The following is a 72,089-nucleotide window of genomic DNA, read 5'->3' as shown; positions in this document are numbered from 1 at the left end:
TTTTCTTTTATTTCTATTTGAGAGTTTCTTGATGGACCTTGGAGCACCAACCGAAGAGATGTCTATGGCTCTAGCCAAAACCGCAAGGCTCGGGGTACGACGAAGCACAACCACCCCACTAAGACTACCGTGCACAAGCTCAAGGCCATCGCCCTGTCCAAGCCCCCCTCTCCGGGATCCCTCGTTAAGCAAGTCCAGATAATATCTCTTCTTGAGAATCTTTCTGGCGATCTTGATAGTGTTTTTTCATCTAACACGCAGTAATAGTACTAGTAGTACAACTTTCTTCGTGATCTTGCATGTGATTTTTGTGTGCCAAATGGCGGTTCTAAATTGCTCTTTTGACCAAAACATGCGAGAGGTTGACATAGATATGATTATTGCACATAACACTAATTTCTTATAGATTACTTTCAACTACTTTATGAACATCAATACTAGATGTAGGAAATGCAAGATTTTAGCTCTCATGACATTTGAAGAGAGTATAGTAGTGTTAATAACTTGTGTTATGGATATTGCAAGTAATCCCTGTGCTCTGATGCCTTTGAAGACATGTTCTAGCGTCTTTGTTCACTCATTTCTGTGCGTATATGTAGGCTTATATCAAGTAAAATATCGAAAATCATCTTATATTTCTAAACGGGGGTAGTAATAAAATATTCTGCGGCGGATATGAAGTTCTCAGAGTCATGCCATGTGAACTGGAAGACCTGAGGAGTTCTACTACTAAACTATCCAGCTGTTGTGTCCTTGTCGCCACGTGTTTTCCGGTAGCTTTGTTGTCAGGCATGTTCTCGAGGCTGCACTTCACCACAACAATTGCTTAGTTGTGCCTTCAATAACGAAGGGTGTGGTTCTTGTAAACCTTCACGACAAATCTGATGCAGACTGTCTTCATCGTCATGTTTATGAGTGGAAAGACCACTCTGCTAGGTTCCCCATGGTTGACGAAATGGCAATGGTGAAAGTAGATATCTCTCATGAAGTCCATGGCCTAGTATGTTATGTGGCATACATCCCATAGGTCGGTGGCAAGAAATAGACTGCAGAGTTTAATTAGTGCAACTTTGCTTGTCTATAGTAAGTACTATTGTTCAGTACTTGATTTGTGTGTGTGAACCCTGTATTGTTTAGTACTGCCGCTTTTGTTGTGTGGTGAGTCCTGAGAAAAATCTATGTTAATGTCTGTCCACTCAATTTAGTCTGTATATTTTGAAGTATCTAGATCATCTTTTTTGTGATGACAGTTTATCAATTATGGTTACACTCCAATATCTGTATGCATTGCAGGGTTTATCGCACCCACCAGGATTTCCAGTCCCATGGATGTTCGGTCCATACGATTTGTCACGAACTTTGGACTGTCCTGCTTGTGGGAGTAAGTGGGGGCCCTGCATGCCACTCATAATTGGATGATCAACCTTCAATTTAGATCTTGAACATAGTGATTTCCTGGTAAGGATTCACTCATGTCACATCAAGTAAATCTTACTGATTTACTGTCTAAATCTTATTGATTTACTGTCATGTTTTCTTACTTTTGCTGCAATTTTATGATGCAGGTTTTGCCATGTCACATTCATTATAGAATAAACCGTTTGGTTTGCTCTATGATGGTTATTTTTGTAGGTTTCACTTGTTATGTCGTGCCAGTAATGAAGGCACTATCCATCACTTATATTACTGGACACAATTGGATCAGTCTGTTGTCTGAGTACAATCTGAAGCCCTATGATGAACTATAGATTGCTTTAACAAACATGCTACAATTAGTCCTTCTCATGTTTAAAAGAAGTGAAGAAAAATACTGGATCAAGGTCATGGAGCCTAGTGAAGTTAGAAAACTTAAGTATGAAATCATAGCAGACCAGAGATGTTCGCTGCTGTCTCGCACATGGTACCACCTTCAACATCGGATCGAGCACCGACACCTTCTCCAACAGCAATGGCTCTAGCACTGACAGTGGCAGCAGCTCGGTCTGATCCACCAGAGGATTGGGCACCGACCGCGTCAGCGGATCTAACGGAGGATCGGGCGCCGACACGGGCACCAGCCCCACAAGGAGCACCATCTCCAGCAGCAGCGGCACTACTAGTCGCACCGGCATGGGCACCAGCAATGGCTCCAGCACCTACACCAAGACTTGAAGTTGCACTTGCATATGCTCTGGCCCATGCAGCGGCAATGGAACTAGCAGTTGCACTGACAATAGACTAGGCTGCAGTTCGCAATGCATATACCAAAGTCCTTACAAAAACCGACATCTCCACCTTCTTGGTAAGCATTGGCATCCCAAGTGCTTCATTCTTTTTTCTTTCCATGTTGTTGCACATGATTCACTGTGTTGATCTAACTGTTTGTGTATGTCTTCTTGTTTGCAAACAGAGAATTCCTAGAGCAACGAGGCAGTCGTTCAACAATCCGGGCGACTGTGGCCAAGTTTCTCTTACCATGCACAACCTTGCTGTGAATGAACCTGCTCATTATACCGTAAGTACAAAGGATGGTCACATGATGATTGATGCTAAAGGATGGTCAAGGTTCAAAACTCTCTCAAATTTTGCAGTATTGGATGATGTCAAAATCGAACTTTCTCGGCAAGGAGAGCTGGTCCAAATCAACTTTGAAATTCTTCAGTAGCAGCACGCAACTGCCGAACTGATCTATCCTCCAAGAGCTTTTCATGTAATAATATGGATGGGGAAACAAGTGTCCTGTGTGTATAAGTAGTACGATAATATTATTTATCATGTAGAATATCATGAAAGAATTGCAACTCTAATTACTGGTTAGGAACTGTCGTTCGATTTCATTCTAACAGGTGCTGTACTTTATTTAATTTTCTGTATTTGCCTTGCTACAACATCTAAAACAAGTGACGTACTAATCCCTTGCAATATGAATTCGCTGAGTTAAAACACATGGGCCCCCAAACATGCATGCCCACCAGCCTGTGGCCCAATGTCCAGAACCATCACCTATCTGAGTACTATATTCTCATCTGAACCCCCATATTATGTTATATATATTCCCCTTGATATTTGTTATGTATATTTTTTGCGGGCTTCTTATGTATAAAGTTGTCATATAAAAGTTTTTTATATTTGTTTACGGAGGGAGTATCTCTCTATAAAAATATATTTATGTGTAACTAGTTACTCCTCCCTTTGTACTTCCTTTCGCTGATATGCGGGGCATCGAGCAACGGGGTCCACATGTCATGCACCAAATTAGAGTACCCAACTGCACGGTAGACTCACCCCAGTCGTAGCGCCGCAGTAATGCCCAATGAGCCATCAAATCACAAAAAAACCTTTCTAGCAGTAGTTGTAAGCTGGACAGACGAAACAACAATATTTCACTAGGCCTGAATCCCCTTCTCCCTCGCCTGCTTCTTCAGAGAAAACCCCCGCCTGGCGATTGCATGGGGTTTTCTCATGGAGAACCAGGTATGAATTCTTCATCCATCCCCGATAAATCCTAGTCCCTTGGTCGCGGGTAATCCTAGGATGGCAGCCGCCGCTGTTGATGCCTTTTTCTACCTACTAAATATAGTGTGTTTCATTTGAAGTGCCCAAAAGTGCAAGGACCCTACAGGTTTCTGCGCCCTCGACGAGACTCCACACTTTTTCCTTCTGATCCTAACACAGGATTTTAAAACACGCAAAATATGTTCCTAGAATCCTCTTTTCTATCCGGGAGGGTGGGGGTTTTGAACATGTTGTCGACTAATTTGGAAATTTGGATTTCTATATTTGGATCAAAGGTACTAGTAAAATGGTCAACACTGACATGAAATAGGAAATTATTTCTAGATTTGGATAGTGAATACATTGTGTTCTCATAATATTTTTATTACAGTCCATTCCTTGCTCTACAAGAACACATGTACTCAAGATGGCTGGCCTTGCCATAACTGGATACACCAGTTTAATGGTCACATTGAAGACAAGCCATGTATATAAGTTCTAAGTTGGGTTCATTAACCAAGAAGATCACTGTTTTTTTATGGACGAACTTGGATAAACTTTCTCATGTGTTACAGACTGAAATTTGGGACATGAATGTTGATGGAAATAGCAGAACCTGGTCTCATCTTCACTATGATCTTCCACCCCGACGTTGTTCTAGTAGTTCATCCACGTTAGTTTTTTATCTGGTTCTTGCATGTTGCCTTGATTACTTCTTAATCCACCTATTTTGTGTAACTAACCCAATTTGAGTTTAGAAGTAGCAACGATTTGTGATTCCCTTCTCTCACGAAGATGTTACTTCTAACTAATATTTCTTATAATTGGGGGCACGTGTACGTTATTTAAAAGTTCAGCACACTAGTTGTTTGTTATTATATAAGAACTCGCCTATACTGATGTCACTAAAGTTGACTGGGACGACATCCACCAGTTCCTACACTTTATTGATCGTCTTGAGGTCCTTGTGGAGCGTTTCAATGGTGGAAGGCCATCTCGGATATGTGTGCCACTGGTGCACGCGTTGAACAGGTCCACCTGTACCAAGAAACTTATGGTATGATCTTTTTTCTATTATATATATTGTTCATAAACTCTTGCTTATACACAGTTTTACAGCTATGATCTTCTTGAAACAGAAACTGCCCAGTTCTATTGTTCCTATACATATGCCTGCCATGGTTGGGTCAGACTTGTGCTTGGTCACAACATGATATTTATGTCAACCTAGTCCATTTCCCTTGGAGGTGAAAAGATAATTATTCATGGGTAGTCTCAAATAATGAAGGCCCGTCCATCTTGGAGAATAGGACAGAAAGTTATGCTCATGCTTTTCCATGGCTCAAAAGCGAATATCTTGTTTATTGACAACATTGCGAGATGAAGCCACTTTCAGAAGGTTGTGGATGCGCGAGGTGGCACCTCGGCGTTGTCATGGGGCTTGGTAGCCTCACCCTTGCTTAACTGTAGGTAAAGTACCACTATTCGAGGCGTGCTTTGTACGGTTGAACCTGTATAAGTACTCAGACTGCTTTCAGCTATGGTTGTTAAGTGCCCCCACTGGTTTCAGTTAAGGTTGTTAAGTACACCTGCTGCTTTTACAGTCTGTCCTGTTTCTTCAGTCTTGTCTTCCTCCAGCCACCAAAACCAAACCAGCACTAGTGGGGCCGCCTGCTTCCGCCTCCCACGGCAGGCCCACCGTCTCCTAAACATTAACGCCGACGTGTCAGGCCTCGTCGTCGTCCTCCGCGCGCTTTGGTGCGCTCGCCGTGGCGCCGCCCTCTTGAGTTGTCAACATGGTCAACAAACAAGAGGAATGAGGAGATGATTGTACGTGGAGAGGATGAAAGTAGGGACCCACCATGTCCATGGCCGTACGTAAGCAACTTCCTCATTTTTTGTTATATATACTCCATTGCCAGCGTATAGAAAAAGAAAATGCTTCCTCCTAGTGGTTTGCCGACATCTGGGACCCACAACATTGCCAGCGTATAGTCAATAGACAAGAGAATAACACAAGTTCAGCTGACACCTGGGACGTAGCTGCTCGAGCAGTATTTTTTTGTTATTGTTGAGACGGAGCAGGGTTTCAACTGGGTTGTGGCCCGTCTATCCCAGGCTTCTATTTTACGTTCACCACATGGCCAGCCTAGCTATTTTTTCTTTCTGAAAATGGCTAGGGCAGTTTATTTTTTTGAAGAATACCCAATCCAAGCCTACTTATTGTTCTCTGCCCTGCTGGCTACAACTCTTTCAGGAGAGCTGCAAATTGTAAAAGTAATATGAAATGGGCTGTAAATATAAAAGACACACAACAAATTGGCAAGTACTTTCAAATTTCTGAATTTCTTCACATTTTTGGATTCCAATTTCACTGGGCTTTAACCTAATTTAAATATATCTTCAAAGTAATTTAAATCTGGCTTGATATTTCGGTATTAAAAATAGTTTGGACCCCACCAAAATATGTGAAATTTCGTTTACATTTTTAACCCTGGCCTTGGCCAACAAAAAAATGGACTGCAATAAATTGCATAAGAACTTGCAATGAGCTATAAATTATTAAAAAATAGGGAATGGGCTGACTTGTTGGCCTACTAAGTTGACGCATATGCAAGATTTTTTACTTACTATATACGTTAACAAACGATTCTAGCACAAGTGACCGTTGGATGTCAATCCAACGGCCGTCGTGTTTCTTCCATCTCTGATCTTATTGCTCCAGCAGCGAAATCCAGTGCCGGTGGGACCGCCTACTCCCACCACCCATGGCCGGCTGTGCTGCCACGCAGGCCTCACCGCCCCTAATATTCCCACCACTGGCAAGGCCATCCCTCTACTCACCCACATCCCTCCACTGTTGTGGCTTTGCCGCCTCAAGATCATTCCCTTCCTGGGTCTTTCTCTCGTCCATCGCGTTGGTGTTCTCGGCATGGCGTGGTCAACATTGTCAACCAGAAACAAGATTGGAAGAGCTATGTACATGGAGAGGCTGATAGTTGGGACCCACATGGTCCATGGCCGCACGTCAGCAAGTACCTCCTTATTACACCAAAAAAGAATGAATATTCCCCATGACAGCTGGGACCCATGAGCTATATCTTGGCACGGAAGGAAGTGCCTCCATATTAAGTGAACAAATGAGTGCTCCCATGATAGCTAGGGCCCACCAGATTTGGAACCTAACTTGTGGATTCTATCACCAGTGACCATTGGATTGTTAGCATCCAACGGTCGTCCTGCTTGTTCAAGCTCTAATTTTCTTGCACCGGCCGTCCAAACCACCATGTGCTCCTGCCTCCTATGGCGGGCTGTACTGCCGCGCAGGCCTCACCACCCCCTACTACTCCCATCACTAGCCAGGCCATCCCTCTACTCACCCACCCCCATTGTTATTCTGCGGTGATGGCAGCCTCACACTACAGCCGAACCAGTTAACTCTCGTACTACCCTCTGCGTGTTCCCAAGCTCCTCATCATTCCCTGCCTCACTATCGTCCACTGCTTGGTGTTGTCCGCACGTCATGGTCAACGAACAACAACCCTCATAAGAGGACTGTACGCGGTGAGGCTGACAGATGGACCCACCAGCTACATATTCACACGCAAGGAAGTGCCTTCTTATTATGCGCAAAAAAAGAAATCCCCCCTATCAGCTCAGACCCACCATTAATATCTTCGCATGCAAAGAAGTGTTTCCTTATCCTGCCTAACAGCCGAGACCCACCCGGTCAAAGCGTACATAGCGTTGTCATTCTAGTCACAAACGTGTACGTACATACTGGTCCATCGGTCTTTCTGCCACGGTGAACCATGGCCCAGTAAGGAGCGGTAGCTATTCAGGCAGTCCCATCTATGTCGTGTAAATGTACGTATAGCCACGCTGCAAGAAAGTAAATATGACTAAGTACGTACATACGGGCGGGGTCTCAAACGCATACACGGACGGCGTCCTATTCATCGGCAGCCATCTGACTGGGTCAGAACGGAGAAACAACGTCGTGTTCATCGGGAGTCAATAGACTGGGTCGGAATGTGTTGTGTTCATTGGGAGCCAACCGGCTTGGATGGAACAAATGAAACAGGGTCTGGTGTACCACGGTACGGAGGAAACGGCCTTCTGTTCGACCGGCTACGGTCGAAACGGGATCCTATTGATCAGGAGGTGTGTGGCATACCACAAAATGGAGGAAACGGACTTGTGTTGGAGCGCCTATGGTCGAAACCGGGTCCTGTTCATTGGGAGGGGTGTGGCGTACCGCAAAACTGGACTCCACGGGCTACAATTCATCCACCGTCTAATGCTCGCTCCAGCCTCCACGAGCTATTGTTCATCCACCATCGACTTCCTCCAGGCGCACCAGCTACTATTCATCCACATCGACTTCCTCTAGCCTCCACCAGCTGATGTTCATCCATGGGGTCCTGTTCATCCAGCCTCCACCGGCTACTGTTCAACCAGCCCTCCACGTGGTCCTGTTCAACCAGCCTTGCACTAGCTACAGTTCAACCAGCCCTCCACGGCGTCCTGTTAATCCACCCCAACCGGCACAGGTGTGTGTGGCGGCCTCCTCGATCGGGGTCCTGTTCATCCAGCGACAATGACCTCTAATACCATGGTGTCATGTTCATCCAACCCCCACCGGGAACTGTTCATCCAACCCCAATAATGGTCACTGTTCATCAAGACGCAGCGGGTTTGATCGGCTTCAGTTAGTAGCAGCAGCGAAGGAATCGCTCAGGTTCAGTTAACCGCCATGGTTCGATCGCTCAGGTTCAGTAACGTAGCTAGTGCAATCGCCAGGGTTTAGTAAGCGAACGCCTCGCTCAGGTTCAGTTAGAGCCCAAAACCTCACACACATGCGTGTATGTGTATGAGAGAAACACGCAAACCTCCGTTCATCACTCAGCCCCGACCACCCACCGTAATAGGTAACTCCCCAAAATTTTCCTCGCTCTCACTTCTATCACGAAAGAATGTCATGTATGTGCGTCCCCAGCCCGCCTAGGACGAAAAGTCCATTTTCTGTCATGATTTTTTCATAGAAGTAGTAGCCCACTACATGTATGATGATACGTGCTTTTGTCAAAATTATCGTCATAGAAGTGTCATAAGCATGGCATAATTATTTTTCATTCAGCCCAAAATGTCATGGATGTGTCTTTTTTGTAGTGGGTGTGCACACTCATTTGGCTGATCGCGTCGGCACTGTCACTAGGGCTTTGCATGTGTTGCAACTCGCTGCCTCCACTCATCGCCGACTGTGTGATCGGACCTAGCAGTCCGTGATGTCTACTACACAACCTTCTTCTTGTAAACGTTGTTGGGACTCCAAGTGCAGAGGTTTGTAGGACAGTAGCAAATTTCCCTCAAGTGGATGACCTAAGGTTTATCAATCCGTAGGAGGCATAGGATGAAGATGGTCTCTCTCAAACAACCCTGCAACCAAATAACAAAGAGTCTCTTGTGTCCCCAACACACCCAATACAATGGTAAATTGTATAGGTGCACTAGTTCGGCGAAGAGATAGTAATACAAGTGCAATATGGATAGTAGATAATGGTTTTTGTAATCTGAAAATATAAAACAGCAAGGTAACTAATGATAAAAGTGAGCACAAACAGTATCGCAATGCTAGGAAACAAGTCCTAGGGTTCATACTTTCACTAGTGCAAGTTCTCTCAGCAATAATAACATAATTGGATCACATAGCTATCCCTCAACATGCAACAAAGAGTCACTCCAAAGTCACTAATAGCAGAGAACAAACGAAGAGATTATGGTAGGGTAGGAAACCACCTCAAAGTTATTCTTTCCAATCAATCTGTTGGGCTATTCCTATAGGTGTCACAAACAGCCCTAGAGTTCGTACTTGAATAACACCTTAAGACACAAATCAACCAAAACCCTAATGTCAACTAGATACTCCAATGTCACCTCAAGTATCCATGGGCATGATTATACGATATGCATCACACAATCTCAGATTCATCTATTCAACTAACACATAGAACCTCAAATAGTGCCCCAAAGTTTCTACCGGAGAATCACGACGAAAACATGTGCCAACCCCTATGCATAGGTTCATGGGCGGAACCCGCAAGTTGATCACCAAAACATTCATCAAGTGAATCACGTGATATCCCATTGTCACCACAGATACGCACGGTAAGACATACATCAAGTGTTCTCAAATCTTTAAAGACTCAATCCGATAAGATAACTTCAAAGGGGAAACTCAATCCATTACAAGAGAGTAGAGGGGGAGAAACATCATAAGATCCAACTATAATAGCAAAGCTCACGATACATCAAGATCGTACCACCTCAAGAACACGAGAGAGAGAGAGAGATCAAACACATAGCTACTAGTACATACCCTAAACCCCAAGGGAGAACTACTCCTCCTCGTCATGCAGAGCACCGAGATGATGAAGATGGCCACCGGAGAGGGAATCCCCCTCCGTCAGGGTGCCGGAACGGGTCTAAATTGGTTTTCGGTGGCTACGGAGGCTTCTGGCGGTGGAACTCCCGATCTATTCTGCTCCCCGCTCGTTTTAGGGTATATGGGTATATATAGGAGGAAGAAGTGCGTCAGGGGAGCCATGAGGGGCCCACGAGGGTGGAGGGCGCGCCCTAGGGGAAGCCGGCGCTGGATGACCTTTGCATCCTTCTCTGGCCGGCGGAAGCGCTGCCGACCAACTTCTTTGGTCCGATGTCCCGTCCGCAAGAAGCCAGCCCCCAAGTGAGGCGCTGGATGCGGTACAGGTGCTTGGAGGGCATCCAGCGGGTGTATGCCTGCAAGAAAGCACACTATCCAGGCCATGATGTGGCGCTCTTGTCCTCAGGGCCCCTTGAAGGGAAAGACTGGACATCATGATTTATATACCGATATATATAAAGTGCAATATGGATAGTAGATAATGGTTTTTGTAATCTGAAAAATATAAAAACAGCAAGGTAGCTAATGATAAAAGTGAGCACAAACGGTATTGCAATGCTAGGAAGCAAGGCCTAGGGTTCATACTTTCACTAGTGCAATTTCTCTCAACAATAATAACATAATTGGATCACATAACTATCCCTCAACATGCAACAAAGAGTCACTCCAAAGTCACTAATAGCAGAGAGCAAACGAAGAGATTATGGTAGGGTACGAAACCACCTCAAAGTTATTCTTTCCAATCAATCTATTGGGCTATTCCTATAGGTGTCACAAACAGCCCTAGAGTTCGTACTAGAATAACACCTTAAGACACAAATCAACCAAAACCCTAATGTCACCTAGATACTCCAATATCACCTCAAGTATCCATGGGTATGATTATACGATATGCATCACACAATCTCAGATTCATCTATTCAACCAACACATAGAACCTCAAACAGAGCCCCAAAGTTTCAACCGGAGAATCACGACGAAAACGTGTGCCAACCTCTATGCATAGGTTCATGGGCGGAACCCGCAAGTTGATCGCCAAAACATTCATCAAGTGAATCACGCGATATCCCATTGTCACCACAGATACGCATGGCAAGACATACATCATGTGTTCTCAAATCTTTAAAGACTCAATCCGATAAGATAACTTCAAAGGGGAAACTCAATCCATTACAAGAGAGTAGAGGGGGAGAAACATCATAAGATCCAACTATAATAGCAAAGCTCGCGATACATCAAGATCGTACCACCTCAAGAACACGAGAGAGAGAGATCAAACACATAGCTACTGGTACATACCCTCAACCCCGAGGGAGAACTACTCCTCCTCATCATGGAGAGCACCGAGATGATGAAGATGGTCACCGAAGAGGGATTCCCCCTCCGGCAGGGTGCCGGAACGGGTCTAAATTGGTTTTCGGTGGCTACGGAGGCTTCTGGCGGCGGAACTCCCAATCTATTCTGCTCCTCGCTCGTTTTAGGGTATATGGGTATATATAGGAGGAAGAAGTGCGTCAGGGGAGCCACGAGGGTCCCACAAGGGTGGAGGGGGCGCCCTAGGGGAAGCTGACGCTGGAGGACCTTTGCATCCATCTCTGGCCAGCGGAAGTGCTGCCGGCCAACTTCTTTGGTCCGGTGGCCCGTCCGCAAGAAGCTAGCCCCCAGGTGAGGCGCTGGAAGCGGTACACGTGCTTGGAGGGCATCCAGTGGGTGTATGCTTGCAAGAAAGCACACTATCCACGCCTTGATGTGGCGCTCTTGTCCTCAGGGCCCCCTGAAGGGAAAGACTGGACATCATGCTTTATATACCGATATATATATATATATATATATATATATATAGACTCCTATACATGGTTTTAAATAGCAGATAGCGGGTTGGGTTCGCGTAGCGGAATGTGAATAGCGGTTGATATTGCGAACGCTATGTCCATGTAGTCGATTTGTAAAAACACTAGATTATTGTTTTCATTTCTAGATCATTAACAAAAAGTGATGAAATTTAATTTTAGCAATAGAGAACGCTATTGCGCTAGCACTTTTTTGGATGCAAATAGTGGATGCCATCTCCGCTATTTGAAATTGTGCTCCTGTGTGATCGATTTACAACTGAAAGCAACCAGTCTCATGATGAGGAGCCTCCTATGGTCATCCCCATGGAACTACCTTCATCTCCTACGACACCATATGGACCAATGACAAGAGCTCGAGCAAGGGCTATCGAAAGTAAGGTGAACTCGTTCCTGTTCTAACTACCCCTTTCCACATGTGAGACATGGTTACTACCTCAAGCAGAAACCCTATGTGTGATCAGGTACTTAAAGGGAAGCCACAGATGAGCTAGCGAGGGATACCAAGTGCAAGCTCCAAGAGAAGGAATTGCCAGGAGCCTACAGCCGCCGAACGACTGGCATGGACCAGACGTCCAACACCTGGAGAGTCAACTAGTTTGTCCAAGGCCCAGCTGGCAAAGAATCCAGCGACCGGACGACCGACAAGGGCAGGACGTCTGACACCTCCTAGTGCCTGGACAACTGAGCCCCTCCAGATGACCAGTGCCACCATCATAGAACCAAACGTCAAAAATGCGGAGCCCACCGAATGACCGATGCAGCGGACGTCTGACCCCGACAGGATATCTGACATCACCCATCCCGAACCAAAACATCAGGCATCCAACACCGACCGGGCGACCGGACCCTCGCGAGTCACTGAACGTCTGGTAGCTGTCGGACATCCGACGCCTGTCTGTGCACAACGTGTTGGGCCGAAGCCCACGTACAAGTTCGCCCCCCTAGACTACATATACTCCTTCGCCTCTCTCTTATTAAGGTTAGCATTGGTTTAGCTCATATGAGAGATAGAGCTTTGCTCATCCACTTGATACCTACTCCATTGGAGGCCAAGTCCTCCATCTAGGAGAAGATTCCCCATGTGGATTCAAGCCCTCCAACTAGGAGAAGATCCCCTAGTGGATTCAAGACCTCCTCTTGGAGAATAACTGGCTACCAACTCCGACAATTTTGACACGTTTGTTCTTTTAGGACTTGAGTTGCAGTTTCCGTTTCCTAACATGTTCCGGCTACTTAGGGAAGGCTCGACACCGACATCATCAACGCTCATCTTCGTCACCGACATCGACCACATCATCATCTTGACACCATCCTTCGTAAGCAAGGGATGGTAACCTCGACGACACCTTGGTGTATTCCCTTGCCATTGCATTGTTAACGCCCGAGATAATTTTTGCGTCACTCACATATCGAGACTAGCCATTGAGACTTGCCGGCAATGTTACTTGTCCACATTAGTGATCATCGTATCATTACATATATCATATCATCTTTGTATTCGTATCTTGGTATCATATCTTGTGCGACAGGGTTGTCATCGCATATACGAAATAGCTATCTTGGTTCGTGAAGTTTTGCATAAGTATCCAAAGAAAGAGCTCAAAAGATAAAGAGCCAACACGCTTTTAAGCAAAAGATAAAGATAAGCAAAGAGCTTTTAAGTAAGAACCCTAGCATCATACTACATTCATATTGTCATACTCGATCATCTTGGATCATATCACCTGAACACCATATATATAGTGTACTTGGGATAGAAGTCATTGCATTTTTGCTTTATAGGTAGTGCATAAGTCTCATATCCGCCTATTGCGCAATCGTGCTAGAGTCTCTCTAGAGTTGTGCAACATGAGCATTTCCCGTGGTTTCCACATTTTGAGCTAATTTTTGGTTGCATGACCCCATTTATCTTTATGTGTATGTTCCCGTGTGCCACGTTTGTCTATTGGTCTACTTGTTGAATTTGCACATTTGTGAATCTTTTCCAACATTATTGAGTCTTGCTAACTACTCCCTCCGTTCGGAATTACTTGTCTCGAAAATGGATGTATCTAAAACTAAAATACATCTAGATACATCCATTTCTGCGACAAGTAATTTCGAACGGAGGGAGTATTGCATAATTTTTTGTCCACCACCCTCACCAAGCCCCATCATCTGCTTTATTTGTGTAGGAGTGAGAAACCGATGAGATCCTGTACCATTTGTGATATTTCCTTGTTACACTATTGTGTGACCGTTGATCCATTTTCAACATTGGTTAAGGCACATTTGGTCTACTTCTTTTGATTGTCCTACTATCACTTGTTTGAGATGATGGATAGGCCAACTACTTCTTTGAATCCACTCTTCATCGAGCATGATGAGGACCCAAACATCTACGTCACCAAGAACCACCTCTTCGGTGCACAACGAGATTTGCATCAAGAAAATGAAGCATTGGGTGACCGCATACTCACTACCGACTTGCGACAATTCGAGCAATGTACCAGAGAATACTTCGACACATCGATGACAACTCCCAAGGAAGACATATGACCCATGATGGTCAATCGCTCTTCTAGATCTTCGTCATATTCAAGATAGAGCCACTCAAGTGGACATTCTTCGCAATCTTCTTCGGATGCAAGTCATCCTCGAGCTCGTTCACAACGTCGCCAAGACCATGAAGTTTATGAAGCTCCACAAAATCCATTACATGGAAATGGGTTACAAGCTCTCCTACATGAACATGACCTCCTACGGCGACAAGCTAATGATCCTCTGGTACAAGATCAAGCTCCAATACGCCAAGATCAACAAGAACAATAAGATGGCCATGCCCTTCAACCAGAACAACATTGTCGTGACAAACAAAACCTTGAAGCCCAACGTGTTCAACGCGAAGCTACACTATCCGTCGACGAGTGCAACCGCCAAGCATGACTTCAACATGAGGCGCTCTGACAAGTGCGACAATAAGAAGCCGCACGCCTTGAGGAGGGCCAAGAAATGAGGAACCACGCAAGAATTCTACAACCTCAACAACAAAACTGTCAAGCGGAGCATGAGGAGCAAGCGGCTCAAGATCCTCCTCCATGCCAAGAGTATGATCACCATCGACCCCAACACAATGACGAGCAATGCTACGGCAAGCTCAAGTTCACCATGCCTAAGTTCTCTGGAAGCAACAACCCCTAAGACTACCTTTCATGGGCATTTCAAGTTGATAAGATCTTTCGCTTGCACAACTATGAGGAAGAGAAGAATATCGCCATGGCATCTCTTGAGTTCCAAGACTATGTCCTCATCCGGTGGGAGCAAGTCATTGAGCGCCAAGCGGCAAGAGGTGACCCACCCATCACAACATGGAATCAAATGAAGGATGTCATGCGAGCGCACTTTGCACGCACGTACTATAGCCGCGACCTCTTCAAGAGGTTGGAACTTGTCAAGCAAGGCACAAAGTCAGTTGAAGATTACTACAAGGAAATTGAGATTGCCAAGATTCGAGCAAATGTCATGGAAGATGAAGAGCAAATCATGTCACGTTTCTTGAATGGCCTCAACCACCCTATCAAGAAGATCGCCGACTTCTAACCTTACTCCAACCTCATCGAGCTAGTGCACCTAGCTACAAAGGCGGAGTGAGAAGTGTACAATGACTACAAGTGTGCCAAGTACTCTTCCAAGACATACGGCTCCTACAACCAAGCTTCAATGACTGCACCACCTTCTACATAAACCAAACCTTATACAAGCAACGGCCACAAGTCAAGTTACAAGAAAACTTTGACATCCTCAAGTCTTCCCCCTACAACAAGCAACTTCAAGCCAAGAGCTTCATCATCTACAACTCCACTGGATGAGACCATCAAGAAAAGTTCCATCAAATGCTTCACATGTCAAGCTTCACATGTCAAAGCCGAGGCCACAAGACATTTCAGTGCCCCACTTGGCGCACCATGATCTCCAATGGTGATGGCATTTACGACTCTATGAGTGAAGAAGAAATGGAAGCGCTTGAGCACGTGGCCATGCACCGACCTGTGATTGAAGATGAAGATGACCAAGTCTTTTGTGATAATGATTCGAGCCCCACTCTCATTGTCTCAAAGGTCTTGACACTTCAATATCAACAAGACGAAGACCAAAGATGCCATATCATCCAGACCAAGGAAGACATTAATGGAAGGTCCGTGAAGGTCATCATCATCGGAGGAAGTTGCCACAACTTGGCAAGTGAAGAGCTATGTTCCAAGCTACAATTGGTTAAGATGAAGCACCCTCCCCCTACAAGGTCCAGTGCCTTAGTTTCTCCGGCACCATTCAAGTGGAGAAAACCGTGCAAGTATCCTTTCGGATTGGCGCATACGAAGACACCTTGGAGTCTGATGTGGTTCCTATGTCCGTTTACCATCTCCTACTTGGACGGCCATGGCAATTCGACCACGTCATCATCCATAATGGAAGAACCAATCACTATATCTTCAAGATGGAAGGGAAGGAGTATTTGCTATGACCTATATCACCAAGCTAAGTGATCGTCGACAAGCAAGAAACCACCCATCATGTAGAGAATAGTGAGGGAGTGAACCACAAAAGCGAGTGAGCACCACACGCCAAGAAAAACTGAGCGATATTCGCTACAAAAAGTGAGATGAGCGAAGTGTGTGAGAACCCATCAAGTGTGATGCACTATGTCCTATTGTGCAAGGACGAGGGAACTAAAACTAACACCACTCACCATCTACCTTTAGTGCTATCTTCTCTATTGTAGGAATTCAAAGACGTATTCCTCGATGAGCTACCTCCAGGTCTACCTCCACTACGCTGCATCAAACACCGAATCGACCTCTTTCCTGGTGCACCATTAATAAACAAGGCACCCTACCGTGTCAACCCCGAAGATACCAAAGAAATCCAAATCCAAGTACAACAACTAATTGACATTGGGCATCTATGAGCTTAAGCCCTTGTGTCGTAATGGTTATTCTTATGCCTAATAAAGATGGTAGTTTTCGAATGTGTTCCTATTGCCATCCTATCAATGCTATCATGCTTTGTTATCGTTACCCCATTCCACGCCTTGATGATATGCTAGATGAGCTTAGCGGATTCACTATTTTCTCTAAAATTGATCTTAAAAGTGGCTATTGCCAAATCCGCATTCAAGAAGTTGATCAATGGAAAACCACGTTCAAAACCAAGTTTGGCTTATATGATAGAGGCGAAGCTGTCCCGATGTTTCGATGAGATGGTGTCTATCGTTTTTGGTGGAGTAGACTTTGACGATCTGACTACGAACGTGCGAGGACGTCGCGCCTTAGAAAGCGCTAAACCAACTCCGAGAGGTTATTGACCACGCCGGAGCATGATCAAGCTCACCACGAAGGTCTGTTTCCTGCAAGAAAACAAAGAACAAGCAAGAAACTCAAATTGCAATATGGATATTGTGAATAAAAGAGGAAAGCTTTATTGATCAAGTGGGGTTCTGTGATGTCTTGGTCTAGTCATTGAACACAAATGAAGTAGACGAAGTTGAGGCTATGGCGAACTTTTAATCTAAACAAAACAAAAAGTCTAAATGACGCCCTAAGGGCTATATATATTGAGGAGTAGGGGGAATTTCGTGGCCCATTTTAGGAGGGGTCTGAAACCAACCCTAACTTTGTTTCCCCACACACACGGACTCTAAAAACAGCCTATATTTAAGTATTTCAAAATTACATGGGCCTGTCCCAAAAATAAGGTGGCGCAGCACCTAAAATGTGCTATGGGCCAAAGTTATGAAGGGGCATCTTGTATATTTCGTCCATGTCCTTGTAGGTCATCATGGAGGCTTCAAAGTGCTCAAATATGCACTAGATACGCCATTCTGGAAACATTCACGTGCGCCTTCATTTCCATGCTTGATCCTACTCCAGCATTCATCCCTGGTGTCCATGCTAAGCCCTTCATTAGTAATGAACACAAATATATCCAATTTAGGCACAATCATATTCTCATGAACATTAGAATTTCCACCAAGAAACGAAAGTACCTGGTAATTCAATTGGCGTGCACAAGCTCTAGAAATTGGTCCCATATGTATAGCAGCAGGGGCTATGGGTGTAACAATGGTATTGATGTCCCCATCATCCTCCCCTTCTTGAAATGAAGTCGTCCTTGACGGAAGCTCATCTTCCTCACCCAAATAAGGCTTCAAATCTTCAATGTTAAAAGTGGGACTAACCCCAAAATCTACAGGCAGCTCAAGTTTATATGCATTATCATTTATTTTCTCTAACACCTTAAAAGGACCATCAGCACGTGGCATTAGCTTAGGTTTGGGCAAATCATGAAATCTATCCTTACGCAAATGTAACCAAACAAGATCTCCAGGTGCAAAAACTACACATTTTCTACCCTTATCTCCAGCAAGTTTATATTTAGCATTCATATGCTTAATGTTCTCCTTACTTAACTAATGCATTTTAAGATCAATTCAGCACGTTGTTTAGCCTCAAAATTAACCTTCTTCGAAGGTGCATCAAAATCAATAGGTGCACAAGGTAGGAAACCATACACATTTTCAAAAGGGAACATCTTAGTAGTAGAATGCACCGAACAATTGTAAGAAAATTCAATATGAGGAAAGCATTCTTCCCATATTTTCTTGTTATTCTTCAAAATAGCCGTAAGAATAGTAGACAATGTTCTATTGACTATTTCAGTTTATCAATCAGTTTGGGGTGACAAGTAGTACTAAAAAGCAGTTTAGTCCCCAAATTAGCCCATAAACATCTCCAAAAGTGGCTAAGAAATTTAGTATCACAAGATGAAATAATAGTATTTGGCACACCATGCAAGCGAATAATTTCACGAAAGAACAAATCAGCAACATCATTGCTTTTATGACATGGTATGAAGTGTGCCATTTTCAAAAATCTATCCACGACAACCAATATGCTATCCCTCCGCTTCTCTATTCGAGGTAATCCTAAAATAAAATCCATAGATATGTCCTACCAAGAAACACTAGGTATAGGCGAAGGCATATATAAACCATGAGGACTGAGTCATGACTTAGCTTTTGACATGTAGTGCAGCGAGCAACAAAACGCTCAACATCCCGTCTCATCTTTGGACAAAAGAAATGTGTAGCAAATATATCCTTTGTCTTCTTCATGCCAAATGTCCCATTAATCGTCCTCCATGCGCCTCTTGCAACAACAAAAGACGAACGGAGCTAGTTGGAATGCATAGCTTGTTAGCACAAAACACAGAGCCTTCATTAACGATGAACTTGATCCATGTTTTCCATTCTTTACAATTTTGCAATACATCTTTAAATTCAGCATCATGCACATATTGATCTTTGATGGTCGCCAAACTAAATATTTTAAAGTCAAGTTGTGAAAGCATAGTATAATGACGAGACAATGCAACAGCAATAACATTTTCTTTACCATTCCTGTGTTTAATGACATAAGGGAAAGTCTCAATGTATTCAACCCATTTAGCATGTCTACGGTTCAGTTTTGGTTGACTTTTATTGTTTTTCGAAAATTCATGATCAGAATGTATAAGATATTCTTTGGGCCATAAATAATGTTGCCATGTTTCTAAGGTCCGAACAAGAGCATATAATTCTTTATAATAAGTAGAATAATTCAGACTAGGCCCACTCAATTTTTCATAGAAGTATGCAACAGGTTTGCCATCTTGTAGTAACACACCTCCTAATCCAATTCCACTAGCATCACATTCAAGCTCGAAAGTCTTATTAAAATCAGGAAGTTGGAGTAAAGGAGCATACGTCAACTTATCTTTCAATACCATGAAGGCTTCTTCCTGTGCAGTACCCCAAACAAAAGGCACGCCCTTCTTTGTAAGCTCATTGAGAGGTGCAGCAATGGTGCTAAAATCTCTCACAAAACGCCTATAGAAACCAGCGAGTCCTAGAAAACTCCTCACTTGTGTGACCATTTTGGGCTGCGGCCAACTCTCAAAATCTTCAATCTTGGCTTTATCAAATTCAATTCCCTGTGGAGTAACATAGCCAAGAAAAGATCTTCGGTCGGTGCAAAAGGTGCACTTCCCAAGGTTACCAAAGAAATTTGCATCACGTAGAGCAAAAACATCTCTTAAATGTTCCAAATGTTCTTCCAAAGATTTGCTATAAATTAGTATATCATCAAAATAGACTACCACAAATCATCCAATGAAAGCGCGTAAAACTTCGTTCATTAATCTCATGAAAGTACTAGGTGCATTAGTTAACCCAAAAGGCATGACTAACCACTCATATAAACCAAACTTAGTTTTAAATGTTGTTTTCCATTCATCTCCCAATTTTATACAAAATTGATGGTATCCACTATGCATATCAACTTTGGAGAATATTGTAGAGCCACTCAATTCATCAAGCATATCATCTAGCCTAGTAATAGGATGATGATAATGAACAGTAATATTATTAATGCCTCTACAATCAACACACATACGCGACATACCACCCTTTTTTGGCACTAGCATAATAGGAACAACACAATGACTAAAAGTTTCACATATATAACCTTTGTCGAGCAGCTCCTGTACTTTACGCTTAATCTCCTTTGTCTCCTCTGGATTGGTACGATATGGCACTCGGTTTGGCAGCGAAGCACCGGGAATTAAGTCAATCTGATGCTCAATCCCGCGAATAGGTGGTAATCCCGGTGGCATGTTGTGTGGAAAGACGTCAGCTAACTCCTGCAAAATATTAGTGACAATAGGAGGCAAAGAGGAAGGCACGCCCTTGAATGAAAATAATGCCTCTTTGCACACAAAAGCATAGCAAACAGATTTGCTGAAATCTAGATCATCAATATCAGATTTGGTGGCAAGTAAACATGCGCTTTTCAATGAAATTTTAGAATCAACACTAGATGGTTTATTATTAGGATTCATTTGTTGCTCAAATTCTTTTGCCACAATCTGATTTTCGCTCTTTTTTTCTCCTGTTTTGCTTTATTAGCTCTATTAATATCATCTTTCAAAATGGAATCAGGAGTCATAGGAAGCAAAGTAATATGTTTATGCACATGAGTATACTTATTGTTTCTACCATGGTGTACATAATTTTTATCAAATTGTCATGGTCTACCAAGTAATAAGGAACATGGTTGCATGGGTACCACATCACAATGAACATAATCAACATATGTAGAGATACTAAAATGCACACGAATAGTATGTGTTACCTTAACCTTGCCGCTGTTGTTGAACCATTGGATGTTGTAAGGATGTGGATGTGGTCTTGCGGTGAGAGATAGCTTCTCGACCATATCCATGCTAGCCTAGTTGTTGCACCTCCCTCCATCTATGATGACGTAAACAAAACGTTCATGCACAACTCCCTTTGTATGGAACAAATTATGCCTCTGATTTTGCTCAGCTTGTGTGACCTTCACACTCCAGACACGTTGAGCAGCTAAACTTTCATACCTGTCAGCATCTTCAGTAGGCATCTCCACCGTGTTCTTCACTTGTAATAAGAGCCAAAGTCCCCTCATCATAGTCACTAGCAGACTCATACCCTCCATCCTCAGTAGCAATCATAACATGCAGAGATTGGCATTCTCTCGCATAATGACCTCTACCCTTACAACGACGACGAATAATATCATGTGTGTGCCTTGTTGATGCCATGGATGAAGAAGAGCTCTAGGCAGGCCCAGAAGGTGTACTCCTAGCAGATGGTGGTGGTGGTGCCTGTTTTCTTGTATCTCGGTTGGAATTGGCGAATGAAGTCAGTGGTGGTGTTGTAGTACATGTGGGAGTAGAGGATGTAAGTGGTGTCCATGATGAAGATCGACCTGCAGAAAAATTAGTTCGTGCCAATGCCCGTCGATCGTGCACTTCAGTTCAACTTTGCAAGCAAGATGGAATAAATGAGTGATATTACTATACTCCTTATACTCCAAAATGGTCTGAATCTCTTTATTTAATCCGCCCATAAAACGTGCAAGCATAGCTTCATCATCCTCAGCAATATCACATCTAATCATGCTAGTTTGTAATTCCTGATAATATTTTTCTACAAAAAAATTCTTTGTCTTCAACGCTGCAATTTTTGAAGTAATTCACGTTGATAATATGGTGGAACCCAACAAGTATGCCTAGCAGTTTTCAAAGCAGCCCAAGTAGCTGGAATAGGATATAATCTACGATGTTCAAACCACCAAACACATGCAAAACTAGTGAAAGCACAAACAGTAGCAGGAACACGTCTCTCCTCGGGATATTGTAAACATGTAAAATGTTATTCAGTTCCTAAATCCCAAGTTAGATATATATCAGGAACATATCTACCCTCAAATGATGGAATAATCAATTTTATTTTTGGAAGACGGCCATGATCTCATACCTCAGGTGGTGGCGCAGCCGTACTGTTGCTATGATATACATGAGGACAACTTGGTGGTGGTGCTGGTGGTTGCACGTAGTTCTGATTTTGATCAACCTCATCCTCATAATAGTCCTCAACCTCTGCAGTAGCAGCAAGATCTACAGACGCATCAACAGTAGTAGCAGCAGCACCAGAAGTTTGTCCTGGCTCAAGAGGAACACGTTGCGCTCGTCCTGCTGGATCACGACATGGAGGTGGTTGTTGATGTTGTTGCAATGGTGCAATAGAGGCGGCTGGTGGTTTTGGTAGACATGCTAGCACTTCATCAAACTTGGTGTCCAACTTGGTGTCAATTGTCTTCTCAATGTCATTAATCCTCTCTAGTGCCTTTCCAAAGCTGGCTATCACGTCTTCCACTTGTTGACCCACCATTTTTTGAAATTTATCATGAAGCTCCTTCTTCGTCATGTTCTCCCAGTCAATCTCGTCGGCTTGTGATCCTGTCATGGTTAGCAGCAATAGAAACACACAAGAATATGATCCTACAAACTACTAGAAAGTGGTGGTGGTGGGGTGTCACCAATTCATCAAGCAAATCTCAAATTCTTACCAGTTCTTACCCAGCAGCAGGCAGTGATCAGCAACTGTTGTTGCCAAAACTTTCAACGCTTGGATAGAGCGATTGCCAGGGAGAGTCAAATGCACGACGTAGATATATGTGGAGATGGGATGGCTTATAAGATGGTAGCAAAAAGGTCAGCAATAATCTATTCAGAGATGCAAAGATAAATGCTCAACAATGGTATTGTACTGGTCCTAGGCTAGACCGTGCCACAGACGTGAGCCTAGAAGACTAACAAAATCATGGTGCGGCACAAAAACAGGGAAAAAGCACAATCTAAAAAAAATTGCTCTTGTTTGCGCTCTTCTATTTTTTGCGCTCCTTTTTTTTTGCAGAAAATCACTATAATGGCGAGTGTCTCAACTTCCCAAGTCAAAATAACATGATATGCATGAAATTTTTTTGACTATTTTTTTAGAAATCAGGGTAGCGACGACCAAAAAGTGCGATAATAAATCAGTATGATGGCACGTGGATCAAAAGACTGAGAAAAGCCTAAAAACAGGATAGAGAAAAGTATTTTCACCAGCCGAAATTTTGGTCTAAACCTGCTCGTGGGTCTCGAGCCTCTGTTTTTTTTTGGCTTTTTCATGGAATGAGGTATGAAGAACAGACTCCATCTAAACTACGAAAAACTACAAAATCTCATCGAGAAACCAGGAATTTTGATACCACTTGATAAAGGCGAAGGTGTCCTGATGTTTCGATGAGATGGTGGCTATCATTTTTGGCTGAGTAGACTTTGACAATTCGACTACGAACGTGTGAGGACATCGCGCCTTAGCAATTGCTAAACCAAATCTGGGAGGTTATTGACCACGCCGGAGCACGATCAACTAGGCCACAAAGGTCTATTTCCTACAAGCAAATGAAGAACAAGCAAGAAACTGAAATTGCAATCTGGATATTGCAAATAAAAGAGGAAAGCTTTACTGATATAGTGGGGTTCTGTGACGTCTTAGTCTGGTCATTGAACACAAAAAAAGTATGCAAAGTTGCAGTTATGGCGAACTTTTAAGCTAAAAAAACCCAAAGTCTAAACGATGGCCTAAGGGTTGTATATATGGAGGAGTAGGGGTGAATTTCGTGGCCCATTGTAGGAGGGGTCCGCAACCAACCCTAACTTTGTTTCCCCACACATACGGACTATGAAAACAGCCTATATTTAAGTATTTCGAAATTACATGGGCCTGGCCCAAAAATAAGGTGGCGCAGCACCTAAAATAAGCTATGGATGAAAGTTATGTAGGGGCATCTTGTATATTTAATCCATGTCCTTGTAGGTCATCACGGAGGCTTCAAAGCGCTCAAATGTGCACTAGATACGCCATTCTGGATCCCTTCGCGTCTGCCTTCATCTCCATGCTTGATCCTGCTAGGCCCTTCATTAGTAATCAACACAAATGTAACCAATTTAGGCAGCATCATATTGTCATGAACATTATAATTGTCACCAAGAAATGAAAGTACCTGGTAATTCAATTCGCATGCGCGAGCTCTAGTAATTGGTCCCATATATATAGTAGCAGGGGCTGTGGGTGTAACAGTGGTATTGATCCTCATCATTGTATGAATGGTTGGTCATGCCTATGGGCTTATCCGAAGCACCCGGCACTTTTATGCCTATGATGAATTATGTTCTTCGCCCTTACATTGGCGTATTTCTTGTGGTCTACTTTGATTATATTCTTGTGTTTAGCATGTCTCTAGAAGATCATGTCACCCGTCTTAGAACCGTTTTGCAAACTCTAAGAAAAGAGCGCCTTTATGCTAATATGGACAAATGACTTTTTGGTGTTGATAAGCTTGTTTTCTTGGTTTTTGTTGTGTCATCTAAGGGTGTTCATGTAGATGAAGCCAAAATAGATGCTATTAAAAGTTGGCCACTACCATCCAACTTGCAACAAGTGTGTATTTTCCTTGGCTTAGCCGGTTTCTATCATAGATTCATTAAGGACCTTAGCACTATTGCATACATTTTGCATGCCTTGAGTAAGAAGAATGCACCATTTGTTTGGGGAACATGCCAAGATACCGCATTTCACGAGCTTGAGACATTGCTTACCCATGCTCCGTTCCTTGCCTTGACCAATTTTGACAAAACTTTTGAAGTTCATTGTGATGCTAGTGGCAATGGTATAGGAGGTGTGTTAATGGAAGAGAAGTGCCCCATATCTTACTTTAGTGAAGAACTTCCGGCGTGCAACTAAATTATCCGATCTACGTCAAAGAATTGTATGCTTCGGTTTGAGTATTGCATGTGTGGGAACATTATCTTCATCCTCATCAATTTGTCATTCATATCAACCATGAAACTCTCAAGTATCTTAAGGGTCGAACCAAGTTGAATAGACACCACGCCAAATGAAAATCTTATTGATGATGAAGCTGTGTTTAGAGCGTTGAACGGTATCAACTGGGCTATGCCTAACATCCAGCTGTTGGATAAGCAAGGAGGTGAAGATGAGGAAGAGGCGCCAGAAGATCCCGAGCCTTCAACCCACCAACCATAAGCCGGTATACATATCAGAAGAATTTGCTGTATTGATAACTTTGATGACCGCTTAATCTGGTTGGGCCATCAGATGCCTTGTAATAGGCTAGCTTAAACTCTTGACCTACTATGCCTTCACGCATATTTTACTTTGCATGACACTTTTGATCTGCCAATTGAAGATCTGCCACTCAGCAATTTGAATATGTTCCTGTATACAAACAAATCACAAATGTCCTGACGGCTTACTGCGGGACGGGTCATAATGCCCAATATATAATCACTCGAAACTAACATAGCTTATAACCAGGGCTGGCCTTAATTATAACCATATATAATTTAAAATATATCATACCTTTGGTATTTGATTATGCTGTCGGCTTATCATACCAATGCAGTAAGGGTGATAACAAAAAATTTGAACACGGAATGTTCTTTCTCCATTGTTATATATGGTCGGCTTATAATATCATAAACCAGAAGGGGTAATATCCCAAACCTTAGAGCATAATGTTTCTAAGGAATTTTTTAACATCGTGATGTGCTAGCGACTTATAGTCCAAAGTCGGGCCGGGTTAATAAACACCGGATATTTTCTTATCATATACTGGTCGACTTATAGTCAAAAACTAGGTTGAGTTAATAAACACCGGTGAATTGTAATCATAAAGCATTATAAGAATCATTACATAAACCTCCAAAAATCTGTTGAAATAAAACCAAACAAAAAACAAGGCTGTCATAGGCCGTCGAGCCTAAATCTCAAGTGCATTCACGGGCCGCACAACCATTGAGTTAAACCTTTATACAAACCTTATAAGCCGGACCTCACATAACCAATCGTCGTTTTAACTTTGATAAGTTCAGGGTATGCATGAGATTGACTTTTCAAAAGTACGGTGGGTCATTCCAGGATTGCCTGGGCGGAGTGGTAGACTTAAAAAGGCAGGATAACCCGGGGTTTTAGGTGAATACACCTGGCTTCCAAGCCTGGCTTTTAAGCCTATTACAGGGGTCATAAAAACTTTTGTCCATTATAACAAAGGCCCCCAAGCAATATTTTTGAGTTGTGCTCAATGGGCGCCTATGTTTGAGTTGTGCTTTTGCAACAGACTCTCTTTGGTCCCTTTAACCTGGGTAGCAAGCCCCCAAGTTTATATATATATATATATATGGCCTATAAGCCGGATCATAATATATTGATCATAACAGGGATGCCGATTTTATTATATTGATCATAATATATACATTGTCAAAATATGTACATCAGAAGAGCATGTGGCTCAGGTGTAGTAAGGCCGAATATGAGAAATATTCCACGGCCGGAGGGTCTCCTCCTCCGACTTACATGAGTGTTTGTGCTCTCGAACATCGATAAGGTAGTAGGACCCATTGTTGAGATTCTTACTAACCACAAAAGGTCCATCCCGAGGTGGGGATAACTTGTGCATATCAGTTTGATCCTGGATAAGCCGGAGCACCAGATCACCTTCTTGAAAAGTTTTGGTTTTAACCTGGCGACTGTGATAATGGGGAAGATCTTGCTGGTAGATCGCCGAACGAGCCACCGCGAGGTCACACTCCTCATCTAACAGGTCAAGTGCTTCATGACGTGCCTTTTCATTGTCAGCTTCAACATAAGTCTCCACACGCGGTGAGTCATGACGGATGTCACTAGGGAGAACCGCCTATGCTCTGTAAACCATGAAGAAGGGTGTGTAACCCGTAGATCTGTTGGGGTGGTATTAATGCTCCATAACACGGAAGGTAACTCCTCCACCCAACAAGTCGGCGTCCTTTGTAGGGGAACCATAAGTGGGGGCTTGATGCCTCTCGGGATCTCTTGATTGGCTCTCTCAGCTTAAGCATTAGATTGTGGGTGATCCACTGACGACACGCCAAGCCGGATATGCTCACGATGACAAAATTCTTTCATAGCACCCTTGGACAGATTAGTGCCGTTATCAGTTATGATATTGTGCGGAAAGCCAAAACAGAAAATCACCTTTTTAATGAATTGAACCACCGTCGCGGCATCACATTTACTGATCGGCTCTGCCTCAACCCACTTTGTAAATTTGTCAACCGCCACCAAGAGGTGTGTTTTATTATCCTTGGACCTTTTGAAGGGTCCGGCCATATCTAGCCCCCAGACTGCAAACGTCCAAGTAACTGGAATCATCCTTGATTCTTGAGCCAGCACATCGTCTCCTCATGAAAATTTCTGACATCCATCACACCTACTGACCATGTCTTCAACATCAGCATGAGCCGTCAGCCAATAAAATCCATGATGAAAAGCTTTAGCCACGAGAGACTTCGAACCAGCATGATGATCATAGTCTCCTTCATGAATCTCACGAAGGATCTCACGGCCCTCTTCTAGAGACACAAAATGTTGAAAGGCCCCTGTAACACTGAAGTGATGTAGCTCTCCATTGACAATTGTCATTGACTTAGACCGCCGGGTCATATAAGACAAATAAGGGATTGTCCAATCCGGGATAGCATGAATAGCCGCCACCAATTGTGCTTCTCGGTCAGAAATAGCAAGATCCTCCTCTGTAGGCAACTTGGCTGAGGGGTTATATAAAATATCCAAGAAAGTATTGGGTGGCACCGGCTTACGCTGAGAACCCAGCCGGCTTAAAGCATCAGCAGCCTCGTTCTTCCTTCGATCAATATGCTCAACCTGATAACCCTTGAAATGACCTGCAATAGCATCAACCTCTCATTGATAAGCCGCCATGAGAGGATCCTTAGAATCCCAAGTGCCAGAAAATTGTTGAGCCACCATGTCTGAGTCACCAAAGCACCTTACCCAGCTTAGGTTCATCTCCCTAGCCATTCGAAGACCATGGAGCAGGGCCTCATATTCAGCTGCATTGTTAGTGCAAGGGAACATCAAATGGAGAACATAACAAAATTTATCACCTTGAGGGGAAGCTAGCACAACTACAGCCCCCGAGCCCTCCAATTGCCTGGACCCATCAAAGTGAATAGTCCAGTATGTGCTATCTAGCTTTTCCTCAGGCATCTGTAGCTCTGTCCAGTCATTGATGAAATCCACCGGTGCTTGAGACTTGATGGTCATGCGAGGCATATACTTCAAACCATGAGGTCCATGCTCAATACCCCACTTGGCTATCTGACCTGTAGCTTCTCTGTTCTGGATAATATCCCCTAAGGGTGCAGAACTTACCACAATGATAGGATGGCCCAAAAAATACTGCTAAAGCTTCCGACTGGCCATGAACACCCCATATAGAAGCTTCTGCCAGTGCGGATATCTCTGCACGGACTCGATAAGCACCTCACTGATGTAGTAAACCGGCCTTTGAACCGAATATTCCTTACCTGCCTCCTTCCGTTCCACCACAATGGTTACGCTCACAGGCCGGGCATTAGCAGCCACATATAACAACACCGACTCCTTATCAATAGGGGCAGCAAGAACGGGCGCCTCAGCCAGCTATTTCTTCAAGTCCTCAAATGCTGCATTAGCGGCATCGCTCCAGACAAAATTATCCGTCCTTTTCATCATCTGATATGGAGGAATGGCCTTCTCTCCTAACCGGGTTATGAACCGGCTTAAAGCCACAATGCGACCCGCCAAACGTTGAACATCATTGATACACGCCGTCTTAGCTAAAGAAGTGATGGCTTGGATATTCTCTGGATTAGCTTCAATGCCGCTATTAGAAACCATAAAGCCCAAGAGCTTGCCTGCTGGCACACCAAAAACGCACTTAGCTGGCTTAAGCATCATCTTATAAACCCGGAGGTTATCGAAGGTTTCCTTCAAGTCTTCTATCAAGGTCTCCTTCTTTCTAGATTTCACTACAATATCATCCACATAAGCATGAACATTGTGCCCAATCTGATTATGAAGACAATTCTGCACACATCGCTGGTAAGTCGCCTGGGCACTCTTGAGCCCAAAATGCATTGACACATAGCAGAAGGCTCCAAAGGGAGTTATAAAAGATGTCTTCTCCTGGTCCTTAACTGCCATCTTGATCTGATGATACCTAGAATAAGCAACTAGAAAACTCAAACACTCACAACCCGCCCTAGCATCAATAATCTGATGAATACGAGGGAGAGCAAAAGGATCAGCTAGACAAGCTTTGTTGCAATCTGTGTAGTCCACACACATACACCAGGTGTCGTTCTTCTTGAGTACCAGCACCGGGTTAGCCAACCATTCCGGATGAAAAACTTTAACAATAAACCCAACCGCCAAGAGCCGGGCTACCTCTTCACTAGTGGCCTTATGCCTCTCTTCGTTGAAGCGATGAAGAAACTACTTGTCGGCTTAAACTTGGGATCAATATTAAGAGTGTGCTCAGGGAGTTCCCTCGGTACACCCAGCATGTCAGAAGGTTTCCATGCAAAGATGTCTTTGTTCTCATAGATGATCTTGATGAGCGCGCTTTCCAATTTTGCATCCAGATTACCGCTGATGCTGAACTACTTGGATGAATCGCCAGGAACAAAATCAACTAGCTTGGTGTCATCTACCGACTTAAACTTCAACACCAGGTCGTGCTCCATAGTTGGCTTTTTCAAGGACGTCATGTCTGCCGGGACAACATTATCTCTGTAAAATTTCAACTCCTCTGTTGCACAAACTGACTCAGCCAAGCTGCATCACCCTCCTCGCACTCTAAAGCGATCTTCCGTCTCTCGTGAATAGTGATGGTTCCCTTGTGACCCGGCATCTTGAGTTGTAGGTAAACATAACAAGGCCTGGCCATGAACTTAGCATAAACCGGTCGTCCGAACAGAGCATGATAAGGGCTCTTGATTTTCACCACTTCAAAGGTCAATGTCTCCAACCTAGAGTCATGATCGTCTCCAAAAGAAACTTCCAGAGCTTAATAAAGGATATTGATGCTACCCCTCCATCCATGAGTACTATGGTGAACTTATACCCTCCAACCTGTGGTGCGACCACCAACGCCGGGTGACCCAGATTATCAACCCGGGGCGGGTGATCTTCTCTACTCCACACAATGGGCTGCTCAGACCAACGCAAGTAACAGGGAATTGCCGGTTCAATGGCGTTCACTGCCCTCTTATGAAGCTTCTAATCCCGTTTGCACAAACTTCTGGTGAAGATGTGGTATAGCCCACTATTCAACTGCTTTGGGTTACTCTGATTCCCGGTATAGCTGTTGATTCCCCTGACTAACTGTTGACGGTAGCCACCCTGGTTGCCTTGACTGCCATGGAATCCAGAGCTAGAACCGCCACCACCGTAACCCGGTCCATGAGAGCCGGATCCTAAGCCAACACCCGGCCCATGATTATCTTGAAAAAGATTGGAATTTTTGTATTCCTTCATGATGAAGCAATCCTTCCACAGGTGGCCAGACGGTCTTTCTTGTGTTCCATGCCTTCGGCAGGGCTGATGCAACATCTGCTCAAGATTAAAGCCTGATCCTCCAGTCCGTGGCGGCGGTTTACCCTTACGACGCTGACCATTATTTTGCGTATTGGTGTTAGCCACAACATCTGCTCAAGAAGAATAACAAGTGGCGTATGTGTATCGACTACACTAGCCTCAACAAAGCCTGCCCCAAGGATCCTTTTGCCTTGCCCCGGATAGACCAAGTGATTGGCTCCACAGCCGGATGCGAGCTGCTGTCTTTCCTGAACGCCTAATCTGACAACCACCAGATCAAGCTGAACCCGGCCGATCGGCTGAAGACCACCTTCATCACACCATTCGGAGCCTTCTGCTACCTGACCATGACATTCGGCTTGAGAAATGTCGGTGCCACATTTCAGCGTTCAATGCAGAAGTGCCTCCTCAAGCAACTCAGCAGAAATGCCCACATCTATGTAGACGATATTATGGTGAAGACTGAGAAGCACGGCACCCTTCTAGAGGATCTCAAGGAGATCTTCAACAACCTACCGCGTTTTCAAATCAAGCTAATCCCAGAGAAGTGTGTCTACGGAGTACCAGCCAGCCAGCTCCTTGGCTTCCTGGTCCCCAAATGCGGCATTGAGTGCAACCTTGTCAAGATCAAGGCCATTGAGCGGATGCAGAGGGCGACCCGGTTGCGGGACGTCCAGAAGTTCACCGTGTGCTTGGCATCTCTCAGCCGATTCATCAGTCAGCTCGGCGAGAGGGCCCTCCCCTTGTATGAGTTGATGAATAAGACCACCTTCTTTGAGTGGACTGACCAGGTGGACGAGGCCTTCCTCCAGCTCAAATGGAGGGTGACCATGCCGCCTGTCCTGGCCGCTCCAGCTTCTAAGGAACCCGTGTTCCTCTACATCGCCACCACTAGTCGGGTGGGCAGCACCGTGATCGTGGTCGAGCGCCCAGAAGACAACAAGGCATAGCCGGTCTAGAGTCCCGTCTACTACTTGAGTGAGGTGTTGTCCGCCTCCAAGCAGAACTACCCCGACTACCAGAAGATGTGCTACTGCGTGTACTTTGCCGCCAAGAAGCTCAAGCAGTACTTGTAGGAGCACACCATGATGGTCGTCTGCACCGCCCCCCTTGCCGAGATCATAGACAAAAGAGATGCGTCAGGCCGGGTGGCGAAGTGGGCCATCGAGCTAGGTCCCCACACCATCCTCTACCAGCCCCGCACCGCCATCAAGTCCCAAGCGCTGGCCGACTTCCTAGTCGATTGGGCGGAGACCCAGTACCTGCCGCCAGCGCTAGATTCGACCCATCGGCGGATGCACTTCTACGACTCGAAGATGCGCACTAGCTTAGGGGACGGCATCGTCCTCACCTCTCCCAAATGCGACAAGCTCAAGTACATGCTGCAGATCCACTTTGCCGCCTCCAACAACATGGACGAGTACGAGGCACTCGTCCACGGGCTCTGGCTAGCCAAGGAGATCGGCATCCACCGAGTGTTGTGCTATGGTGACTCGTACTTGGTGGTCCAGCAGTCACCTGGCGACTGGGACGCCAATGATGCTAACATGTCGGGCTACTTCTTCCTTATCCAGTAGATCAACGGGCACTTTGACAGATGCGAGTTCCTTCACGTGCCATGGGCCGACAACGAGCAAGCTAACTCCCTGTCCCAGATCGGCTCCACCCAGCGGGCCATACCAGCCGGCGTCTCCCTCGAGTGCCTACACAATCCGTCTATCAAGCCTTTGACGGAGTCCATCTTTGTGCCGGCTGACCCCGGAGCAGTCAGATCGGGCTCGGGGACTTCAGAAGTCGCCCCGGGGACTTCGGCAGGCGGCCCGGGGACTTTAGAACCCGGCCCCGGGACAGCAGCAGTCGGCCCAGGGACTTCAACGACGCCACAAGCAACGGCTGGTTCCGACCTGCCGCCTCCCAACCCGACCGCGCTGGTACCAGTTGCTGTCAAGACAGTGGTAGAAGCACCATCCTGGGCACATCCCATCCTCAACTTTTTGGTTAGCCGAGAGCTACCAGCTGACGAGATTCTGGCCTGGCAGGTGCAACGCCGGGCGGCAGCATACAAAATAGTGAATAGAGAGCTTGTCAGGCGTAGTGTGATTATTGTCTTCCCCCGTTGTGTGGAGCCAGTGAAGGGCATGGCAATCCTCTGAGATATTCATCAAGGAGAATGTGGCCACCACGCCGCCTCAAGATCCCTTGTCGCCAAAGCCTTCCGCCATGGTTTCTTCTGGCCGACTACTTTGGACGACTCCAAGGAGTTGGTCCGCAAGTGCAAGGGATGCCAACGCTTCAGCTCCAAGCAACACCTGCCGGCTTCTGCACTCAAGACCATCCCCCTCACTTGGTCGTTTGCCGTCTAGGGCTTGGTCATGGTGGGCCCATTCAAAACAGCACGCGGCGTCATGACCCATATGCTGGTCGCTATGGACAAGTTCACGAAGTGGGTTGAAGCAAAGGCAATCAAGAAGCAGAATAGTCCGACTTCTGTCACCTTCATTGTGGATATCACCGTCCTGTACGGCATCCCGCACAGAATCATCACCGATAATGGCACAAGCTTCGTCCTTTGGAGTCTCCGGACTACGGCGATCAAAGCAACCGGCTTCAATCCCTTCTTCCTCGTGTACGGGCCAAGGCTGTCATCCCAACTAACATCAAATTTGACTCGCCTTGCGTCATCATGTACACGGAGGTGGAAGCAAAGGAGGTGCGAGAAGATGGCGTCGATCTGCTGAAAGAGCCCGGCTGCTGGCACTCAGCCGGTCCACCATTTACCAGCAGAGCCTGCGCCGCTACCACAGCTGGAAAGTTAGGCCACGATCCTTCCGCGAAGGAGACCTTATGCTCCGGCTGATCGAGCGAACAACCGGCCAGCACAAGCTCTCGGCTCCTTGGGAGGGGCCATTCATCATCAGCAAGGCCCTCGTGTGATGGCCTGGCTAATTAGGGATGATAGACTACTCATATCAATAAGGAATTCCTTCTTTTCCGGGAGCCCATTCGGACAGAACTCCAAAGTTAAGCATGCTCAGCTTGGAGTAGTGTCAGGATGGCTGACTGACCGAGAAGTTGCTCCCGGGTGCGCACGAGTGAGGACAAACTGCGCAGAAAAGACTAGTATTGATCTGTGGGGCCAGTCTAGATCCCGCCGGGAGTAACGACCACCGGCGGGTGTGTCCGGGGCGTTACAAGTTGGTATCAGAGCCGACCCTCATGGTTACACGGATGTTTGCGGACAGGTGTGCGGTCATGTTGTTCATGACGGTTGTGACCCATCATGGCACACGACATGGTACATGTACCAGACTGGATGCACAGACGTATGTGCCAAGAGGGAACGTTCCTGTGGCCCGACGAGGACGTGGTTCCTCTGAGTGGGGGTGTATGTGATGGCCTGGCTTATTAGGGACGATAGACTACTCATATCAATAAGGAATTCCTTCTTTTCCGGGATCCCATTCGGACAGAACTCCAAAGTTAAGCGCGCTCAGCTTGGAGTAGTGTCAAGATGGGTGACTGACCGAGAAGTTGCTCCCAGGTGCGCACGAGTGAGGACAAAGTGCGCAGAAAAGAGTAGTATTGATCTGTGGGGCCAGTCTAGATCCCGCCAGGAGTAACGACCACCAGCGGGTGTGTCTGGGGCGTTACACCTCGGCAATGACTCCTACTACATCATCGATGCACAAAATCCTAGGGCACACAAGAGGGACGATTCCATCAAAGAGACGGAGCGCCCATGGAACGTGAATCTTCTCCGATGATTTTACACTTGATGCAGTGTATGTACCACGCTATGTTTTGTATTAAGCAAAGACAACAGGTCCCCCGAGGCGCACTCGGGGGCTACCTTCTTTATCTATATGATAAGATTCTCCTATGAGTGTATTATTTCATTCTTTCGCCCTGCACCGGGTCCGGTCACCCGGCCCGGGGGCTGGCCGCCTTGACCTAATTTGGCACCACCCGCAGTCAGCCAAATAGTGTGCCGACATCTAAGCCCTCCCTTGCCTTAAGCCATAGCTCGCAGCCCGACTGTCGGCTGGTAAGAGGAAAAGGCAGGAAATGACGTCCACACGAAAAATGACTAAGGAAGAGCTCCAGTATAGGCCAAGTCGGCTACTCGCCTCATCCGTCCGGCTGCCCCGCAGCCGGCCGGCCGGCTTCTCGCTTGACTAGCTACGCTCTAGACAGCTGAAGTAACTTGTCTATCCTAAATGGACAAATCCCTGACCTGGCCATAGACCACAGCGTGGCTGTCCGGCTGGCAGGGGCGGAAGCGAAAGGAAGGCGGCAAGAGAAAAAGCCAAAAAGAGCAAAGGCAAAACCAAGCTGGAACCCGGCAAGAGCACGAGCATGTGTGAAAATAAGATTATTTACATAACAAAAGGCCCGTGGCCAGATTTCAACAGAGACAGAAGAAACTTGAAAGATAAACGACCGCCTAGGCCAAGGGCGCTGCGGACGGCGTGGACAGGTTAGCGGAGGTAGAGGCGTCGGCTGGTGGAGTGTCCGAGCATAAGACAGAAGCAACTTGAAAGATAAACGACCGCCTAGGCCAAGGGCGCTGTGGACAACGTGGACAAGTTAGCGAAGGCAAAGCCGCCGGCTGGCGGAGTGTCCGATTGGCGGGTCTCGGCTTGGTCGGCGTCAGCAGCAGTCAACGCGGTCTCCCATGGCTCACTGGTCGAGGCCCGATCGGGTTGAGGCTGGCCAGTCGCTCCGATATCCAGTGTGACGTCTTCGTCTTCCTCGTCCTCATCTTCCTCGCCCTCATCGCTGGAGACGATCTCCTCCATCGAATCCCCCCCCCCCTCCGGGTTCAGCCCGAACCAGGAGGGTGGCATCTCAGCGCCATCTTCGTCCCGCTCCGGGATGAAGATGCCATTATCGGCGTACTTGGTGAGGGTCGCCGTGCCCTTGACAAGCTCGTCCCGCACCGCCTGCAGCTTGGGTCCGGCCATCTGACGGAAGTTGGCCAGCTGGACCAGCCTTATGTCCGGGTACGAGGACTTGACGAACTCCTGCGCCATGCGAGAGCCAGCCAGAGCCACGGTGCCCTTCCAGGCCTCGAACCTCTCAACCGCCACCTCCAGCCAGTCGGCAGTCCGACTGGGAGTGTGAGGGACCTGAGCATCCGGCCAGAGCCCCACCAGGACTTGCGACCCGGTGCACTGAAGACGGCGGAGCAGACGGTGCGCTGGCTCAAGGCGCATCTTGATGGCCCAAAGCTGCTCGCCCAGACTACGAGGCACATTCGGGTGAATATCCTCACCCGTCCTCCTCTCTTGTTCGCGTCCCGCCTCGATGGCTTGGCAGACGGCGATGGAGCGATCAGGAAAAAATTATGTTCAAAAGAAGACCGAGAGAATAGAAGCTGGTCCCTAAAGTAGTCGGCAACTAAACAACCAAAAGAAGAAAGGACTTACCTTGAACCATGGCCTCGATCACCCCGTAGCCGTCCGAGAGCAACTTCTCCCTGTCGGCCCAGTCCGAGCGCTCATTCTCGAACTCGGCTTTGAGGAGCGCCTTTCCATGCTTCAGCTGCTGGCCCTCTGCCTTGTGCTTCTCTGCCTGGTCCACTAGCTCCTTCGCTGACCAGTCACACTCCTTGGCGGCCTAGCTGCGCTCCTACTCCTTGGTGAGGAGCTCAGTATCGAGCTCACCCACGCGCGTCCGTAGCTGAGTGGCGACCTCTGCCAAGACAAGAAAGAAACATCAGCATCAACCAAAAACAAATAGTTGCCGGAAGATCTAGCCCGACTGCTCAGTAGTCGGCCCGAATCTCGGGGGCTACACCCAGTGGGTGCGCTAGCGCTCCCACTAAAATATGACACAGACTCTAGTTCAAATAACTCCTCATTAATTAATTTATAGTATCTCGTTTCGAAGGACTAATTATTTACAAGGAAAACACAGGCATGGTAATACATACAGATTCATTTGCAAATGAAAGAATACTCGTTTGCATTCTCAAATGTAAGTGCACCGGGCAGACCACGGTCGTGTCATGGTGGTCGCGTGTGTCGTACTGACGCTAGCACCCAGACACCCACCCCCTCGCTCTCTCCCCACCCCTCACCCATCTACCATTAGTTATTCCAAGCATGACAGGCAACAACCACAGCTTCGACGTCGATGCCTACCTACGTTACATCTTCGGTGAGGAGAACAAGCCGGAGCAGGTCAGGTAGCAAGAGCTTCATCGGCCGGTGCAGGCACCATGGCCCATCAGCAGCGATATCGGCGTGACAGTCCTTGGGAGCATAATAGACATATTGTGGAGGAGGTGTGATGAGCAGTTTGCCATCCATCGTGCAAAAGATCCAGAGCTGCTCTGTGGCATGATCGACGACCCACCCGAAGAGCCTCTGTCACCAGTGCTGATCGAGAGCCTGAAGCCCCATAAGGAATGGGCAGAGGACCTCCATGATTCAGTCAAGACACAGGAAGCCTGTGGCTTCATCATTGCCCACGGCGGCCGTTTCAACCTCGATCTTGATGATGTGGTGGCCAGGCTCGAGCGCATCCTTGGCGGAGTTGACGTCCCCGACGAAGTAGAACATCGCCAATGTGATATCTTGAGGATGCAGGTGATGGAGGAATTTGCTACCAGGCCAGAGACATGGAAATGGAGCGGTTCCGCGAAGTTGTCATGCACGCGATTGCACGCTATGAAGCTCTTATGGAAGATGCCCAGTAGCCCCAAGAGCCTCCCAGCGCCAGCAGCTTCGTAGGCGGAGGCGGGTCAGGACACTTGGAGTGTACGGCCACAAGGGTGCTATGCTGATCATGGAGTCCAAGAAGACATCGTCGGAAGGCCGCCAACTCAGCCTTTTAGCTTATATTTTATTATAATTGTATGCATCTGTAGGTCGTGAGTGTTCTAGGCCTGGCCGCATGTGGCATTTTAAATTATCCTGAATATGTAAGACAATTATTAAGAATTATTAACCGTTGCTATTGTAAATTTGCCTCAACGGCGAGCAGAGCGCGTAGGGACGCCAGAGCGGAGCACGCCGCGGTTGCCTCAATGGCGAGCAAAATGCGCGGATGGACGTGAGCAGAGCGCGCTGCAGCCGCCTCAACAGCGAGAAACCACGTGGTCAACCTTCTGCCATCAATAAATTTTGACCTTGTTTCTCGTCACATTGCATAGTACAATGCAATATGTAATTTCAAATCTATTGACACCTATCAAACTAATATGTGTTCACACTTAGCACCGGGCTATAAAAACTACCCACTTAAAAATTACTTCACATTTCCTCTCCTTATCACCCACAAAACTGGTCTTTCCTGTCAAGTCGTTCTGCCATGACCGGTAGTAGGAGTTTAGGGTGGACATATAACCAGGAAGCAAAGACCAAGGCTGCGGAAGCACTAGAGAGGTCCCACCACGAAGCCGCAGCCGCAGCTGAGATGTCCCGGCATGCCGCGGAGCCCTTGAACGAGCTCTCACGGGCACACGAGGGCTCTCACAAGCGCATTGGTGGCGTCAGCCATCACGACGAGCTGGCGTTCCGGAAGTCCTTCGCCGCCGACGACGACATTCTCACTGGCATCACTACACAGCAGGAGCTAGTCGACGGCTTGATGAAGCTGCTCAAGATCAGCAATGCCTTGGTTGACAAGGCGACCAGCCTCATCAAGCAACTCATGGGTGACAATGTGAAGCTCCTCAAGGCGCTCACCGAGAAGGAGGAGGCGGCTGACTGGAAGATGCTACATGAGAAGAGCAGTGCCTCAGGGATGACACTGACAGCGGTCGTCGAGGATGGGTCACTTGAGGAAGCTCCGGATCGAGTGCGAGCAGGAGGTGGAGGAATCTGTGATTGCGTTCAAGCAAAGTCGTGAGGAATTGAAGAAGGAGTTGGAGGATGTCGTTGCCCGGCGATCGATCGACGAGTAGAGACAGTAGTGACCCAGATCGTTGTCTGCAATTTCCTTCTTCTCTTGCACCCGTGTCTTCCGGGCTTTGCCGCATGTGGCATTTTAAATTATCCAGAATATGTAACACAAGTATTATTTGTGCCATTGTAAATTTGTCGTCGTATTATCCGTTGCCATTTTATTTCTGGTCGTATTATCTGTTGCCCTATGTGGCAATTTAAATTAGGGCGGAATACAAGTTGAAAACACGAACAAAGCAAATGCTGCCATGGGATCACAAACAAACATCCTCCGTCCACGTACTTTAATTAACCCATAAATGGAGAAGTTGTGAGTGAGGCGGGCAATGACTGGTGCATGGAGGTCTAAGAGCTCGCTTCCCGGTGACCATGGGCGGCCTTGCTACTCGCACGTATCTCGTCGAGCCTACGAGATGGACAGGATGCACGTGTCCCGTCGAGCCTGTGCGATGAACTGCTCGCACGAGTCCCGTCGAACCTGCAAGGCAGACTTCTCGCGCTCGTCTACTCTAATCAAATAGTAGCACACACACCACCGAGTATGGTTAAATTTCGACACGGTTAATATAATACAACCGTTTGCGATATTAACGTGTGAGCTTTTTGTTTCAAAAAGGACTTTGTTGGCTACTAATATGTGCGCCTCTTCTCAAACTGGATGATTTTTTTTACCATGGCATATATGTGCCATGTCATGAAACCATGCCAAGTTTCATGTCTTTTGGGTGAGTTTTTGATTTACTAGGAATAAAAAACCGAGATTCTCAATGTTTCTGGACGATGACAAATTGGTAATTGATTCCCATCCATAATTGAGACCTAAACATGCAACCAATGACACATGTATGATTTCCCACCCATTTTGCTTCACTGGAGCATGTGCTTGTAGTTAAAATTTGAATTATGGACTACAATAAATGCGTAGAAAACTTAGTAATTCGTAATATATACAATGGACAAACAAACCCTGAACAGTTTCAAATTTTAGCCCGACACTCCTGTTATTCTATGTTGCCTATAGAAAATAAAGTTCAAGGCGAGAAGAGGCAGAGATTATTGTTTCGCCCACAAGAGGGGCATGTTTCCCTACCGGAACCACGAGGGTTGCAACAGGCTCCGGTTTGTAATAGGCTTGTAATATAGCTTCGCCCCAAATTGGACAACTATATGTACCATGTAGTGACACCATGCCAAGTTTCATGATTTCCTTGTGAGTTTTGGATTTACAGAGATATAAATACAGAGATTCGCAATGTTTGTGGCTAAGCCAGGATGGCGAGATGCTTGAATTCGTTCCCATTTGTTCCATGGGACCTAAACATGCACCCCAAGGAAATGTGTATGTTTTTTGTAGCCATTTTGGTGCACTGGAGCATGTATTTGTAGTCCAGACTTGAATTATGGACATTAAATGCCTAGAAAACTCAATTAATGAATAAAAAAGGTCAAAAGAACCCTGAATAATTTCAAAGTTCAGCGTGAATCTCCCATTGTTCCGTGTTGCGTGTAGAAGAAAGAGAGAATTCCTTATTTAACACTGTCTTAAAATTGGATGCCCTATTTAACACCGAAAAAATATTTCTTCCCTCTATGACATCAACTCTAAATTTTGTTCCCAATATAACACTTATGTACAATATTTAAGCTAACGGTGTTAAATTATGTATGAAATGACAATTTTGCCCTCAAACATCTAGCCAATCTGCCCCTATATTTCTGTGCCATATTTAAAGGTGGCATAACACGAGTTGGTGTGGCCAAAAGGTTGTGCTAAAACTAATTTGCCTAAGCTTACGTGATAGGCTGATAGGCCAGGCTCTAGTGGTACGTGGGCACGGCGACAAGAAGTGTTCTGTAATTTGTATGCAAGTTGGAGTTTAGCAGACTGTGCCGCACCTGCCGGAGCCAGTGGTAGCACGTCGTGTTTGCGTTCGTTCCGCCGAGAGAGTGGAGTTGATCGATCCAGCAAGCTAGCCTTTCACATGTACGTGTGTCACGTACGGCTAGATGTGCGTGCACTGATTAATGAAGCAGCGAGCTTTTGCACGTACGTGTGCAGCCCTTCGATAATTTCTTTTAGCGTTCTATAAAATTAGCAGAGGCACCGGGGAAATGAGATATTGGTGATATACTAGTGCCAAGGGTAGTATTGTCATTTCAAGCGCCATTTAACACTGTTAGCTCAAAAAATTGACGAAATTGTTATATTGGGACTAAAATTTAGAGTCAATGATAGATAGGGAAGAAATATTTTGGCAGTGTTAAATAGGGAATTCAATTTTAAGATAGTGTTAAATAAGGAATTCTTTCTAGAAGAAAATACGAGGCTAGAAGAGGGAGCGATTATTGTTTGGCCCACAAGGGGACACATTTCCATATCGAAACCACGAGGGTTCTTGTGACAGGCTCCGGTTTGTAACAAAACTTGGCCTAAATTGGCAATGTTTTTACCACGACATATATGTGCCATGACGTGACACCATGCCACCTTTTATGACTTTCGGGTGAGTTTTGGATTTATGGGGATTTAAAAACCAAGATTCGAAATGTTTGAGGACGAGCCAAGACACCGGTATGGTTGTAATTCGTTCCCATTATTGGAATGGGGTGTAAACATGCACCCAAGGACACATGAAAAAAATTTCAAGCCATTTTGGTGAACTGGAGTATGTATTTGTCGTTCAGATTTGAAATATGGACATTAAATGCCTAGGAAACTCAATTAGTGTATAAAAAGGCGAAACGAACCGTGAATAAGTTTAAATTTCAACACGGATATCATGTTGTTCCATGTTGCCCGTGGAACAAAATACAAGGCAAAAAGAGGCAGTGATTACGTTTCACCCACAAGGGGAACACGTTTCCCTATCGAAACCACGAGGCTTCTTGGAGAGAAGCTCCGGTTTGTAAGAGATTTGTAATAAAGCTTGGCCCAAATTGGACATTCTTTTTACCATGACATATATGTGCCATGACGTGACACCATGCCACCTTTGATGACTTTTTGGTGAGCTTAGGATTTGTGAGGATTTAAAACCCGAGATTCCAAATGTTTGAGAACGAGACATGACGCGGGTACGGTTGTAATTCGTTCCCATTCCTGGCATGGGACATAAACATGCACCCAAGGACAGATGTATAAATTTTCTAGCCATTTTGGTGAACTGGAGAATGTATTTGAAGTTCAGATTTGAATTATGGACACTAAATGCATAGGAAACTCAATTAGTGTATGAAAAGGCCAAACGAACCCTGAATAAGTTTAAATTTCAGCACGGATATCCTGTCGTTCCATGTTGCCCGTAGAAGAAAATACAAGCCGAAAAGAGGCAGTGATTATGTTTCGCCCACAAGGGGGACACATTTCCCTATCAGGACCACGGGGCTTATTTGAGAGAAGCTCCGGTTTGTAAGAGGCTTGTAATAAAACTTACGCCAGAATGGACGAAAAAATTCCTCGACATATATGTGCCATGTAGTGACACCATGCCAGGTTTCACGATTTTCGGGTGAGTTTTGGATTTAAGGAGATTTAGAAACCGAGATTCTTCTCACGAAATGTTTTCAAATAGCACACGGTACACTCACGAAAGCCGTGTGCCTACCAAACCATGGCTGATGCCCCCCTCCCCCTGCTGCGCGCGTGATCTGATTCGGGCGTTCTAATTAGCCAGAACCCAAACCCCACGGATCGTACCACTACAAAAAGAAGACACATCCATGACATTTTGGGCCGAACGAAAAAAATTTGTCATACTTATGACACTTCTATGATGATAATTGTGACAAAACCCGGTATCATCATAGATGTGGTGGGCTCCTACATCTATGACAAAAAATCATGACAGAAAATGGGCTTTTCGTCCTGGGCGAGCTGGAGAGGCAGCTGGATGACATTCTTTGGACCGTCCATGACGGAAAAACCCGTGGTAGGAGCGAGGGCTAGGAAAATATCGAGGTGTTCTTGATTATGGTGGGTGGTCGGGGCCGAGCGATGGGTGTTTCTCTCATACACGCACGCGCGTGTGTGCGAGGCGTTGGGCTGTAACTGAACCCGAGCAAGGCGTTCGCCTACTGAAATAGAGCAATTGCACTGAAGGCTATGCATTACTGAAACCGAGCGGTCGATCGATGGCTGTTAACTGAACCCGATCGAGTGATTCCTTCACTACTGCTGCTAACTAAAGCCGATCGATGCTACCTCTGGATGAACAGTAAGTGTTGCTGGGGGTGGTTTGGATGAACAGTTCCCGGTGGGGGTGGATGAACAGGACCCCGTGGTGTTGCCTTTGGATGAGCAGGACCCCGATCGATCGAGCCGGTTAGGGCTGGATGAAGAGGACCCCATGGAGGGCTGGATGAACAGGACGATCCCGTGGAGGGCTGGATGAACAGTAGATGGTGGAGGGCAAGATGAACAGTAGCCCGTGGAGGGGTGGTTGAACAGGAGCCCGTGGAGAGGGCTGGTTGAATAGTAGCCGGTGGAGTAGCGCGTGGTGGAGGCTGGATGAACCGGAGCCCGTGGATGAACAGTCGCGGGTGGAGGCAAGAGGAGGTCGACGGTGGATGAACAGTAGCCCGTGGAGGTGGGAGGGGTCTACGGTGGAGATGAACAGTATCCCGTGGAGTCACATTTTGCGGTACGCCACACCCCTCCCTATGAACAGGACCCCCATTTCGACCGTAGCGCTCCAACACAAGTCCGTTTCCTCCATTTTGCGGTACGCCACACCCCTCCCGATCAACAGGACCCCGTTTCGACCGTAGTTGGTCTGTTTCCTCCGTTTTGTGGTACGCCAGACCCCTCCCGATGAACAAGATCCCATTTCAAACGTGGCCGCTCAAACACAAGGCCATTTCCTCCATTCTGCGGTATGCCAGGCCTTGTTTCCATCGGCTATTCCGTCCAAGCCCTCCCGATGAACACAATGACGCATTCCGTTCCGACCCAGCCGGTTGGCTCCCCATGAACACGACGACGACGTAGTTTCTCCATTCTGACCCAGCCATGTACACAAGCCCTGGCTGTATGTATGCGCAAGTAGGCATTCAAGACCCCACCCGTATGTACGTGCGTGGCCATATTTTCTTTCTTGCACACTAGCCGCTGTACGTACGTGTACATGCTACGTGTGCGCCTCTACTATGGCACGTGCACGCCTCTACATCGACCAGTATGTACGTACATGTTCGCGACCAGAATGACAACTCTACATATGCTTCGACCAGGTGGGTCCCGACTGTCAGGCACTTCCTTGCGTGCAAAGATGTAGCTGGTGGGTCCGAGCAGTTTGGGGGAAACGTTTTTTTCATGATATACAGTGGTGCATCCGGTGGGTCCCCACTGTCAGGTGGAACAATAATTATTTTGCGCGTCATAAGGATGCACTTCCTTGCTGCGGCCGTGGACCCAGCTGTCAGCCTCTCCACGTACAGTCCATGTCCGATGGAAGTCGTTCCTTGACCACATTGACCACGTTGCGGCGAGAGCACCAGGGGGTGGATGACGACGAGGCCTAGGAAGGGGATGATGCGGAGCCGGGGAAGACGTGGCAGTGGATGCCCTCACGTAGAGGAGTATGAGGGTTCACTAGTTCGCTGTGGTGTGAGGCTGATCACCGTAGAATAATAGGGGGTGTGGGTGAGTAGAGGGATGGCCTGGCCAGCGGTGGGAGTAGTAGGGGGCGGTGAGGCCTCCGTGGCATCGAAGCCGGCCATGGGAGCCAGGAGCACGAGGCATGACCGGCGCTGGTTTGGGCGGCTGGAGCAAGAAGACCAGAGGTTGAAGAAGCACTACAGCCGTTGGATGGACATCATACGGTCACTGGAGCTAGAATTGTTCATATTGACTAAGTTGACAAAGCCCTCCGTCCCTGTCAACTTAGTTGGCCCACAAGTCAGCCTCCCACTATTGTGGGTCCCAGCTAGCAAGGGAGTATTCATTTTTTGTGCGTAATAAGGAGGCACTTCCTTGCGTGCGAAGATATAGCTGGTGGGTCCGAGCTGTCAGCGGCGATAACGTTGTTTTCACGAAATATAGAGGCCCTTTCGGTGGGTCCCAGATGTCATGTGGAGGAATCATTATTTTGCGCGTAACAAGGAGGCATTTGCTTGCATGCGGCCGTGGACCCATGTAACGCCCTCGATGTGGCTATGTCTCCCACGTGTCGAAGCACGACTTAGAGGCATAACCGCATTGAAAGCAATGTCGCAAGTGAGGTAATCTTCACACAACCCATGTAATACATAAGGGAAAGAGATACATAGTTGGCTTACAATCGCCACTTCACACAATTACATGAATAAAGCATTACAACAACCAAATACAATCAGGGCCCGACTACGGAGCCAAAATAAAAGAAGAACCCCAAATGCGACACGGTCCCGATCAACCCCAACTGGGCTCCACTACTGATCAACTAAAACGAAACAACACAAAGGACAAGATCTTCATCGAGCTCCTCCTTGAGCTTGGTTGCGTCACCTGCTCGGACTCATCGGCACCTGCAAGCTGGTTTTGGAAGTATCTGTGAGCCACGGGGACTCAGCAATCTTGCACCCTTGCGATCAAGACTATTTAAGCTTATGGGTAAGGTAAAAGTATGTGGTGGAGCTGCAGCAAGCGACTAGCATATATGGTGGCTAACATATGAAAATAAGAGCGAGAAGAGAAGGCAAAGCACGGTCGATAAAAGTATGATCAAGAAGTGATCCTAGAACAACCTACGTCAAGCATAACTCCAACACCGTGTTCACTTCCCGGACTCCGCCGGAAAGAGACCATCACGGTTACACACGCCATTGATTCATTTTAATTAAGGTCCACTTTAGGTTTTCTACAACCGGACATTAACAAATTCCCATCTGCCCATAACCGCGGGCATAGCTTTTGAAAGTTCAATTCCCTGCAGGGGTGTCCCAACTTAGCCCATCACAAGCTCTCACGGTCAACGAAGGAATAGACCTCCACCCGAGATGTTCCGATCAGACTCGGTATCCCGGTACAACAAGACATTTCGACAGGGTAAAACTAAACCAGCAACACTGCCCGAATGTGCCGACAAATCCCGATAGGAGCTGCACATATCTCTTTCTCAGCGCACACTTAGATGAGCAATCCGTACAACTAAAACCAAACCTCGTGTTTCCCCGAGGGGGCGCTGCACAGGGCTCTAGTTTGGACCAACACTTAGACAAGCACTGGCCCGGGGGGGTTTAAAAAAAGATGCCCCTTGGGCTGGCCTAACCCAAGGGAAAAAAGGCTAGGTGGCAAATGGTAAAACCAATGTTGGGCGTTGCTGGAAGAGCTTTACTTAAGGCGAACTGTCAAGGGGTTCCCATTATAGCCCAACCGCGTAAGGAATGCAAAATCCGGGAACATAACACCGATATGACGGAAACTAGGGCGGCAAGAGTGGAACAAAACACCAGGCATAAGGCCGAGCCTTCCACCCTTTACCAAGTATATAGATGCATTAATTAAATAAGATATATTGTGATATCCCAACAAATAAACAGGTTCCAACAAGGAACAACATCTCCATGTTCCAACAAGGAACAAACTTCAATCTTCACCTGCAACTAACAACGCTATAAGAGGGGCTGAGAAAAGCGGTAACATAGCCAAACAACGGTTTTCTAGGACAAGGTGGGTTAGACGCTTGGTTCAACAAAGTAGTAGGCTTGATAAGCAAGTGGTAGGTATCGCAGCATAGGCATAGCAAAAGAGCGAGCATCTAGCAAAGCACAGATAGTAGTGATTTCGAGGGTATGGTCATCTTGCCTGAAATCCCGCAAGGAAGAAGAACGAGTCCATGAAGAAGATAAACGGACGTAGTCGAACGAATCCTCACAACACGATGTTACCGGAAACCAACCCGAAGAAGCAACACCGGAAAGGAGCAAACAACATAGTAAACAACCATCACATAACATGGCATGATGCACAATCAAGTATGATGCATGTCCGGTTTAAAAATGCATGCCATGGAAAAATGCACAAACAATCCTACAAATTAAATGGAGCTCAATATGCCACGAGTTGCATATTGACGAAACACCACATGACTTAATTAGTTCTCTCTTGTTTAGGTACTCAACAATATTAAATGTTGGTTAACATGGCAAAAGGTGAAGCATAACAAAACTATATCATCTAAACAATTTAAATGGGACCGGATATAACAAATAACATATCCGGTAAGTCCCCATATGCATTAGCAATTTTAATGCAACAACAAATTTTAACCATCTTAAAGTTGTTAACATGATGCGGATGGCACGTTCAAGTTTTATGCAATTTTTATTAAAAGTTGACAAGAGCATTATGAAGCATTTTGTCATCGTGGCGGAACGAAAGAGGTGCCACAGCAACGACAACTTGAGTGAGATACCAATGCAAACGAGAAGTTTGCGGATGTGTGGAACACGCAAGAGATGGGGAGTGATCCCGGATATCGGGTGTCCCACATGAAGGTGGCATGGCAAAAGAGGGGCATCGCAAGCGACAACTTGATCACGGTGCAAACATGAGCATTTCATACAACACATGCATTCGGTCCACGGGTGATCGTCTCGGGGTTATACCTTTGAAGCATGCATTATCGGAGCGGTTCGAGTTCGATGCGGTGTACGGGAAGTAGACGTTCCGTGATGGTAGTCGAAGTAGTTGTTCTCGTTTCGTAGTAGTTCGGGGTCGTGACCTGGAACTTGACGTCCACGGGGTCTTGCGGGTCGACGATCATGGTTCATGTTTGTAGCAGTTCGAGTCATCGGTGGAGGAATTTGGCGGTCCATGTAGTCGAACTTGGCGCATCCGAACGGTACTTGGGGTCTTCGGACATGCCGATCTCGTCAATGCGAAGGGGTACTTGATACAATCCGCATAGTCATGCACTTGTCGTCGAGGGACTTGATGGATCCGAGGCTTGCGGAGGCGACAGTAGTGGGACTTGGTGAAACCGAGTTCCTCAGAGGTCATCATGGTACTTGTCGCGTTTTGAAACCAAAGTGGTACTTGTGTACCAGAGGAGAAGGTCTTGGCGGTCTTGACGAATCCGAGTGGCTCTAGGGCACACGTCCACAGTGGTCTTCCATCTTCTTATTTCCTGTACAAGTCTTGACCGATCCAGGGTTCGAGGGTGCCCACGGTCGCGTGACGCAGAGGATGTAGAGGACGCAGTGGCAGCCCGGTTGGGTTGTAGGGGAGGCAGGGAATCGGCGACTCGCGCGACGCAGGGGCGACGAGGCTCGCAACAGAGGTCCGGGGCCCGGCGCGACGACGAAGTATGACGGCTGCAGGTCTTGGCCGGCGACGGGGAGGTCCGTGGCGTCAAGTTTCGGAGTTCTGACGGCGGCAGGGTCTGGCGCTGGTGTTTGGGGAGGTCCGGCGACGCATGGAAAGAGCAGCTGCAGCAGGGCACGGAGGACGACGGCTACCAGCGCAGGTGCTCGAGGAGAGGGAGCTGCTCGGCGGCGCTTGATTCCGGCGGGATCGAGGGAGGAGCGGGCAGCAGCCTCTGGGCGTGCAGCTGCGCAGGCACCAGGCGGAGGAGACGGATGGCAGTAGCCTGCTGGGGCGCCGTCGGCAGCCTCGGGAAGGAGAAGGGGGGTGCTTGGCGCGACGGAGGAGGAACGAGGCAGAGAAAGGAGATGGGGGATCGGGCACGGGGAAAGAAGGGGAGCGAGGCTCCTGGCGGCGCTGGTGGAAACGAGAGGGAGAGAATGAGGGGATCGAACGGGCTAGGTTTAGGTAGCTGGGCTGCGGGAGGCCTTGGCCAAATGGGCCGCAGGAGGCTGCGGGACCGGGCCGGCTGGATTCAACATAAGAAGAGAAGAAAGAAAAAAAAGAAAAAAAAGATCTCTCTCTTCTCTACTTTCCATTACAGAGAAGAAAACAAGAAAGAAAGAAAAGAGAGAAAAGGAGATGGAGTATTTTGGATCGTCCGATCAAAATTGGACGGTCGGAGATGAGTGGGTTAGGGAGTCCAAACAAGGCAACGGTGATGTTTTGTAGACATTTGGGGATGATCCGGACACAGCGGTAATGACTGTCCGGGTCGGGTCCGGGACAGATTTCGGACGCGCGCGGGAGGTGGTCCGCGGGCTGACGAGAGAGGTTAGGTAGGTGCTGGTGGTGGGTAGAGGACTGTGCAGAAGGCCTCAGGCTGAGAGAAGAGAAGAGAGGCCCGACGACTGTTTCCGGAGACCGAAAACGTCCGACGTTAGACCGGCTATACTGCCGCTATAGTTATCCGTTGGGCGTCAAACGGACTCCGAATGCGATGAAACTTGGCAGGCGGTCTACTGACAACAAAACAACACCGCATGCCAACTTTCAACCCATTCCGAGAACATTTTTCAACCACTTATAAAATAATATTCGGACATGCCGCGGGCGCGTGCAAGTGTGGTTGGGCTCAGAACGGACAATGGGCGGAACAAGGAGGCCGGGACGGATGCAAGTTTTAAAACATGATGATGCAATGCACATGATGACATGACATGATGCAACACGCAAGCACATGACAACGCAACAACATCGAATAACTGCGCGACACCTGGCACATCGGTCTTGCGGCGTTATAACAGTCCACCACTATGAGAGGATCTCGTCCCGAGATCTAGAATGGCACCGGAGGGAAAAACGGAAGAGAAAGAGAAGAGGTAAACTACGTTGCTTCTTTGACAAACGAGTGAAACCAAAGAACCTTGAGAGGTTGAACAAATTCGAGAAAAGAATACAACGAAGGTGAACAAGGTCGAAAACACTTCGTTAGAAAAGAGGGACAAAGAACATTGCGAAAACCTTGAGGTTGAAGGGAAGATATATATTGAAAACACGCCGGTTAAGGAAGGGGATCAAGGAAGACCAAAATTCGAACAGCACTCCGGTTGAGAAAGGATTCAAGACTTGATAAGATGAAAAGAACTTGAACAAAAGGGCACAACACTCCGGTTAAAAGGATAGGCATGAAAAGATAATGATCTTGACAAAGCAAGAAGATGAGTCGGAGAGAGCGACATCACAATGCCTCCGGAACGAAAGAATGGAAGATAGATAATTGAAATAGGAGAATGGAGAAGAAAATGCCAACTTCTACCAAAAGAGCTTGAGAAGGCATCTTTAGGAGAAAGGTTGAACGGAATTGTTGGAAAACCAACAACGAAAAGAGTAAGCTTGTAGTGGGCTTATAGAAAAACATCTCGAAACTAGAGGTGATAACCTGCCACTCACGGGAAAAGAATTGGATTGATATGAACAAGGAGACGAGAAACTATATCACAAGGAGGATAAATGATGAACTTGGGTCATTTATAAACACCATAATAGCAACAATCCTTAGGAAAAGCTTTAGGTGAAATATAATCCAAGATAACTCCAAAGAAGAAATTGATGGATTTAAAATATTTCATTCTTGATAACATGTGAATCATGAAACATGAAATCAAATTATCAAGAATGACATAATACCACCTCCAATGATACGGTAGAAAGAATTGCACTCCGGATTACAAGAAGAAGAATACTTGAGCTCCTCTGAAAAGAATCTTGATGAACCCTTCGAGAAGGAGTTAAATCCTTGAAGAACCATCATGTAGAACCTCCATGAAGAACTCCGGTAACAAAAGGATGATCAAACGAAAAGAAAGAGAAGTTGAAAGCACAAGGTGAAACCTTGTAATGATTTAGATGGATCTCCGTGATGATGAGAGCTTGGAACTCCGGGGAAAGAAAAGATAAAGCATCTCGAACTGAGAATGTGATATGATGAACCACTACGGAGAAAGAAATTGAATAAACTCGATGAAACAAGAATAAGAATTACATTATGCTTATCCTTCACCAATTTCAAAATTGATGACAAGCAACGGATTTGGCATACTACTTATTCTCGTGGAAAGGATTTAGATAGATATAGCGCAAACTTGAGAAGGTCTTCAACGAACCACCGGTAGGGTTGAAACAACAAATGAATTGATATGATAAACGAAGGAAGAGAAATCTTGAATGAACCACCGTAAGAATTAAAATGATCGAGGAAAAGATGAAGAACACCGGGAAGGGTTTGCAACTGTACGAAGAAGCTTGATTAGAGAAATATATGAATGATGCACCGGTAAGATTTGGAGAGCGAGAGCTGAAAGCTGAAATGAATAATATTTGAAAAGATCGCCTTCGGAGGAAAGAAATGGAAAACAATTGATGAAATGCTCCGGATGGGTGGAAAGAATTTTCACAACCAAAAAAAATTATGAGAGTATGGCAACAATCTCGAATGACGAATCTTGAAGAGAATGGAGCAAGGTTGAAAGAAGAATCTTCTTCGGTCTTCCAAACTGAGAATGCCGACGAGAAGTACCACCAAATTGTAGAGATACTCCGGGATGAAAATTAGAAAGGTTGAACCAACGATGATAAGAAATTGAGAGATCTTGGAGAAATACAGCTGACTGATGATAAATCATTCTTACGTCAAACTTCGAAAGGAATTCGAGAATACCTCCGGGAAAATAAGAATAGTCAGGTAAGATCCTGGGAAAAGACCTGTGGGTTAGCTCCCACTCAAAAGAAACACCGTAGAACAATTTAAAAGAGAGAATGCACCGGTAAGATTAAATGACTAGAATGAGATAGCAACCTCAAAAGAGCTTGAAAGGATTACGAAAGCAGAGTGGAAACACGAATCTTCTAGATATTATGAGCACTCCAAAACAAATGAATAACGAGAAGTGAACGATTAAGAATTGCACCGGCATGAGAAAACATTGAAATACGAAAAAGAATATGATCAACACCGAAAGCTTGAATTGGTTCCACCGGAGAAGAAAACGAGTGATGAGAGACGAACTTGAAGCTCCGTTAGAATCCTTATGAGAATCACCGGATAAGAATATTGATAGAAAAGAATGGAGAGACTTCACATCAATAAGATGGATACTCGATTAAGAGATCTGAATGCTTGGAGAAAAAAACAAAGGGAGGGAGGGTGGGAAAAACAAAGACAATTTGGAATGGATGAAACGAACACCGTTGAGAAGAACTGATACTTGCTCTTGCGGTTGTTGAAATGATCGGATCCACTTGAAGAGAAGCACGCCGGTGAAAAGAAATTGAAATGACAAACTCGATGATCGAGAAGGATTAGCATTCACATAGGAATATGAGAACACCACTTGGAAAAGGTATGGAATCAACATTCGACTTCGAAGCAACTCGAATACCACAACTCAAAACAAAACAAAGGATTGGCTTGCAAAATAAGCCAGAACAAACATATGATAGAGATTTCGTCCGAAGTTTTCGTGGTGGGGCCTACATGGGCTCGATCGTACAGCACCATCATGTACAAGGTAGTGCACATGACATACGAAGCGTCCCCGAGTCGGCATAGCCAAGCACTCTTTAAGACACAACGAGACCACTGTAAAAACCAACCGTGAATAGGCGGACCACTAGACGTCGAACCCCAATTTCATATCATACATCTGTCGGAAAGATATCCTAAGAGCTACTTGAATTCCCACCTATGAAACTCCCGAAATTTTCCGGTTATGCAATCAGGTGTTGGGGATACAGGGGAAGCATAATATCTCACCCAAAACTAACAAATCCTACATCCAGCTGTATCCATCCTTCAACACATAACCAAGAAACCTTCGGAAATCATCTACCTCAACCTTCGAAAAGCATCCGTTATACAAGTTATGGCGATACTCCCGAACTCCTGCCCCAGTACTAGGTGGCGTCGAGGTTATCTCACCAACGAACTACATAAAAGAGATTTTCGATGTCGGCGTACTAAACTTAGGTATTCCAGAACTGCAACGATAAAATTATGACGACAACACCTCAGAGCTCAACTCCCCGGGACACTTCCACAAAACCCCTGACAGGAGGCACCAAGACAATGTTCTCGTCACAAAACCATCGGAACGAATCCAAGATACCCGCGTGATCCTAAAAAAAATTTAGTGAAATTTGAGAAGAGAAGAGTCAAAACTCTACAACAGGATGCCTTACCAGAGCGATGAAGGGACTGGGGAGTAAAAAGAATTCCTAAACTCTCCGATATATAATTCCTAAATGACTCAAAACTTTTTTCTAGACTCAACAACGGCTGCTAAAAACGATCAAGCAATGGGGCTCCTAAGGTCGGGGAAGGCTTTGATTACCAACTTTTAACGCCCTCGATGTGGCTATATATCCCACGTGTCGAAGCACGACTTAGAGGCATAACCGCATTGAAAGCAATGTCGCAAGTGAGGTAATCTTCACACAACCCATGTAATACATAAGGGAAAGAGATACATAGTTGGCTTACAATCGCCACTTCACACAATTACATGAATAAAGCATTACAACAACCAAATACAATCAGGGCCCGACTACGGAGCCAAAATAAAAGAAGAACCCCAAATGCGACATGGTCCTGATCGACCCCAACTGGGCTCCACTACTGATCAACTAGAACGAAACAACACAAAGGACAAGATCTTCATCGAGCTCCTCCTTGAGCTTGGTTGCGTCACCTGCTCGGACTCATCCGCACCTGCAAGCTGGTTTTGGAAGTATCTATGAGCCACGGGGACTCAGCAATCTCGCACCCTCGCGATCAATACTATTTAAGCTTATGGGTAAGGTAAAAGTATGAGGTGGAGTTGCAGCAAGCGACTAGCATATATGGTGGCTAACATACGCAAATAAGAGCAAGAAGAGAAGGCAAAGCACGGTCGATAAAAGTATGATCAAGAAGTGATCCTAGAACAACCTACGTCAAGCATAACTCCAACACCGTGTTCACTTCCCGGACTCCGTCGGAAAGAGACCATCACGGTTACACACGCCGTTGATTCATTTTAATTAAGGTCCACTTTAGGTTTTCTACAACCGGATGTTAACAAATTCCCATCTGCCCATAACCGCGGGCACGACTTTCGAAAGTTCAAATCCCTGCAGGGGTGTCCCAACTTAGCCCATCACACACTCTCACGGTCAACGAAGGAATAGACCTCCACCCGAGGCGTTCCGATCAGACTCGGTATCCCGGTACAACAAGACATTTTGACAGGGTAAAACTAAACCAGCAACACCGGCCGAATGTGTCGACAAATCCCGATAGGAGCTGCACATATCTCTTTCTCAGGGCACACTCAGATGAGCAATCCGTACAACTAAAACCAAACCTCGAGTTTCCCCGAGGGGGCGCTGCACAGGGCTCTAGTTTGGACCAACACTTAGACAAGCACTGGCCCGGGGGGGTAAAATAAAGATGACCCTTGGGCTGGCCTAACCCAAGGGAAAAAAGGCTAGGTGGCAAATGGTAAAACCAATGTTGGGCGTTGCTGGAAGAGCTTTACTTAAGGCTAACTATCAAGGGGTTCCCATTATAGCCCAACCGCGTAAGGAACGCAAAATCCGGGAACATAACACCGATATGACGGAAACTAGGGCGGCAAGAGTGGAACAAAACACCAGGCATAAGGCCGAGCCTTCCACCCTTTACCAAGTATATAGATGCATTAATTAAATAAGATATATTGTGATATCCCAACAAATAAATAGGTTCCAACAAGGAACAACATCTCGATGTTCCAACCAGGAACAAACTTCAATCTTCACCTGCAACTAACAACGCTATAAGAGGGGCTGAGCAAAGCGGTAACATAGCCAAACAACGGTTTGCTAGGACAAGGTGGGTTAGAGGCTTGGTTCAACAAAGTAGGAGGCATGATAAGCAAGTGGTAGGTATCGCAGCATAGGCATAGCAAAAGAGCGAGCATCTAGCAAAGCAAAGATAGTAGTGATTTCGAGGGTATGGTCATCTTGCCTGAAATCCTGCAAGGAAGAAGAACGAGTCCATGAAGAAGATAAACGGACGTAGTCGAATGAATCCTCACAACACGATGTTACCGGAAACCAACCCGAAGAAGCAACACTGGAAAGGAGCAAACAACATAGTAAACAACCATCACATAACATGGCATGATGCACAATCAAGTATGATGCATGTCCGGTTTGAAAATGCATGGCATGGCAAAATGCACAAACAATCCTACAAATTAAATGGAGCTCAATATGCCACGAGTTGCATATTGACGAAACACCACATGACTTAATTAGTTCTCTCTCGTTTAGGTACTCAACAATATTAAATGTTGGTTAACATGGCAAAAGGTGAAGCATAACAAAACTATATCATCTAAACAATTTAAATGGGACCGGATATAACAAATAACATATCCGGTAAGTCCCCATATGCATTAGCAATTTTAATGCAACAACAAATTTTAACCATCTTAAAGTTGTTAACATGATGCGGATGGCATGTTCAAGTTTTATGCAATTTTTATTAAAAGTTGACAAGAGCATTATGAAGCATTTTGTCATCGTGGCGGAACGAAAGAGGTGCCACAGCAATGACAACTTGAGTGAGATACCAATGCAAACGAGAAGTGTGCGGATGTGTGGAACACGCAAGAGATGGGGAGTGATCCCGGATACCGGGTGTCCCACATGAAGGTGGCATGGCAAAAGAGGGGCATCGCAAGCGACAACTCGACCACGGTGCAAACATGAGCATCTCATACAACACATGCATTCGGTCCACGGGTGATCGTCTCGGTGTTATACCTTTGAAGCGTGCATTATCGGAGCGGTTCGAGTTCGATGTGGTGTAGGGGAAGTAGACGTTCCGCGACGGTAGTCGAAGTAGTTGTTCTCGTTTCGTAGTAGTTCGGGGTCGTGACCTGGAACTTGACGTCCACGGGGTCTTGCGGGTCGACGATCATGGTTCACGTTTGTAGCAGTTCGAGTCATCAATGGAGGAACTTGGCGGTCCATGTAGTCGAACTTGGCGCATCCGAACGGTACTTGGGGTCTTCGGACATGCCGATCTCGTCAACCCGAAGGGGTACCTGATACAATCCGCATAGTCATGCACGTGTCGTCGAGGGACTTGATGGATCCGAGGCTTTCGGAGGCGACAGTAGTGGGACTTGGTGAAACCGAGTTCTTCAGAGGTCATCATGGTACTTGTCGCCTTTTGAAACCAAAGTGGTACTTGTGTACCAGAGGAGAAGGTCTTGGCGGTCTTGACGAATTCGAGTGGCTCTAGGGCACACGTCCACAGTGGTCTTCCATCTTCTTGTTTCCTGTACAAGTCTTGACCGATCCAGGGTTCGAGGGTGGCCACGGTCGCATGACGCAGAGGATGTAGAGGACGCAATGGCAGCCCGGATGGGTCATAGGGGAGGCAAGGAATCGGCGACTCGCGCGACGCAGGGGCGACGAGGCTCGCAGCGGACGTCCGGGGCCCGGCGCGACGATGAAGTATGACGGCTGCAGGTCTTGGCCGGCGACGGGGAGGTCCATGGCGTCAAGTTTCAGAGTTCTGACGGCGGCAGGGTCAGGCACTGGTGGATGGGGAGGTCCGGCGACGCGTGGAAAGAGCGACTGCAGCAGGGCACGGAGGACGACGGCTACCAGCGCAGGTGCTCGAGGAGAGGGAGCTGCTCGGCGGCGCTTGATTCCGGCGGGATCGAGGGAGGAGCGGGCAGCAGCCTCTGGGCGCGCGGCTGCGCAGGCACCAGGCGGAGGAGACGGATGGCAGCAGCCTGCTGGGGCGCCAGCGGCAGCCTCGGGAAGGAGAAGGGGGGTGCTTGGCGCGACGGAGGAGGAAGGAGGCAGAGAAAGGAGATGGGGGATCGGGCATGAGGAAAGAAGGGGAGCGAGGTTCCTGGCGGCACTGGTGGAAACGAGAGGGAGAGAACAAGGGGATCGAACGGGCTAGGTTTAGGTAGCTGGGCTGCGGGAGGCCTTGGCCAAATGGGCCGCAGGAGGCTGCGGGACCGGGCCGGCTGGATTCAACATAAGAAGAGAAGAAAGAAAAAAAAGATCTCTCTGTTCTCTACTTATCATTACAGAGAAGAAAACAAGAAAGAAAGAAAAGAGAGAAAAGGAGATGGAGTATTTTGGATCGTCCGATCAAAATTGGATGGTCGGATATGAGTGGGTTAGGGAGTCCAAACAAGGCAACAGTGATGTTTTGTAGACGTTTGGGGATGATCCGGACACAGCGGTAACGACTGTCCGGGTCGGGTCCGGGACAGATTTCGGACGCGCGCGGGAGGAGGTCCGCGGGCTGACGAGAGAGGTTAGGTAGGACCTGGTGGTGGGTAGAGGACTGTGCAGAAGGCCTCAGGCTGAGAGAAGAGAAGAGAGGCCCGGCGACTGTTTCCGGAGACCGAAAACGTCCGACGTTAGACCGGCTATACTACCGCTATAGTTATCCGTTGGGGCATCAAACGGACTCCGAATGCTATGAAACTTGGCAGGCGTTCTACTGACAACAAAACAACACCGCACGCCAACTTTCAACCCATTCCGAGAACATTTTTCGACCACTTATAAAATAATATTCGGACGTGCCGCGGGCGCGTGCAAGTGTGGTTGGGCTCAGAACGGACAACGGGCGGAACGAGGAGGCCGGGATGGATGCAAGTTTTAAAACATGATGATGCAATGCACATGATGACATCACATGATGCAACACGCAAGCACATGACAATGCAACAACATCGAATAACTGCACAACACCTGGCACATCGGTCTCGGGGCGTTACAACCCAACTGTCAGCCTCTCCACGTATATAGTCCACTTCCGATGCATGTCGGTCGTTGACCATGTTGACCAGGCTGCGCCGAGAGCACCAGGGCGGTGGACGACGGTGAGTCCTAGGAAAGGAACGACAGGGAGGCAGGGAAGACTCGGAAGTTGTTTCCCATGCGGAGGGGGGTACGAATGTATGAGGGTTTACTGGTTCGTCTCCCGTCGTCGGAGAATAACAATAGGTGTGGGTGAGTAGAGGGTGGCTAGGCCAGCGATGGGAGTACGATGGGGCGGTGTGGCCTGCGCGGCAGCACAGCCGGCCGCGGGGAGGAGGGAGCAGGCATTCCCGCCAGCGCTTGTTTGAGCTGCTGGAGCAGGAAGAGCAGAGATTGAGGAAGCACGGCGGCCGTTGGATGGACATCCAACAGTCACTCCTTGTGCATTAACCTTTTTTTAGGAAAGCCTCAAATCTGTGGAAAACAGCATACAACCCATCTGCCATTATTTCTAATAATTTACAGCCCATTTGCTAATTTTTAAGGTGTTTCTGAGCCCATATTATTTTTGTTAGCATTATAGCCCATATTGTGGCCATGGTTAAAAAATTGTACGAAATTTTGCATATTTCGGTGCGGTCCAAACTATTTTTAATACCAAAATTTCGAGTCACATTCAAACTGGTTTTCAAAATAAATGTATATCAATATAAAATCCAACAAATTGTCCACGCATAAAAATCAATGCAATTTAAAATCTCGAAATGAAAAAAAAAGAAATTTGAAGCTAATTGCCGGTTTGATGTGTTTTAAAAATGTACAACCCATTTCTCATTACTGATAGGCCATTTTCTCAGCCAGCCGAATGAAGGTCTCCTCGTCTTGAAAGATTTGCAGCCCAACAGGCCTGACAAAGCAACTTACTTGGCAAATCACAAAAAAACTGGGCTGTGGACGTGGACCCAGCTGTCAGCCTCTCCACGTACAGTACTCTTCCGATGGAAGTCAGTCGTTGACCACATTGACCACGCCGCACAAAGAGCACCAAGGCGGTGGATGACGTGAGGCCTAGGAAGGGGACGATGCGGAGCCGGGGAAGACGCGGAAGTGGATGCCCACGTGGAGAGGAGGACAAGGGTTCACTAGTTCAGCTGCGGTGTGAGGCTGCCGTCGCCGCAGACTAACTAGGGGTGTGGGTGAGTAGAGGGATTCCTTGGCCAGCGGTTGGAGTAGTAGGGGGCGGTGAGGCCTCCGTGCCATCACAGCCGGCCATGGGAGGCAGGAGCACGTGGCACGACCGGCGCTGGTTTGGGCGAATGGAGAAAGAAGACTAGAGGTTGAAGAAGCACTACGGCCGTTGGATGAACATCATACGGTAACTGGGCCTCGAATCATTCATATTGACTAAGTTGACAAAGCCCTCCGTCCCCGTCAATTTGGTAGGCCGACAAGTCAGCCTCCGACTATGCTGGGTTCCAGCTGGCAGGGAGAGTATTCATTTTTTTGGTGCGTAATAAGGAGGCATTTCCTTGCGTGCGAAGATAGCTGGTGGGTCCGACCTATCAGTGGGGGGCATGTTTTGTTCGCGAAATACAGAGGCCCTTCCAGTGGGTCCCAGATGTCAGGTGGACGAATCAAAGACTTGAGAAGGCGTACAGAACAAGCTAGTGTACCAGTAAAGAGACGTTGCTGAGTTTGAGAAAAAACAGAGATGTGCTCCTGTAGCTGGTTCGAATCCAAACCTAGACTATGACTATATATATGGTGCTATGCTACTCTGCAAGTAATGAAACTAACATATCCATCATTCGCTTCTCCTCTTCTCTACTTACTCTGCCTAGCATCAGAAGCTCTGGCCCCAGCAACCATGTACGCTGGCTGCTCGTCCACCTGCTCCCCCACATCAGCCAAGTCGCCACCCGTACCATCGCCTGTGGGTCTCATCACACCCCCGTCGGCACGCGCACCGCAGCCGGTTGCTCATCGCAACCCGCTGCCATTGGTGTGGTGCCACTGCTGCAAATCACATAGAGTCATCCGTCGCGTCTCAACCACAATCCTCAACCTTGGCCGAGTCTTCTACAAATGCCCGAATCATGGGGTAATAATATGTTTAAGTGTTGTTCTGCTGCTTTTAGTTGCTAATTTTTTTAATATTTTGGTTGATGATCTTCGAATCTGATTTGTGCAGAAAAGGGAAGATTCGTGTGATTTCTATTTCTGGGAAGTTGCTGATGTGGGGGAGTGCAACTACGCTGATTAGTTGGTTAGCCGAGGAATCCCAATACCAGCAGGTTGGGGTGTTGGACAAGTAACTGAAGGAACCGCGGAAGAGGAAGATGCAGAGCAGAAGGTTAAAGATGCAGTTCCTCTGATCATGTCCAAGCAACAGCTATTGAACGGCCTTGATAGCAATGAGGAGATGAAAGAGCTTGTGAAGATAACGGGCAAAATCGATGTTCTCTATAGGATGATTGTCTCTTTATTTGCAGTGTATGTATTGAGTGGTTATGACATGAGCACTCGTGATGTATTCAGTGGCTATGACATGAGCACTTTGCTGAAACTAGTAATGAATGAAACCTGTGTAGCAGGCTGGCCGTAGTGTTGTGAACATCTAATGATTTATATTAATGGAAATCCAGGGGTATCCCCTTTTGCTCATAAATAAATAAATAGCAGAGGCCCTTTTGGTACTAAATAAATAAATTAGCAGAGGCCCTGTCGGGTCAGCTTTGTTCTCATTCGAAGACGTTGAGCAAATTGCAGTCCAACAACAAACTATGAAATCAAATTCAAGTTTCACAGCCAAATATGAGTACAACTAAACAACAATGTCATCATGTTCTAGTCATCATACAATCACCAAACAAAAATTAGCATACATAACAAGTGATGTTCTCATAAGAAAATACTAAACAACATGTTCATCAGGTTTCAGTTGTCATAGCAAACACAATTTCACATAGTAGATAAAAAACGTCTTCTGACAGGCAAATACGACAAAAGCAATGTAATCATCATCCACAGTAGCAGCGTCAACATCTTCGCCATGTGTATTAGTCTGAATCATAATTCCCCACAGTGTCATCTTCTTATTCATCCTCAACATCCTTGAACGTTGGCTTCTTCTTGATCAACTCTTGTATGTCCACAACACGACATGCAATCTTTTCGCCGGCGTCATTGACGTGATGGTTCTCAAAGATATTAGGAGCATATGTGTTATCTTGTACATCAGGAGCAGTGTAAGCATCATCTTGATGTGCAACTTCATTAAACGAATTCCTCTGCTCAAACCTTTGCAATACTCTCCAGTCATCGCTACGTGCAAATGTGCCTTCCAAGAAAAATATTTGTGTTGCTTGATTTGCCAAAATAAAAGGCTCGTTGATCTGGTACGCCGCCTTGTCATTAATGGATTTGAAATAATTATCAGCTTTGGGTTTTGCGATCCTGGAAAATAGGTTATACCAATGACAGCACAACAGAACCACAAACCGATGATCCTCGAAACTGGAGATATACTGCAACTGAACAATGTCTGTTATGTTAGCATACATTTCAGTTGTCTCTTTGGCATATGTATCCGTGATCATGATGGCACTGTTTTGTGTCTTCCTGCCTTCCTCTCATGCAAGGGTGTTGTAGCGCACATTTCCAACAACGCAAGATTCATAATGTCTTACCCGAGTATCAGGACCCATTGCTAGTGAGTAAAGGGCATCATCAACTGCCTGCCCATCCTCCCGCATCTTCTTAACCTATGGTTAGAAAATAGACAAGCCGGTCATCTTATGTACTCAATATATTAAAAACAAATAGTGCAATTCAAAAGCTTACATGGCTCTTGAACCATTTCGCAAATCCTGCCATAACCAGTTTGTCAATGTTTCTTGGATTTTGCGGCAGTAACTCCTTTTTGTAGATGCTGCACAACATAGTGATCGTGTCAAACATCTAAATATATAATAATGTGCTACAAGTTTAGTAGATTACGATGTATAAGCTGCAGTACTTAGATCTTACTTGATATAAGGTAGTATCTCAGGAAGTTATTCAACACGTACCAAACCATTTTGTCCAAATCTTTAGGTTTATCCTCTTGTCGACTCTTCCCTATAACTCGAATAGAATAATCAAAAACATTGAGCCCGGGATTGTCTTCATCCACCTCTTCACTAAGCTGATCATCTGTTTCAATGTATTTTGAGCAGAATGTAAACGCTTCTGTAGCAATGTAGGCCTCTACAATGGAACCCTCGGGTGTAGCTCTGTTCCTAACATAGGACTTGAAAGTGCCTAGCCGCCTATCAATAGGGTACATCCAGCCATATTGTACTGGACCTCTAAGTAGTGCCTCATCAGGTAGATGAACAGCCAAATGCGCCATCATAGCAAAGAAGGCTGGAGGATATATCTTCTCAAGGTCGCATAGGATAGTTGGTATCTTGTCTCTAAGATGCTCCAAAGCATCTATCCTAATATTTGTACTGCAGAGTTCCCTAAGAATTGTCCCAACTCTGCAACTGCTTTGTATACGTCAGGGCAGCCCAATCCTCTAAGGATAACAGGTAAAACCCATTGAAGTAGGACGTGGTAGTCATGAGTTTTCAACCCTTGTACCTTGTTTACATATGCACTAACTCTCCTTTCAAGGTTGGAAGAAAATCCATGTGGGAATCTCACACATGACAGGACCTCGCAGAATTCTTTTGTTTTTACCCTGTCCAAGACGTACACAGCTGGTGCAATATCCCGTGGTTTACCTTCATCTCGCACCTGCAAATCCTGTCTGATACCCAGATGTGTCAAATCAATCCTAGATTTTAAGGTATCTTTCGTCTTGCCTTCAATATTAAGAAGTGTGTCGATAATGTTGTCACGTATATTTTTGTCGATGTGCATCACATCAAGATTATGCCGCAGATCGAAATCTTTCCAATACTCCAAGTCCCACAAAGTGGACCTGCAGGTAAACAATAACCTCTCTTCTGCCCAGCCATGCTTCCTTTTCCCGCTACCATTACTAGGATGGTTTCTAGTGTAATATGCCTGACCTTCTCTAATTCCACTTGCAACTCATCAGCGGTGAGCCTCTTTGGCGCATCACGGTTTTCATGCTTTTACATTGAACACATGTATTTGGTATTTTCTAGGATGCGGCTTGTCCTTGGCAAGGAAACGGCGGTGTCCAATGTAACAGATCTTGCTAAGTATTGTGTATGACAGTGGATTCCTGTCACAGCAAACACATGCATTGTAACCATGTGTCGTTTGCCCTGACATAGTTCCCAAAGCCGGATAATCATGGATGCACCAAATTATAACAGCAAGCAGAAAGAAATCAGCTGGTGGACTGCTATATAGGTCTCGAGTGAGAACACCCCTCCATAATTGTTGAAGTTCCTCCACAAGAGGCTCCATGAACAAATCAAAATCCTTTCCGGGACTTTTTGGACCTGGGATGAGAAAGGCCATCATGTAGTTTGATTCTTTGGTGCAGACATTTGGAGGCATGTTGTAACGGATAACAAGCACTGGCCACATGTTATATGTCGCGCTCTGGTGGCCAAATGTGTTAAATCCATCTAAAGCTAAGCCAAGTCTAATGTTTCTCGGGTCAGCAGCAAACTTTTCATGTTTCTGATTGAAGCTTTTCCACTCACTACCATGTGATGGATGGCTCATTACATTCTGAGCTCTGTACTCCTGGTTCCTAGAATGCCACGGTACATTCTCTCTTGTTTCAGCATCATGAAACAACCTCTGCAATCTTGGTGTAATTGGAAAATGTCTCAGAACATTATGAGGAATCCTCTTCACAGCATCACCATTTTTCTTCTACAGGTGAAAGTTCACGGAATGCACAAACATTTCGTAGCATTGTTTCAATGTTGGTCAAACTCACTGGCTCCGCCACCACCTCCTCCTCCTCTTCCACCTGAGCATCAGTTAGATCAAGATGGTGATCTGCTGCTTCCACGTAGTCAATAACATTGATGTTCACAGCTTCACCATGATGAACCCACCTAGTATATGTGACCGACATCCCATACAAGTGTAGATGATTTTGCATAGTTGACTGGGGTCTTGTAACTGAATTCATACAACTGCTACACAGGTAGAGCACATCTAATTTCGGACCACCGTACTCAGCTCTGATAAAATTCATGAAGTTTTCAACCCCCTCGACATATGCAGTGGAGAATCTTCAAGCAGGAGTTATCCAAGTCCTGTCCATCTGTTAGACATACAAATTAGTTCTTCTACTATATATTACAGGAAAAACATATATGCTTTTTTGTTAAGTCCAAAAAAATACCTAGGTCGATGTCTAAAGCTATGGCAAGATATTTGGACGAGCAGATCTAAGTAACGAAATATACGTAAAGCTAATTCAGCAAACAGATTTGAGTGCTAAATTATGGCAGGTTGTTTCAGCAGTCAATGAGGCTGAGTACACAGCCATCAAACTATCGAAGGCCATCGCAGCATCAAACAGTGTAGAGCTATTTCAGCTAACGGATTGGCTACTAGACCATGGCAATCTACGTCACAATAAATATATGGCAGGATATTTTAGCAACTAATCGGCCTTGGCATGCCATCTCAGCTAAGCAGATTGAGTGCCGAACAGGGCAAGGAAGCTTCTTCAGCAGAGCATATTGACTGTAAACTACTTTGATTAACAACGTCTATCAGCTAACATACAGCGCTACACCGGCATGCACAGGGCCTCAGTCTAGAATGCGCGTACCGTGGGAGAAGCTGACCATCGTGCGTCTCCACAGGAACGTTGCCAGCGGTGGCGTCGTTGACCGTCGTGCGCCTCAAGAACATCGCCAGCGGTGGCGGTGCGGCTCGAGGACAGCAGTCTACGAGAGAGTACTGTGGGAGCTAGAGGATCGCTGTGCGTCCCCCTCGATGAACCATGGCGCCGATGTATCGGTGTAGCGGGGAGGGTGGCTTTGGCGGAGCGAATGGAGTGGAGGGGGACGGGGGGAGGGGGTTTGGGGAATATTATTGGCTAGTTTGCCGAAGGGCGGCTGAATCTAGGATTTGGGGGGAATTTCTGAGTGGGGGGAGGATTTTCGCACGGTGGGCGGGGGGACTTTGGCGCATGGTCGGTTTCTCCAAGTGCAGTCCCACGTGTCAGTGAAGAAGCAACCCGAAGCGCATTCCGTTTGCGTGAGCCATGTGTAGGACCGAACGTGTGTGGGGCGCAATGCGACCACGACAAGGGTGCTATGAGTGTACCGCCTTTTTTCCTTTTAAACTAGGTGCTTCGCTCCCTCAAAAAAAAACTTGTTGCTTCGCGCGATCCATCGATACTACTACTAGTAATCCAATAATCCCGACTAAACCGGCGTGGCCGGGTCTTTTCCCACGCGATATGCTGGGAGGTTGGCTTAGTTGGGTTTTTTAGGACGAGTAATGCTACACCTACGTAATCCCAGTTACATAATTAACGTAATGTGAAACGTGTGAGATTGGGGGGGAGGGGCCCACCACCATGAAAATCAGGGGAGTATAGAGAGAGGGAATTTACGTTAACCCTTTCGTTGGTTCCCGTAGATGTAGAAAGATGTGAAATGTGTGAATGTGTAGTGGACGTACTATTGGAGTGCCTAAGATAAATTCTGTATGTATAGACCCTATGTGTTTATTTTACTTCGCATGTTAGCTTTGTGTCGGTTCAATAAAAAGTAGAGTTGGTGATGATGGTGTGTCTGTCATCCTGCAATATAGGCCGTCCGATCTATATCTAACGGATAGGAAGGAAAATATGACAATTTACCCGCACTCCTCTCCACATTTGCAGATAAGGCCTTCCCTCGTTCATCCTTTTCTCCCACAAGATCTTGATCTTCTGTGCAAGCATGGGCATCTTGCTAGTACTCGTACAATATACTTTATTATTGTGAAAGTTCATATACAACGGCCGAGTTTAATGCAAACACGACAGATTTTCAATACATTTCAAACTTTTATAGTACAGAAAAATAAAAGAAACCCGACCCTAAACCTATTCTACGGAGGCGACCGACGTCCTCCATCTGCGATCTCTATGTACGGGGGCGGGGTTCAAGACCCGTGAAGTGAAGGTGCGGTCTCCGGTGAGGAAGAGTAGAACATGGGATACGGACCGGCCAGTTGGCACACCATGCCCTGCCACCTCCCATGCCCTACTCATCCTAGAAGGAGTCCCCGACCTCAGCGGTGCCGGACGTTGGACGGCGGCAAGTAGGATGTGTGGCTGACGATGCTCCCGTCGTCGGCCACCAGCGTGGCCACCGCTTGTGCGGTCGCGTCAGCGTCCGGCTACGCCGCTATTGCATCACGAGAGGCGACTTGAGCGAGGGCGGCAACCTCGAGCTTCATCCTTGAAGACAAGCACTCCCGCAAAGCGTTCGCGCTTGTGGTCATGGCGGATGTGGTGCCAGGTAGTAGGATGATGCGCTATGGTGTGGAGGTTAGCTGGGCATTACCGCTTTAAGTAGCGCATTCCGGTGAGGCCAAGCGTCCTGGTGCGTCATTAAGTCACCGGAGTTGGTTCCTCGGGCACCAAGCCTCTTAACGACGGCATACGGACAGACGGCATGAATGTGGGCAGCTGGCGCCAGCTGGGAACGCACCGCGTGACGGCGCAAGGGACAAGTGTTTTGGATGTGCCAGGGTAGCCAACCGCCACTACAAAAAAATACACTTCCGTGATGATACGTGTTTTCACAGTAGGTCGCGTTTTTTGTCATGCATGTACATCCATGATGATTTTATGGAAGAATCAAGATAGTCATACCAGTGCTGTAGTAGAAGTGTTCCATGACATTACCAAAATTATCATCACGGAAGTGTGCACTTCCATGACGATAAATCGCGTGTCACATAAGTGCTTTCGTCAAGGGTGACCGACACGTGGCATCCACCGTAACGGAACGCCATTAAGCTATCGGGTCGGCTTTTGGATCCGATAACCCGTTAACAGCCCCGACCAATGGGGATTTTCCACGTGTAAAATCATCATTGGCTGGAGGAAACACGTGTCGGCTCATCGTTGGGAAAGATGTCACCCACTCATTGGACAAAAGGCTCCTATGATACGTTGACACGTGGCACGACCCAACAAAGGCCCATTACTGTGAAAAGCCCGGCCCGTTTGACTTGGTTAAAAGGTGGCGGGCCGGCCCATGGAAAGCCTGTTAATGACCTGTTCACATATAGCCCATTTACAGCCTGCTAACCCAAGTCCCGTTACGCCCTATCTGAATTAGGCCCAATAGCGTCATCTGGGCCATCCAATATGATTCCAGCCCGTTTTCACTTCTGGCCCATGCATGGCCCATGACGTCTTTCGGCCCATATGAGGCCCTATGTAACTCTTGGCCTATTAACGGCCTATGGCGAAACTGGCCTGTAGTAAACAGTGTATCACTTTACACCCATTAACGGCCCGTGGTGAAACTGGCCCGTAATGAATAGTGTATCACTTTATACCCATTAACGACCCGTTATTCCGTTGGGCCGTTTCCAGCCCATATTATCTTTCGGCCTTCTCAGAGCCCATTTATTCTTGGGCTCATTTCCAGCATTCGTTTACTTACGGTCCGTTACTGTCATTTTCTGCTTGTGGGCCAAATTCAGCCCGTGGTTACAGTCGGCCCGTTTGTGGTCCATTAATATGTTGGGCTCTTTTCATAGCATCATCAAATACGGCCTATTAACAATGGCCCGTTATGGTCGGCCCATGAAAGGATGATTCCAACTCTAGCCCGTTTACGGCCATAATGCGGCCTGTTATTGGCCCATGTTTGGCCAATCGATTATACGGCCCATATAAGGCCCATTGATGATACGACCCGTAGAAGGCCCTGTTAGGGAACATTGCAGAAAACAAAAATTTTCCTACGGTTTCACCAAGATCAATCTATGAGTTCATCTAGCAACGAGTGATCGGATTGCATCTACATACCTTTGTAGATCACGCGCGGAAGTGTTCAAAGAACGGGGATGAGGAAGTCGTACTCGACGTGATCCAAATCACCGGAGATCCTAGCGCCGAACGGACGGCACCTCCGCGTTCCACACACGTACGGTTAGTGTGATGTCTCCTCCTTCTTGATCCAGCAAGGGGGAAGGAGAGGTTGATGAAGATCCAGCAGCATGATGGCGTGGTGGTGGATGCAGCAGTCATCGCAGCAGGGCTTCGCCGTTCTGTACGGAGGGGGAGGAGGAGGTCTTGGAGGGGAGAGGGAGGCGCCAGGGGCATGGGGTGCGTCTGCCCTCCCGCCCCCCTCTATATATAGGGTCCCTAGGGGGGGCGCCGGCCCTGGAGATCCAATCTCCCAAGGGGGCCTTAAGTGTGTAGACCCTACGGGTTCGGGAGACATGTAGACATGACCGAGATGGCTCTCCGGTCAATAACCAACAGCGTGATCTGGATACCCATGTTGGCTCCCACATGCTCCTCGATGATCTGATCGGATGAACCACGATGTCGAGGATTCAAGCAACCCCGTATACAATTCCCTTTGTCAATCGGTATGTTACTTGCCCGAGATTCGATCGTCGGTATCCCAATACCTCGTTCAATCTCGTTACCGGCAAGTCACTTTACTCGTACCGTAATGCATGATCCCGTGACCAGACACTTGGTCACTTTGAGCTCATTATGATGATGCACTACCGAGTGGGCCCAAAGATACCTCTCTGTCATACGGAGTGACAAATCCCAGTCTTGATCCCTGTCAACCCAACAGACACTTTCGGAGATACCCGTAGTATACCTTTATAGTCACCCAGTTACGTTGTGACGTTTGGTACACCCAGAGCACTCCTATGGTATCCGGGAGTTACACGATCTCATGGTCTAAGGAAAAGATACTTGACATTGGAAAAACTCTAGCAAACAAACTATACGATCTTGTGCTATGTTTAGGATTGGGTCTTGTCCATCACATCATTCTCCTAATGATGTGATCTCGTTATCAATGACATCCAATGTCCATAGTCAGGAAACCATGACTATCTGTTGATCAACGAGCTTGTCAACTACAGGCTTACTAGGGACATGTTGGTGTTTATGTATTCACACATGTATTACGATTTCCGGATAACACAATTATAGCATGAATAAAAGACAATTATCATGAACAAGGAAATATAATAATAATCCTTTTATTATTGCCTCTAGGGCATATTTCCAACAGGCCCATTGATGATACGGCCCGTAGAAGGCCCATTGTTTCTACAGCTCGTAGAAGGCCTACTATTTCTACGGCCCGTAGAAGGCCCACTGTTTCAACGGCCCGTAGGAGGCCCAGTGTCAATACAGTAAATATTAGCCCATGGTTATTGTGGCCTAGTTCTAAAAAATAGGTTATTGCAGCCACTTGCAAACCGTGGAAAAAGAACTGTACTGACTACAAGCAAACAAATAAACAAGACAACAAGGAAATAAATAAGCAAGGAACTTATGCTAGGCTATCACGGCTATTACACATATTACATCCACTGGGCATCAAAGTTCGCCACCAATGCAAATATAGGGAACAAAGCAGCATATAAACGCCACAGCAAAACAAGTCCAGAACTGAAACAACTTCAGAAGAGTTCAAAAAACAATATCCTGGGTACCCATAATGCTGGCAAGATGCTTAGCAAGCTTATTAACTTTCTCTTGTTTGGCGCTTAAATCCTCCAGCGCTTGCTGTTGCACAAGAAAGTACGCATCTGAATTCTACAAGGACTTCCTCAGTCCTTCAGCTTCTTGCCGCAGCACAGCTGACTGATGCCTTTCAGCTTGGAGCTGATACTGAAGAAGCCGAAGTGATTCAGGCAGCGAGTTCGAAGAGCTTGTGCCAGCGGTACTGGCCAGTAACTCGAACACTACAGGACTGTGGTGTTTTCTCACTGTCTACAAGATCATTTTTATCACCTTTCTTGGAGACCAACAGGGTTGTCTCACTATCTTGATCCTTATCTCATTACTTTCTCTACCATTGCATAGTGGGGTGCTCTTCTCCAATATTCTGTTTGCATACTACAAGAGAAACAAGCAGACACATCACAGGTTTAGCTTGTAGTATACGAAACTCATTTTGGTAAACCGGTTCAGTAGTAAGGTGGATAGGATAACAACAAGAAACAAACATATATCTATGTACTATGGTCACTGTATTGTCCATATCATTCTAGTTTATGTTCCCTAATCAAGATAGAGACATAGTTCAACTCATATATTTTTAAGACACAACAGCATAGACAGAATATAAGTGTGAGAAACTACACAGCATTGGCATCACTTGTAATGTGCATCACATGAGAACATAACTGTTTATAGAACTTAAACTGAAATCAACATAGAGCAAGAAGTTAGAACAGCAATCCAGTTAAAGAAATAGGTTTAAAACATACCTGTTGCGCCATTGGTGTTTCAGTTGGATCCTTCAAATTCGGAAGTAGTTGGTATGAGTAAATACAGTGATGCAACAGCAAAGGAGTATCGACCATAGCTACGGAATCTGACCTGAGAACAGTTGCTCTTCTGCTTTAAACGTGGAGTTTGGGTTAGCTGTGGTGGTCTTCGTTCTTTGGGCACTACAGTAGCTTTACAAACTGCTCGTGTGGGGATACTCTGTGGTGGACATGGTGCTTTGTCAACTATAAGTGGGTTACTATCCACTGGGCTTGCAGTTAGATGGGTTGTAGCTGGTTCTCTGCCCAATGGTGTAAGTGTGCAATCTGGAAGAGTCTCGATTATGTGTGGTGGGGCTAGTTTTTGCACCAGTACAACCATGGTTCTATCTGCATCGACGGGTAGCACTGTATTTTGTGAAGAACGGGTTTTTGCTCCCTTAGATACTGCCATCACCCCCTTCAATTCAAATGGCTAATAAACAGGAAAAGAAATTTAACGTACAGACATTGTATGATAGACAGATGTGGTAATTCACATATATGTTGTCTAACCAAATAGGACAACATGACACAATTTCACATATATGATGCCTAACTAAACAGGATAGCATGACATAGTTTCAGATATATGATGGATAACTTAACAGGATATAATGGCATAATCAAACATATGATGAGTACCTAAACAGGATGACATGACAAAACTATATGATATTTTTCTAAAATAGGTTGGGATAAAATAATTCACATACATGTTGTCTAAGTATACAGGATGGCATGATATAATTGGCATAATTGATTCATATACTAAGCAGTCGGCACTCGCATGTATGATCTCTAAACTAAGCAGATAGAATTCAATATTGTGCATATGATGTCTAAACTAAGCAATGCAAGACACCATATGCATCATATGAGAAATATAAATATTGCAACTTAGCGCATACACCTCAGGTGGGATATAGGACTGGTCATCTGTCTCTGAATCCTCCTCTGAGGAGCTCCCTATAACCATCGAGATATATGCTTCAACAGGTACCATTTCCTGCTCTGAAGACCTTGTTTTCACACCAGATTTTTCCATAACCGGCTCAAATGGCTGATACACATGAAGAGTAGTTCAATATACACAGATTGTCGAAAAATGGAATACGTAATGAAAAAAAAGATGGCATGAGATAATTCACATATATGATGCCTGGCTCCATGGCGGTGCATAATTCACACATATGATAACTGGCTGAAAAACATGGCATTGCATAATTCACATATCTGATATAGAAAGCAAACAGGAGGCATTCACACAAAGCATGTCTCATCTAAGCTGATGGCATGGAAATGCAAGACACCATATGCATGATATGAGCAATATAACCCAGCCAAGTTAGAGCATGCACCTCGGGGGGGAGGGGGAATACGACTGGTTATCTCTCTCTGAATCCTTCTCTACGGAGCTATCTGTAACCAGCAAGAAATATGCATCGGCAGGTAGTACTGACTGCTCAGAAGACCTTGTTTTCACTCCAGATTTTCCCATGACCGACTCAAATGGCTGATGCACAGGAAGAGTAGATGAATGTATAAATATTGTTGACAAATGGAATACATTATGGAAAAAATATGGCACGATAAAATTCACATATACGATGACTGGCTAAACAGGATGGCATTGCATGATTCACGTATATGATGCCTGGCTAAAGAAGATGGCATTGCATAATTCCCATATACTCCCTCTGTTCCTAAATATTTGTGTTTTTAGAGATTTCAAATGGACTACCACATACGGATGTATATTGACATATTTTAGAGTGCAGATTCACTCATTTTGTTCTGTATGTAGTCACTTGTTGAAATCTCTAAAAAGACAAATATTTAGGAATGGTGGGAGTATGATATAGAAACCAAACAGGTGGCATTCACACAAACAAATCTAAACTAAGCTAATGACATATAAGATGTATAATGTAAGCAATGCAAGGCACCATATGCATGATATGACCAACATCAGCATGCCAGGTTAGAGCAAACACCTCAGGTGGTAAACAGGCGTGGTCGGCTCCTTCTAAATCTCCATCTGAACAGTTATCTTCCTCCGGAATACAATCTGGAAATGCAGGAGGGGGGCACTTCGCCCACCATGGAGCGGCGCCTACATGACATTATATTCACACGCAATGGTCTTCTCTTTTTCTCTACATGTTCAGTACGATTGTGTACAATATCTGGCATGGATAATAAAAAAATAGTTAGATTTTGTAAGGCCTAAGGGGTGCATGCAAAAATCAAGACTGATGGTAGCAAACGAGTGGATGGATCCAAAACTAATGATAGCAGGTAGATTATAGCTTCAGTTTAAAAAGATAGACAATGGATCATATATTGTTTGTTGCCCACCCAACATGAACCACATAGAAGACCCCAGATGACGGCATGGCAGGAGCAGGACATAACACACAGAGTTTTATTTGATGCCTATCTGAAAATGAAGTAAATCTGC

The 72,089-nt window shown here is 46.2% G+C and overlaps 1 pseudogene; it reads left to right on the top strand.

Moving 5' to 3' along the window:
• The first annotated feature begins 32,061 nt into the window (after positions 1-32,061).
• Positions 32,062-33,012, top strand: LOC147979420 (uncharacterized; annotated as a pseudogene).
• Positions 33,013-72,089: the final 39,077 nt, after the last annotated feature.

This window comes from Triticum urartu, chromosome 3A, assembly GCF_056163025.1.
Source record: "Triticum urartu cultivar PI428250 chromosome 3A, HENAU_Tu73, whole genome shotgun sequence".
NCBI classification, from domain to species: Eukaryota; Viridiplantae; Streptophyta; class Magnoliopsida; order Poales; family Poaceae; genus Triticum; species Triticum urartu.
This window is presented reverse-complemented; position numbering and strand designations above follow the sequence as displayed.